Genomic DNA, 72,089 nt, shown 5'->3' with positions numbered 1-72,089 from the left:
TCCTGTCAGCCAAGAATGGACATACTGCTATTTGAATTAAATTAAAAATATTACAAATAAGAAAGATGAATGAGAAACTTTTGTCTCTTAACCTGGTACTTACGAGTGCAATGCAGGGAACTTGCAAAAACTCACATATGACTAGTCGAATAATGTTATCAGAAGATAGGCAAGCTTTTATAAATATTATTCCACCACTAATGTGCGGTGATCGATTCATTGGAATTTGCATAGTTGAATTCTGGAGGGCAGCGGTGGAAATTAAGTGAAAATACTTTAAGAAAGAGACCAAGAGGAATTTCATAACACAGAAATGCACATTCTTTCTTTCGAATCGAATATCTGCAGTGGAAGTAATAGAAACTTTCAAAAAGTATCTACAATAAATAATATACTGGCACAATGTAGTCACTGCTAACCAAGAGAACTACTCAAGTGGTTTGCAAGCTCATTCCTGGGGGCCATGTGGCTTTCATTCCAAACAATCTCAGCTATTAATTGGATTTATACCTTAAGTAAGCTGTCATTTCCTAGCTGATGTATTTTGGTGTTGTTCCAGAAATTAAAAAAACATGATATGATATGATACATTTTAATTGCAATGTAGCAAGCATTATATATGTCACATGGGGTTATTTTTCTCTTTTTCAATTATACTTTTCAAGTTTTTTGTGGTGTTCTGGTTATTTGAGTCATTATTTACTAATGAATATGCTAGTGGGTATAACATGAAAGTAGCATTTACTTTTTAGCATTTAGTGTAATTTGCCCTAGTGTGATTAATTATTATTAGGATACAATTAAGGGAAAAAAAAATCATAGAAAAAGGGACAAAAGGGAATTAAGCATTTAAACCTATATAAATCTCTTAATACTGCACTTTTAACCGACCACAACTTATCAGACCCCTGGAGGATTCTAAACCCAAACTCAAGAACATATTCGTTCTACTCACCAGTGCATTATAGCTACTCAAGAATTGATTATTTCTTTATAGATAATAATTTCTTGCCTACGATTAAATCTTGCAAATACGACACAATTGTTACCTCCGACCATGCACCTCTAGTCTTGGAGCTAAAATCATTAAGCCCCTCACACTCACCTCGCAGATGGCGTCTTAACCCTCTTCTTTTAGCAGACGAGAACTGTACAGAATTTATATCCAAACAAATCAGCTTCTTCCTAGAGACAAACACACCCTCAGAGGTTTCTGCAGGAACATTCTGGGAAACTCTAAAGGCCTTCTTAAGAGGACAGATTATTTCATATCTTTCCCACAGAAATAAATTAGAAACCAAGAAAGTGTCAGAGCTAAGAAGCAAAATTACTAGAATAGATGAAGAACAAGCCAGGCGTACAAGTAAGGGCTCTTCATAGGAAAAGGCAGGCCCTGCATACAGAACTCAACATTTTGACAACTAAAGAAACTGAACAACTTATTTATAAATCAAGACATCATTACTATGAACACGGAGAGAAAGCTAATAAGCTTTTAGCTTAACAAATCCACAAGCAAGAAGTTCACAATGTAATCCCAGTAATCACCAACACGAATGGAGATGAAATCATTGACCATAAAAATATAATGCACACATTTAGAGACTACTATAAACCTTATATTTTACTGAGTTTAAAGAAGACAACACACAATCTAATGCATTTCTGGATACATTACAGATACCACAAATAGATAATTTTAGTGTTGAGGAACTGGATAAACCTCTAACCCTATCAGAATTACTAGATGCTATAAAGTCACTTGAAGGTGGTAAATCAGCAGGCCCTGATAACTACCCTGTAGAATTTTATAAGAAATTCTCCACTCAGCTAGCTCCCCCTCTTATTGGTAACATTTACAGAAGCTAGAGACAATCAAATTCTACCTCAAACCTTTCATCAAGCATTAATCACTGTCTCCTAAACAAAATAAGGACTTGTTACAATGTGCATCATACAGACCAATTTCACTTCTGAATAATGATGTTAAGATACTCTCAAAAATTATAGCTAGAAGGATGGAGAAAGTGCTGCCTTCGGTAATATCACAGGATCAAACTGGATTTATTAAAGGCCGACACTTATCTAATCTTCGACGCCTGTTTAATGTAATATATTCACCAGCAAAGTCAAATACCCCAGAGATATTATTATCATTGGATGCAGAAAAAGCATTTGATATGATTGAATGGAACTACCTTTTCACTGCATTAGAGAAACTTGGGTTTGGCCCGAATATTTGTGCACGGATCAAACTACTGTATACCAATCCAGAAGCTTTAGTTTGTATTAACAACATTTGTTCAGACTACTTTAAACTAGAACGTGGCACCAGACAAGGATGCCCCTTGTCACCACTGCTGTTTGCAATCGCCATTGAACCACTGGCGGTCCACTGTCAAAATTCTTATCAGATAAAGAGGATTATCAGAGAAGGACTGGAACAGAAAATTTCTCTATTTGCAGATGATATGGTTTTATATATATCAGACCCAGAAAACACTGTGCCTGCAGTTTTTAACAGCACTTACAGAATTTCAAAAGATCTCTGGGTCTCAGAATTAATTTGAATAAAAGTATACTCTTTCCAGTGAATTCACAAGCATATAATATTAGATTGGACACCCTACCTTTTGCCATAGCAGACCAGTTTAAATACGTAGGGGTAAATATCACAAGTATACATAAAGCTCTTAATCAACAAACTTTTGCCGTCTGTATGGAAAAAATTAAGCAAGACTTGCATAGATGGTCAACCCTTCATCTCACTCTAGCTGGAAGAATTAATGTGTTAAGATGAATATCCTTCCTAAGCTTCTTTTTTTATTTCAAAACATTCCAATATATATCAACAAATAATTTTTTAAGCAATTAGATCCAACCATAACCTCATTTATTTGGAACTCAAAACACCCACGTATCCAAAGAGCGACCCTACAAAGACCTCAGGCAGAAGGTGGCATGGCTCTACCTAATTTTCAGTTTTATTACTAGGCAGCAAACATACAAGCCATAAAAACCTGGACACAAATAAATGAACATACACAGGCTTGGTCCACAATAGAAGTAAAATCCTGCAATACTTCTTTATATTCCCTGCTCTGCGCCCCAATAAATGCAAGTTATCGCAAATATACTAATAACCCAATTGTGCTTCACTCACTCAGAATATGGAACCAATTAGAAAGCAATTTAAGATGGAAAATCTTTTATCTGTGGCACCTCTGCAGGAGAACCACCTCTTTCAACCCTTGCAAACATATCTAGTTTTTTAATATCTGGAAAAGATTTGGGATTAAATTGCTCAGAGATCTTTATATAGACAATAACTTTGCATCCTTTGAACAATTACATTCCAAATTTAACCTTCCAGCTACACATTTCTTTCACTATCTTCAAATTAGAAACTTTGTTAAACAGAAACTGCCAGATTTTCCTCATCTTGTACCCTCCACAATGCTGGAAAAAATACTGCTCAATTTCGAGGACTTAGACACCATTTCTGCAATATATAAAATTTTATTAGTGTCCCTTCCTTTCAAAGATCCAAGAGGACAATGGGAAAAAGATCTCTTAATTAATATATCAGAAAAGGAGTGGAAGGTAGCAATGCAGAGAATTCACTCGAGCTTCGAGCTCCATAAGCACAAAGCATAGAATTATTCAACTCAAAATTATATATCGAGCTCATCTGTCTCGCTTAAAACTGTCCAAAATGTTTCCAGGGCAAGATCCAACCTGCGAACGCTGCAACCAAGCTCCTGCCTCACTGGGTCACATGTTTTGGGCCTGCACCAAATTAACATCATTTTGGACCAAAAATTTTTAAGTGCCTTTCAGACAGCCTTGGTGTCACAATCCCTCCTAACCCATTAATAATTGTGTTTGGTGTTCTTCCAGATGGATTTGAAGTGGAGAAGGACAAGCAAACGGTGATTGCATTCACTACACTTTTGGCACACAGACTTATTCTGTTAAATTGGAAGAATCCTAACTCTCCTCTTATAAGTCAGTGGGAAACCGATGTTTTATATTATTTGAAATTGGAAAAAATCAAATTCTCAGTTAGAGGATCTGTACAGAATTTTTTTCAAAACCTGGCAGGATTTAATCAATAATATTTTAGAATAAGAAGAAATAATTATTTCCGCATTTCTTTTCCTTCTCCATTTATCTTTTTTGCCCTATTAAACTCAACAGTTTAGGTATGTTTACAAGCCTTAAGTATTACTCCTTTGTCCATGCTCTCCTTCTCAGGGATGGGGTTTGATTTGTTTTCAGTCCTATTTTTTGTAAAAATGCATCTATTTGTATGGAATGATTACAATAAAATGAATAAAAAAAAAAAAATACTGCACTTTTCTATTTGCAGAATAAGAAGAAAGAAAAGAGAGAAGAGAGAAAAATGACCAGCTAATTAAATAGTGAGGTCAAGTAGGAGGTAAAATGACTTATGGCTTGTGTAACTATTTGGATTAAAAAAATGAAATCATTTCCATGACATTATATGGCGAACATTTTGTGGACACCTGACAGTCACACCTATATGAGCCAAAAGAATTTGTAGTACGTCTGTGAGAATTTGTGCCCTTTCAGCCAAAACAGTATTTTTGGTGTCAGGTATTGATTGTGGATGAGAAGACCAGGCTCACAGTCAGCTTTGCATTTCATCCCGAAGGTGTTCAATTGAGTTCTGTGCAGGCCACACAAGTTCCCCCATGTCTTTATGTACTTGACTTTGTGCTCAGGGACACAGTCGTGCTGGAACAGAAAAGGGTCTTCAAATAAATGTCGCTGCAAAGTTGGAAGGGCACGATTTTCTAAAATGGCTTTGTATGTTGTAGTATTAACAGTACCCTTCACTGGGACCAAGGGGGCCTAGCCCAGACCCTGACAGACAGCCCCAGACCATTATTCCTCCTTCACCAAACGTACGCATGGGTCAGATTTGCCATAAATATACGCAAGCTTTCACATTTAATGTTCTTTTATACATTTGCATAGGAAGTCCCTTACACACATTTCAAGGCTCTTTATTGTGTGTACACAAGCTTGGTGTTGATGTTGCTGGTTGAGGTAGTTTAGAATGCTGCTGTGAGTGATGCCACAGAGGAAAGGCGATTTCTATGTGCTATGTGCTTTGGCACTGTGAGCTTGTATGATCTACCACTTTGTGGCTAAGCACGTTGTTACTTGTAGATGCTTCCACTTCACAATAATAGCACTTGCAGTTGCTGATCTAGCAGAGAAGACTTTTCACATACTGACTTATGGCAAAGGTGGCATCAATGACAGTACCATATTTAAAGTCATTAAGCTCTTGAATAAGATCCATTCTACTGCCAATATTTGTCAATGGAGATTGCATGGCTGTCTGCTTGACTTTATGCACCTGTTAACAATGGGTGGGACTGAAACACCTGAACTCAATAATTCTGGCATATCTTTGACCATATTGTGTCATTAATGACACTTTTCACTAAAAGATCCCATATGATTTTGTGAGAGCTGGCAGAAATAAATAATAATTACAAAGCAGCATAAAGGTATGTGTATGGCTAAGTATGCATGAGAAATTTGAACCCAGTTTACGTTATATAATGAATTTTCACAAAACCTGCAGTATTTACAAGAAACTAGTATTCGGAAAAGGAACACACCTTTTTAATAATATTCAAAAGACAAAGAGTTATAGTAAGATGTCACAGAAGACTTGGGACTGTTTAGTTTGCTGAAAAAGAAGTTATGCATAAGGAATAATAAGCCAGACATTGGAATATGACAATTACAGTAAATACAAATAGCATAATGGTATTCTGAGGACAGCTGTGTCAAGTACAAGGGACCTACTTGTATTTTAAGAACATGAGGTGTTAAAAGTGTAGAAAGAAAGATACTGTAAATGAATGCTAATAAAAGAACATCAAATGAAGATACATTTTAAAAGTACATTACTCTGCTTCATTTGTTGATTCAGCACTGCATTTATATCCATCCATCCATCTGTTTTTTGAATTAGTTTTTTTATGTTACAGTGTTGTTGGATGCTGGAGCCTATCATTGCAACACTGGGTTCAGGGCAGGAAACAACCCTAAAAAGAATGCCAGATCATTGTAGGAGACACTAACACACAAGCATGTTAATTAATTTCTGATCACTTTGGAGATGTTAATTGATCCAATCATTAACTTAAAACTTACTCTAATTAGTAAGTGTTTGATAAAAGTGCTACATTATTTAATAATAATCATTTCTTCATTTCATAATGATTGTCTTTGACCGGACTTTTTTCATCAGCTATACTTTCAGTTTCCTCTGTTAGCTATAACACACTGCACTAGTAATTTATACACAGATCATGTTTACAGAATACACTTTGCACAAAACTGCAATGTAGGCATTAATGACAAAATAAAGCTCTATAACAGCATTTCTGCACTGGATTATATAATGCACTATTAAGACCTCATCTGGAGTATTGTGTGCTGTTCTGGTCACCACAGTACAAGAAAGACATAGCAGCACTTGAAACTGTGCAGAGGAGAGCAACCAAGTACATCCTAGGACTTAATGGCATGTCCTACTCTCACAGACTCGGGGAATTAAACCTGTTTAGTTTCAAGCAGAGGAGACTAAGTGGGGATCTAATCCACGTATTTAAAATCCTCAAAGGCATTGATAAAGTAGATTCAGAAACATTCTTTCAGCTTAAGGGTGAATCACATACTTGAGGACATCAGTAGAAATGAAGGAGAAGTGCATTGAAGACTAAAGCCAGGAAGCACTTCTTTACATAATGAGTTGTGAGACTTTGGATCAAACTACCAAGACATGGAGTTGAAGTATAAACCTTAACAACCAGTAAGATGTATCCAGATGAGATACTGGGACAGCTTAGCTATTACATATACAAATGGGCTTGATGGACTGAATGGTCTCCTCTTGTTTGTTACATTTCTTATGTTCTTTATGTTCTAGTTTTTATGAGTGGGTCCATGTTTCTGTAGTATTATAGTGATAGTTTCAAGATAAAAAAGCAAATGTTAATTGTAATGAGTTAATAGTAATTTAAATGTGAACATGATGTAATTGATAATATTTTCCTGTAAATGGATGCAATGCTTAGTATCCTGAACTTGTTAATGAAGCAAAGGTAAGAGACCGTATGCTCTGCATGGGTTCCCATTAGGTAAAGTCTAAACATATCCAAATCATATTATGTGATATCATCTTCTGTTAAACTCTGCTCTGTACTTGTAATATTTTTATTTTACTATTAAACTGAATTGAGTATTACTTTGTGTGTGTTTGTTCTGTGTATTGTATTGTTTTGACCCTCTTTTTTTTGACACCCACTACACACCCAACCAACCTGGAAAGGGGTCTCTTTTTGAACTGCCTTTCCCAAGGTTTCTTCCCTTTTTCTACCCTACTAGGGTTTTTTTGTGGAGTTTTTCCTTGTGTTCATAGAGAGTCAAGGCTGGGGGGCTGACAAAAGGCAGGGCCTGTTAAAGCCCATTGTGACACTTCTTGTGTGATTTTGGGCTATACAAAAATAAATTATATTGTATTGTAAATTGTAAGGTAAACAATAAAGCAGGTTGTCTCAGAGGAGCAACGTCAGGAAGTCCCAAACACAGTAAATGCTCAACTTAAAATGCTACAAAAACAACCTCATCCTAAACATCAGTAAAACAAGAGAGGCCATTGTGGACTTCAGGAATCACGGCAGAAGTCACACACCCTTTATCACTGACTTCTTTTCAGAGGCAACAGTGAATAACTTCAGGTTCTGTGGCCTCCGAATTACAGAAAGGCTGAGATGAACACGGACTCATTATTATGAAAGCACATTAGCACCTTCACTTGCTGAGAGCTGAGGAAATGGAGCACGAGCAGAGCAACACTTAGAAGCTTTTACCATAGTACAGCTAAATGCATTCTCACTATTGGATTACAGTATGGTATGGTGAAGCCACAGCCCAGGTCAAGGTTTGTGAGGTCCACTCAGAAGATTATAGGGACTGAACTACCTTTTTTATATTGACAGCAATCTACCTCAATTGCTGCCACAGCAAAACACAAGATATGTTAGGACATAAATCACCCTGGCCTAAGCTGTTTAACCCCCTGGATTCTGATAGGTGACATTACAGAATCAGAACACTGACGACCAGATTCAGGAATGTTTCTTTCCCCAAAGACATTCACATCATGGACATTTAACCTGGCACATGCACAAAGCAGAATGACTTTTTGATTGACTTTTGCCTAATGTCTTGTTGCACTGATGGTTGCACTGTCCTTCATTGCCCTGCAGTCTGCTTGGTATCGCATTCTGTCTGTGAAATGAGTGTCACTAAACAAGTAAGCATTCCAATGCACTATTTGCACCTGGCCAATAAAGAATCTTGGATCAAAATGTATTTGAAATAAGGCCAAGATGTCTGCTGCCATAAAACTATTCAGCATATTCCAACCAACAGCAACTGGTCTCCAGAATAAAGGGAGTGGATGAATAAATGGTACATTTTCTTTATTATTTTTTCTTTCCAGGTGGTACTATTATAATTTGTCTATTAATAATAATAATGATTATAAATATAATAATATATTTACCTTCTGAGTACCTTCCCATGCTCAAAGCTATAAAAAAATAAAATGGGTACAATAGACACAGCAGTACAAAGTTTAATAAACATCTAAACATAGAAGTTACATTTTAGTCATGGAATTTACTTTCTTTCTCATTTTCGACTTAGTTAATGTGACGACCAGAACTACACACAATAATCCAGTAATGCCTGTGCAGACTCCTTCTAAAAATAAAGATCTGTAGCACCTGCTGTGTTCTGGAGGGAAGAATGATTAAGTTACACTAAATTAATTTACTTTGAAATAGTCAATATTATTGTAACTGTGGAATAATGTAAAGCTTGGATGGAGATTTCAGGTTAATAAGGTAATTCCAGGACCTACACTAAGGTAACCTATAAACTAAATAAACTTAATCAGATATGTGTAATCAGCCTAGGCTGTGTAATTCCTGGTTTTTGCCCTTTGAATAAATTACTTTTCTTATCTGTAAACATTGTCTGTGCTTGGTACGACAGTGATAACAAAAGGGGAAATTATTGTATTAGCTTGTATCATCTCAGACTGGCTACTTCAAGTGTAGTTAACCTAATAAAAAGCTATTATGGTTTGCCAGTTAAGGTGGACTAGTAGCTCAATAAAAACCATGATTTTCTGCTTGCATTATAATACAGACATTTGAAAATCGGAGGCTTAGAGTTTCCCATGATGGGTGTTTTGCATGCCACAGCTGCTGTCTGTCATCTGAATAAAAAAAAGGTCACAATACTTACTGTATTTAATGTTAGAACACAAGAAATGTTACAAAAGAGAAGAGACCTTTCAGTTTAATAAGTTTGCTTGGTAAACTACATTCTAAGTTGCCCCAGTATTCCACCCACAGCTAGTTGTCTCAATATCTCATCCAGATACCTTTTAAAAGTCGTCTAGGTTTCTTCTTCAAGTTCAACAACAGAGACTGCACTCAGTTGTAAAGCTTTTAAACTGGACACACTGGTTGGCTTATTCTTTTACAGTAATGCTGGGTCTCTCATCACTAATGTCGTCTTTCCACTCCATACTGAAATCTTCTCCGGTGTGATGCTTAGAGCACCTTTTCTGTTATAAAGTTCCCTTTTTTATGGTGTATTCTTTTCTTTTTACTTTCTTTCATCTTTGTCCTCCTGAAAAGGTATAACTAGTGACTTCACTTCAAATTTGGCAAAAATCCAGAAACGTTCTGCAATATTGGTGATCTCTGTGAATTATATTGAAGTCACTGGTTTTGAGTGTATTATAATGGCGCAATGGTCTTTTAAGCATCCTCGAGGGCTGGGGAAGCCTCTCCCAGATATACTGTAATGATTATTGTGGCCAAAAATGTGACCTGAGCTGTGAAACACTAGTGTTAAGCTCTGCACCGCCATGCTTCACTGAGCTACAATTATACTCTTGGTCATTTATCTCTCTCTGTGTCTGACACTCACAGTGACTGTGATACAAGGGATCAGTGTTATATACTCGGGGTGCTGTCCCTATCACTACCTGATTTACACTACATAGCGAGAAGCATAACATGATTAATCCAGGAGTACTGAGACAATGTGCAATAAATCTACGCAGAACAATGAAGCATTTTTAAAATATTCTCATTATGGTCACCTTATGTAGAATTCGAATGAAAATACTATGAGTTTTTTTTTTTTTTTAATGCATGTAAGTGCAAATTCGTCTGCTGTAACGATCAGGTAATGACATCACGTATGTATGATATGCCATTAATTGTTCACACTTATGTAAATCAGATGGGGTGGTTCCATAAAGTGTCCGATGCAAATTGAGCAAGTAGTGCAGATCGGGTATTGACATCCCCATCCCAAATGGGTGCTACAGCTCTGTGATATGCTGGCCCTGCAAAGCAACATGGGATGCAGGGAATAACAAGTTTTCCCAAGATGACCATCAGGCAAATTTTCAGGGAAAAATTTGGCGAACAAGGTTACCAATGAAACCAGCAAATTTGCTGTGAAAAACACAGTGACAAACATTGCCAATCAACACTTGTTATAATGAAAAAGAGAAATTCTTGGACTTTCTGTGTTACGCCTTTGAGTGGTCCCTTTGCTTATGGTTGACCATCATGGGCTTATCCTGGAATTCCCTATTAGCACAATGTTGTCAGATTATTTTTTCTCAGACACAACCTCCATTATATGGATTTACTTTCATGGGTGTCACCATTTTGTGTGGTTGGTCACTATGATGCTACATGGTTGCTTAGCAAGTGATGCATATGCCATGTGGCTCAAAAATATCATGGCAGCCATGTTATATAAGATGGCCACTCAGTTAAAGTAGCGGCCATGTTTCAGTAAGTTAAGGACAAACATCCTGGGAGACTTATGCTTCACCAAAATCCAGTTAGGTTCAAATTCTAGTTTTGATTTAGCTGTGTATTTTTAATTTGAGTGTAACATAGATATGTGAACTTTGGCAACTGATCTCAACTCTTAATGTACCATCTTCTGCAACTTTCTGATGATTCTTCTGAAACATCACTAAAAGAAAGACTAACAATAGATCTCTTCCACTCCTCCAGGCCAGATTAAGACCCTGGCAGGCCCCTGGGTGATGAAGACAGCTCTCTAACTGAGACTTGATCTCACTTTTAACATTTAATTTCAGCACGCAGACAGCTGGTCATTTCATGCAGCACAGTTGTTTCCACTTTTGATTTCGGCGCTCGGACACTCGATGAATGGAGAGGGGGGTTTCCCACTTAGGGATTTCGGCACATGAACACTTGATTGTCTCAATGAGCGGTTAAGGGGGTGCAAAATAAAAAGGCCCCTTTGCCACCAAGTGCACGACCAGAATGCCATGATGGTAGATCTGCCCCTGCATTCTTCTAATCTGCTCAAGGTCTTTAAAGACAAGTTGTCATTGTTCATGACAACCATACCTGCATATTTTTAGATATGTTTTGAGATAAAAAATACATAGAGAAAACCCCATGCAAATATGAGTCAAACATTCAAATTCCGCACAGAGAGTTTGAACTGAGTCTCATGGAGCAGTGAGCCACCACAATGTCCATCGTTTGATTCTATTTCAAGAACTACTATATGATAATTTACATGGTTAAACATGTCCACACTGATAGTGACTAATCAGGCATTAATTTAACATCCCTGAGGCAGCAGTACAAACTATTTATTAGTACCTGTTGCATTCCAGTGCTGAACTGGCATAGCCATTGTAGTGCCATTAATAGCTGGTTTATCCAAATACCTTCTAGGTGTATGTTCTTCACAAATTTCAATAATGTGCTCTTCCATCCATCCATCCATTTTCTAACCCGCTGAATCCGAACACAGGGGTCTGCTGGAGCCAATCCCAGCCAACACAGGGCACAAGGCAGGAAACAATCCCGGGCAGGGTGCCAACCCACCGCAGGACACACACAAACACACCCACACACCAAGCACACACTAGGGCCAATTTAGAATCACCAATCCACCTAACCTGCATGTCTTTGGACTGTGGGAGGAAACCGGAGCGCCCGGAGGAAACCCACGCAGACACGGGGAGAACATGCAAACTCCACGCAGGGAGGACCCGGGAAGCGAACCCAGGTCTCCTAACTGCAAGGCAGCAGCGCTACCACTGCGCCACCGTGTCGCCGAAGCTCTAAATGTTAAAATTAATTAAAGCTATATTATCAAGATCTCTGTGGCACTAAGGATTTATGAGTCGAATTGAAAGACGTCAACAAAATCTTGAACAAAACTACAACATACAGGTAACCTTATGTACATTATCAAGTAAATCAGAGCCTTGTATGGACATCCATATATAAATGTTACAAAGCAAAGCTAAGGCAAATAAACAGGAATAAAAGGAAAGAAAAATCACTTCCTTTTAAAATAATGATAATTGCAGATAAAAAGTGACATAGTAATTGATCGTTATTTACCAGCCGGATCCTCTGGGTATCTGGTGCATGAAACAACCTGCCCCCACTTCCTCAATTTGTGTGTATCATGTGTCCTGCAAAACACATACGGTATAGGTGGAGTGAAAGATTGCTTAAGAGACAAAGAACCTAAGGTAGTTCTTCAGTAAAGTCAATACTGAACTCCTCTTCTGGTCTGGTGTAAATACATCCATCCATCCATCCATTATCCAACCCGCTATATTCTGACTACAGGGTCACGAGGGTCTGCTGGAGCCAATCACAGCCAACACAGGGTGCAAGGCAGGAAACAAACCCTGGGCAGGGTGCCAGCCCACCGCAGGGCTCACACACACACCCCAAGCACACACTAGGGACAATTTAGAATCGCCAATCGCCTGGTATGTTATTCATTTTTTGTGCATTTTTCTTCATCAATTTACAAGCCTGCAAACTTCTTTTGAGGGTTTTCTGGAGCCCTAGATTCTGAATCTTGTATTAGTTTTTGGAATGAAAGCTTACTGTTGTTACCTTTTTTGTCGCCATTTTATTTTATTCATGATAACTACCATGTTGGTCATCCCATCATTAGGTCAGCTTTGCAATGTTAGGGCCTTTCCTCAGCGGTTGTGAACTATTGGTAATGATATGACAGGTTAAAAAGTCTTTCTTTTGCAGGTTCAAGAATTCCAAAAACCTTTTAGACAACTGGTCTTTTGTTTAAAACAACCTTTATTGTAAACTACATTTTGGTTTCGATTTGTGCCAGAACTTTTGACTAACATTTATTTTCTCATTTTGGTTTGGTTTTGGTAAAGGTGATGCTGTCTCCACCGTTTTGACTCTTTTCAAGCTTTGAATGTTAATCCCCTTTTAGAAAAACCTTACTTATTAGTGTGCTAGCATAAAAATCTGTTGGAGAGCCATGAAATTTCAATTGCTAGATAAGTATAAATTAACCATTTCCATATTAATTTCTTTAGAGGCCCTAAATATACTGCATTAGAAAAACATATCACAGTCATCATATATGAAGAACAAAAATAGTCTGAAATAAAAAAATGAACAGTGGCCCCAGGGTTTGCTTCACTTTCCTGACATTGTGTGGTCAGTGTAAACTAGCCAGTAAAAAAATAAAATAAAATAATGAGAAAAGTTGCAAATAATATTCATGCAGAGTGTCGAACAAGGGTTTATGCGAAAAAAGCTAAGCAAAAGCAGTGTCAGGTGACAGTCTGGCTTTTCAAAAGAAGATCTGAAGAGCTGTTGATCTTATAGACATACCTTTATTGGGGAAAATGAGCACTGTGACAAAACTTAGCAACTCACCTGGTCATGTCAACTGCCATACTGAATCAATCTCAGAAGCTAATAAGAAAAAAGAAAAGGTAAAACAAAATGGATAAAACAATACAAAAACATACCTACCTGGCTGATACACCTCACAGGCAGTGAGCATAATGATAAAAAAGAGATCCTTTATAAATATCATATAATAATTAACAAAAACGGTGCAAAGGACTTTAAGTCAAAAATAGCAAAAACATCCCTAAAAGGGAAAGAGACAAACTATTTAAAACTATTACTGTAAAAAAAAAACAAATTAACTGTAAAATGTAGTTATTTACTGCAGTGGGCTGGCACCCTGCCCAGGGTTTGTTTCCTGCCTTGCGCCCTGTGTTGGCTGGGATTGCCTCCAGCAGACCCCCGTGACCCTGTAGTTAGGATATAGCGGGTTGGATAATGGATGGATGGATGGATGTAGTTATTTATTGTAGTGATTCAAAAAGGGGAATGTACAGGAACAGAAAAGGAGCAAAAATAGATTTGTTAAAATGCAAACCTAAAGTGAACAACACCAAAAATCAGAAACCTTAAATCAAAAGCAGATGGTTAAAACCATGAAATCCACAATTAGAAAGACAAAAACAATCAAAAAGACAGGAATAAAAGTGCTGAAACCACCTTGTGTCAGCAGCTTCTCCTTTTATACCACTGTGGCTGTCCTCAAGCTGCATCATTAGGTGACCCATTAGGCTCTACATAAAGGAGGCAGAGCACAAAACAAAGAAAACTAAAACATATAATACTAACATAACACAAAACTGCAAAACAATTAGTAAACTCCACCTTATCAATAAACGAAACATTAATCATATAACATACTGTAAAAAAGGAAAAAGACAATATCAACAATATATTTAGAATAATATAATAAGACAGCAAAACATTTTAAAACAAACAGAAAACATACTTGAGTCAGGGATGATACCCTGGCTAAAACTTAACAGAAACCAACCTTGTACTGATAAAAGAGACATTTTATTAAAACAAGAACAATTATACAGTTTAGGGCTATGTCCACACTGCTATGTTTTCCTATTAAAACAGCATTTTAAAGGAAAACCATCTCCATCCACTCCAACCTTTTTTTACATCATTTACAAAAGTTTATCTGTCCACATTACAATGACTGAAAACACATACTGTATGACATAGACGTTTATCAACAGTGGGCACACGCCCATCAGTGGAAAAATGTTTGATGGGATGGTAACAGCACCAAGCACAGGTTTAACCAAAAAACAGTTGTAACCATTAAATTATATGTCACACATACAGTATGTAACATTCAAAATGTTCAAAACACAATTTAGATGCATACAGGTAAGCATGCACAACAAGCGCCACGGAAAGCAACTCTTTAATGCCTGCTATGTTATAATATGGTTTTCTTCTGTGAAATGTTGTAATGAGCAGAATCCAGTCAGGAAAAGGCCACGAAATGAGCACCAACCAACACAGAGTGTGATAAGAGTCAGCGTATTTAAAAGTGTACGTTTTCCCCATCCACATTACAATGGTCAGGCTGTATTGCTAGAAGTATACAGCTCTGGAGACAATTTTCACAATTCGCTATTTTTGAGGGTTGAAAATGCCAGGGTAGTGTGAATGAGAGGCAAAAATGTAAACTAATGTCTGCGTTTTTAAACAAAAACATAGAAGTGTGGATAAAGCCTAAGTCTGGAACGTTATCTGGTAAGTTAATTTACTAAAGCCAGTCTAAATCAAGATACAAACTAACACAAAAAAATAATATTTAAGATTAAAGAGCTCAAGTCAGACCATCACTTGCTACTCATGCACTTCATTTTATACAAAGGCCTACCAGAGAACAGAAGTGTCAATGACATGGCAGTTGGTCATTGAGTAGTGACTAGGCATGGCTGAAAACCGGAACATCGCTGCTTTCCTGCAGGTCAGTGAATTTTACTTTGAGACCCCGTGAAAATAAAAAAAATAACTTGATGGTTGCTGTTTTATATAAGTCTTTTTTTTATAATTAAAGTGTGCGTGTGTGTGTGTGTATTAGGAATACACTGAACTACAGAATTCTTAAAGATTCAGGTCCAGCCATATCGCAAAGTATATATGTACTGCACAGTAATTTTAGATTGCGTCATAAAAACAAGGTCACTTTCGTTTTCATAAGAATATTTCCAATGTTTGCTCTGGCCCATTTCCTGCTCAATAGGTGCAAGCCAGAGACGATTGCCTCTTTATTCTGTCTGTTTGATTACACCCTTAGTCCTTGGTAGCTTGGTACAGGTTGGGTTAATGACTGAGGTAATGCAGATAAGACAGCAGCACCCTCCAATAAACTGTCAGACTTCATTGAGAAAAGCTTATCTGCTCCACGTGGAGCAAAGCCTCCCAAGCCAAGCAGTCCAGGGTCATTTTGTTTTTCAATGAGAGATTTTTTTTTTTTTTGTCGGCGGGTCAAGGTTGCCTTGTTTTACTGAGTGGGAGACAGTCTGTATAAATAGAAGAAAGATGCTTGAAGACAGGTACTGAGTACTTGTATTTCCAGAGCACAGCTTATATTTAATTTGTAAGACAAGGAACATGGCCTGCTTTGAAATGTTCTATGAACAATGTGAGTGCTTCAGAAAAGGAAGCCATCATTCAAATGCCATACTTTACAACATTTTAAGCCAGAAAGACACAATTAACAACAATTATAGCGTCGGGCAGCAAAACTGCCACTGCAAGGTCAGGAGATCAGTCCGTCTGAAGAACCCCGAGAAAACCTGTCAGGGGGCTTCTGACATTCTGGTAAAGACAATCAGCTTCATGAAGAACCTGCCATCTTTTCACCAGCTTCCTATAAAGGACCAGCTGGCTCTCTTGCAGAGCAGCTGGGCCCCACTTTTCATTCTGGGGCTTGCTCAAGAGGGTGTGAACTTCGACGTGACAGATGTCCCAGCTACCAGCATGCTGAAACGCATCCTTCTGGACGGACAGATCCCTGAAGCAAGTGAACCTTTTGACAGGCCACAGCCCACTTTGGTTGGAGTACAGCGGCTAAAATCTTGCCTGAATAAACTCTGGAGCTTGGATCTCAGCCCCAAAGAATATGCTTATTTGAAGGGGACTATTCTTTTTAATCCTGGTAAGTCCGTACCTATTGGCATAATATTTTTTATTTAAAATAGAACCCACTGGTGTAAAACAGGTTAGCCAAGAGGTGGTTTAAACATCTTTTTTGGCAAGTTAGGTATGTTTCCACTACACATAGCCAGGGCATTGCTGAAGGATTGATGTCTGTCGTTTCTCTCGTTTTCTCCAGACGTTCCAGGACTTAGGACATCCCAGTTCATCGAGAGCTTGCAACAGGAGGCGCAGAGAGCCCTCCACGAGGTACTCGCACCTCTCCATCCCGAAGACACGGGACGTTTTGCTCGCATCCTTTTGATCGCTTCCACGTTGAAGACTATCACTCCCATGTTCATCACTGAACTATTTTTTCGTCCCGTTATTGGTCAGACGGACCTCCTTGACTTACTGGCTGAGATGCTTTTCGCCAGATAAGTGGGATTTAACACAAGACTATTTGGAAAAGCTGCACTGTGGTGTCTACGCGCCTGCATTCCGTGGACGAGCGCGCAGTCGGTAAAGCAGGCGGCCGCCTCGCTGCTCCGTGGTGCTAAGGCGATGCAGGAAGACCCGGACTCCAATCCAGCTCTATTAGAATATGTAAAACGGGACACTTCTTTCAGGCTTGTATTATATATTTAGTAAAGAGGACTGGAAATCGAGAAGGGGGTATTTTATAAATATTTCACCAAGTCATCTGAATTCTATATTTAACCCAAGCTCTGTTTAAACTGAACACAATTAGGAGAATCGAACTATTTTGGCTGGCGAATATTCTTACTGAACTGCACATTTTAAATTACAATCCACTTTTAACAACATTTTAAACTTAAGGTGCATAATGTACATATTGTAAAATGATGCTTGCAATTTATCATATTAGTGATGCAAAAGATGAGTTTCAAATGGCACCAGGAGGATAAATTATATTATTTAGTGTAACGCCGCGTCCAGGACTGGCTCCTGCCTTGCATTTAATTTTGCCGGAACAGACTTCGCTTCCCCCTCCATCCATATTTTCTGGTGTTTCTCAAATTCCACCTTCTGTTTTCATTATTGCAGAGCACATATTTCCGAGGTAAAGATAAAAAAAAACCGACAGTTTAAATTTCTCAGAGAGGCTGAAATTGTGAGTGAGATAAAATAATATTTTCTACCCCGGCTCGGAGGAGCTGCAGGAGAGTCCGTCCACAGCAAACCAAAGAGGTATAAACAGTTGTACAGATTTACAGTTCAAGTACATTTACTGTGTCATTTGTCAGTTTTCTGAGTTAACCACACACCTTGGAGACGAGTAGCTGCTCCGGCGCTTAAAGACCGCCACTTTACATTCTGCTGTCCTGTAAACCGAAGAGGTGAGCCCGTGAGTTATTTTTTTCACACTGGAAAATACATTTGAAAGGCAATACCAATCAATATTGGTGAATAAGTCACATGTTAAAAGTACTTGTGCAAATTAGAGAAGACTGCAACTTGTACAGTCCAGATTTGAGCACCACTCACTGTACATATGATTTTTCCAGACCTCCCGTTAAAAGTTCTAAAACAGAAAAAATGTTGACATCATTATAATGAAATACTTGCAAAATGGATCGACAGGTCTATAAATTGTATACTGTATAGCTTATGATTGTGTGGTGTTTTATTTGTATACACGAGGAGCCTAAAGTGTAAAATAAGTCTATTTTCTTTTAAAAGTTCACGAGAAAATAAATATTTTTTTAATAAAATTTCTTGAAGTTTGCAATGTTTGTTTAGTTTGGAGTGGATTAAAACAGATGGGTGAAACACGAATGTGGCGCTCTTATTCTGTGTTCTGTGTCTGCATTATGGGTTCATTCAGAACATGTTTAACCATATGGAAATCTGGAGGGAGGGAAGAAAGTGGGCTTTTAGTCCCATCTCTTACTCCCAAGGACATTGGATCTAATTCCGATTCGTCAGTGTTCGTTTGGAGATTGCGTGTTTATGCCCCTTGTTGGATAAATTGGGAACTCTGCGCGACCATTTCAGAGGAAGGGTTGAGCTGAGTAAATAAAATGAATGTTTCAAACACATTAATCCATTCATCTATCCCATCTATTCCATCATTTCTTGTTTCAACACCAAGAATATAATATACACATTTTATCGGGATATAACCTAAAACTTTCAATAACAAATCAGACGGGGTCATATCGGGATATAAATGCGCACAAGTTCCGTTCTTTGACTATTCCCTGAACCTATTAATCAATCAGTCCATTTACGAAACTCACGTTTTTCCTGTACACAGTTGAAAAGAGAAGGGGCGCCAACCTGAAACAATTTCAGGGCTCACTCAGACACATACCAGGACCACTATTTGACAATTAACTTGAACGAGTTTGAGATTTTGTTACCAATGAAAGGGGGCACAGGGCGCTGCAAACCGCTGCATCACCCTACCATTTCGTCACCCGCACTGTCTTACTTTTTATGTTAACTTTTAATAAAAGTGTCGGTGCTTTTGTTTGGGTGGCGCAGTGGGTAGCGCTGCTGCCTCGCAGTTAGGAGACCTGGGTTCGCTTCCCGGGTCCTCCCTGCGTGGAGTTTGCATGTTCTCCCTGTGTCTGCGTGGGTTTCCTCCGGGTGCTCCGGTTTACTCCCACAGTGCAAAGACATGCAGGTTAGTTGGATTAGCGATTCTAAATTGGCCTTGGTGTGTCCTGCGGTGCGTTGGCGCCCTGCCCGGGATTGGTTCCTGCCTTGCGCCCTGTGTTGCCTGGGATTGGCTCCAGCAGACCCCTGTGTTCGAATTCAGCGGGCTGGAACATGGGTGGGTTATTCTGTTTTGGCTATTAGTCCTCTTCTGTATTTCCTTTAAATTGACAGCGTTAAATTCAGTAAATCGTTTGCCCTCGGGACAAAGCAATAACTGGTTAAACAAACCATAGAAATGACTTTAGATTCTCTCTCTATATATTTTTAACTTTTCCATTTCAGGCTAGAGCTTATGTATTTTCCACTCCTTTTAGATTTGTAAAAACACAAACCAAAGAAATTCAGGATGGGGAGAGGATTTCATTGATTGGGGACACACGCGCCGACAGCACCTGCCATGAACATCTGTGGGGCTGTGTGGGAATAACTCGAGCACACGAGACACTGGGGCAAACAAAACATTAAGATAAGGGGCTGAGCCGCCAATCATTTAATCCTCAAAACAGCCAAACTGTTACATCAGTTAATGCATCAGTAACTACACCGCCGTTTGCAGACCCGGTCATTAAAATACAGAAAAGTGGTTAGGACTGGTAAAATATACGAAAAAATCAATTGAGATGCATCAGAAACTTTAGAAGAAAACAACAACATAAAAGTGGTATTTTTTATTATAATAGTTTTACAAAATTTTCAGTACTATAGTACAACATTGTGATTTTGTGGCAATACAATTATTCATAAAATATTACTGTACAGTGAATCCATTAAATGATTTTGGTCACTATACCACTGCTTAATTGTAAATTTGCATACATTTTTCTGTTTTAAATAATTTATTTACACCTTAACCTGTATTTAAGCATTTTTTTACTTTGTGAATATGTAAATGTGCAGTTACATTAATGTATTTTGGCGAGAATTACAACTGGGATTACAAACCCTGAATGTAAAGTCTCTTCGGCAGCATCGCTAACTTCTGCGCCACCATGCCATCCTGTACCGTGTACGTGTTTGTGTGTGTGTGTGTGTGTATAGTTAATATACATATGTGTGTGTGTGTGTGTGTGTGTGTGTGTGGGCGTGCATTTAAACTGGCACTATAGCGACGAGATGTGAGAGTACCACCGCCATGAAAATGAAGTTACCGTTTAGGTAAGGTTGCGTTATTTCTTGTATGAACGAAATATAACCTTTTATGTACTTTAATGTAATGTATACCTAGGGAATAATTAGACTAAATTAGATATACGTTAATATGAAATTGAATGTTAGTGCTATGGGGACCATCAAAACTCCATTTTGCAAAAAGTCAGGTAAATAAGGATTGACAATTGCATTGTCAATAAAGTGTAATATTCTACCACCCATGCATCAATAATAATAACTGTTTATTCTACTTGTGCTTCCATTTCTATCCCCACTTCTTCACAAATAACAGTGTTTATTCTAACAGTAACAGGTGAAAGGCAGCAGCATAGCCTTGCCTGGTAGAGATGGTGGTGCTTCACAAAGTGCACCCACCCAAACACACCAACACTAACATCAGAAACGTGGAGAAAAAACAAAAACAAAAAGCATGAGGAGAACATGCAAACTCCATGCAGAAGTAACCACATTGATAGCTGAAATTTTTACAATATACTGTATATACTGTAGTTTTAATTAAAACAAACTTTAAATGTGGAAAGGGTTTCAGTATTCCTGGAGATTTACTGTGCAGTTACCTTATGATGTAGGTAAGCAGCACTGTCTCATGCCTCCTGAAATCAGGGTTCAACTCCTGGCCTGGCCACTGTCTCTGTGAAGTTTACACGTTTAAATGTTGCCTCTTAATGTGCCTTTTATGGGTGAATGTAAACTAAAGTGTGAAGACTCTTTACAATGGATTGGCATTTGACCCGGGTTTGATTTTGGCTTTGCACCCATTACTGCCAAGGTAGGCTTAAAATCTCTGTGGGGATGTAATAGACTAAAGAGCTTCAGAAAATGGATGGAAGGATAAATCAAAGGTATAACAAGGCTAGAAAAATGCCCTGAGTCACATCATTCTAAACCATCATATTTTCACTTCAGAAGAGTGATATAGACTATGTGAGACTATTGAATCTGCATTTTATATATAGTAGCAAATTACAAGATGAATGCAACAGCAAAGTGCCCTGCACATACTGTGCCTGACTAACACAGTTATGGTCTCAGTGTAGGCGAGTGACTTGCGCACGACCTACACAATGAGTCAGCTCTAAGATTTAAAACCGCAGTCCTGTGGCTTTTGGTCAAATACCTCAGTCACTGGGGTCAAACACCTGTTAGCACTCTAGTAACTCCATTTGGAGCTGTAAATGTTAAGTAATAATGTAACAGAATACATGTAAAATATTTCTGAGATTGGGGCAAGAATTCAAAGGAGACATTGTGCAGGTTTACTAGCAGGCCTTCACTTTATTGCTGTCTGATTCATCTGTCAAGGTCGAGCGTAAGCCTGAGCAATGGCAGCCCACAAAAGGCCTGTGTCACACGCGCACACTCATATCCAGCACCCACGCAGACACTCCTCTCACTCAACTGAACTGAATGAAGATCTTTATCTGCTTGATATAAAACCTTTGGCTCTGAGTCATTCTTTACTTACAGCGCACATAAGCAGGCCACATGGATTCAGGTCTGCTTCAGTCCTATATGGGTGTGCAAGCTTTATAACTCCGGTGTCATACACTGCAGTGCCTCTCCCAATGGACTCAGTCAGTCATTCAGTCATCAGTTCATTCACCCATCACCATATTAAGGGGTCACGAGAAGATGGAGTCAATTCTAACAGTATGTGCCACAGAGCTGGAATCAACAGTGGATGGGTGAGAAGACTGGAGGTCACCTACTTGCACATCAGGAGAACATACAAAGCTCCCTAAGAATCAAACGTTTTTTGTATAGTGCCTTTATAGAGCACACGATAAGAAGCCAACTTACAGTGCAAGACACAGAAGAATCAGATTTAAAACAACATGGAGAATGTAGCAGCCTGGATATTATGATGGCAAATGTGTTGAAAATAAACACAGTATAGTAACCTATTTCCAGTTTTTATTTTGACATCAAAAATTTAATATAGTGTTAAGTGTTAGGTGCTTCACATTAAATGTTGACTATCATGACTCACCCATCATTCAAATATTGTGCCCACCCTGTGCCCCCTTTGACTGTATTTACCTGTGGATATCATTTCCTTCAATTACGTCAATTAATCAGTCATTCCATCTTTCCACCTTCTGAACCTACTTTTCATTAAAGTTTTTTGGGAACCAAAAAATCTGTCTTTGTGACATTACGGGGAAAAGTGAGGACAAAAATCTGGAAGAGAGGCCAATCCATCATCATTATTATTATTATTATCATAATTTTTTTTAGATTAAAGCACTGGAAGAAGTCCTGCTGGAACACAGGGAAGAACATGCAAACTTGACATAAACAGTGTCAAAGTTGGGAAAGAAACCTTGGTGCCTGCAGCTGTCAGGCATCAGCACCTACTACAGGGCAATCCCATTTCTTATCTAACAAACTTTAATAATAATAATTCTTTGCATTTATACAGTGCTTTTCTCACTACTCAAAGCGCTCAGCAATTGCAGGTTAAGGGCCTTGCTCAAGGGCCCAGCAGAGCACAGTCAGTTTTGTAATTTACAGGATTCGAACCAGCAACCTTCCGGTTGTCAGTGCAGATCCCTAACCTCAGAGCCACCACTCTAAATTCTGGTACCCCAAAATATGGTTCATGATAAAATTATCCACCAGTTTCTTGCCTACATCCGATAATTCTGATTCTCCGTCTAAAGGATGAAGCATCAGGCGGAAGACAGCAGCCAGCAAGTCTATGGCAGGGCGCAGTAACTAACCCGGGGAGAATTTTGTCTTCTTAAGACCAACATGATGCATGTGTGTGGGTGGTAGGGCTGGGGGGCGTATTGGCTTGCAGATACAAGGAGAACGTAGGAATCGAGACACAGACAGTTTAGTTGAAAAGCATTACTTAAAAAGGAGGAGATATTTGAAATATTTTAATTTAAAACGTCCGAAAGACTTGGCGTGTCTGATTGAATAGTGAAGCGTCCCTGGGTCTGGACCTGTGGGGGTCCACGTTCCTCGGGTGGCCGCAGATCGTATGTGCACTTACATGCTGATGTTTGAATATAACCTAAGTGAGGCGGGGGCAGTTGGCATGTATCGGGGGCAAAGGGGCGAAGCCGATGGAAGCGGCCGCTGAAGAAGCCAACGGTCGTTTTTAGGACCACATATCACTAGTCTGGCATGTAGGGGCTGATTTCATACCACCGTCTCTCATCCACCCGAATTGTTACAATATGTAGCTATAAACTATTGTAGTTTGAGTTTGAGTGTGAGCGTGAGTGTGTCCGGTCTAGGAATAAGCTGCTTCACACACTGCTGTTCATATAAATATGCAAAAAATATTTGGATTTATGGACTCGTAAATCTGTGCAACCACTTACTTGATATTGCTACTACGAGAAGCGCAATTGACCTGCAGGAGGTTGTAGAGCAGAAGACAAAACTAACTGCGGTAATAAATGATACTGCACATCTTGACACATTATTATTAGGTACTTTTAGTCAACGAATTATTCAGCGGAAGTGTGTCAAAAACGCTACGTGGCCTCCTTTATACCAACGGTAATACACCTTAAATGCAATAACGCCTCCCTGTGGTTGCTCTCTTAACTAGACAAGACAAATATTTTTTCTTCGTTTCTGTAGTTTTTTGTGTTTGATGGGGTTATTGCTGTTGTTTCCTCTAATATTGATATAGTTCTTGAGCTTCTTTAAACGTTAAATTTTCCTTTAGGACAAATAGGCATCTATCTATCTATCTATCTATCTATCTATCTATCTATCTATCTATCTATCTATCTATCTATCTATCTATCTATCTATCTATCTATCTATCTATCTATTATACTCTGCCTTTCATATCTATCTATCTATCTATCTATCTATCTATCTATCTATCTATCTATCTATCTATCTATCTATCTATCTATCTATCTATCTATCTATCTATTATATTGTGCCTTTCATATCTATCTATCTATCTATCTATCTATCTATCTATCTATCTATCTATCTATCTATCTATCTATCTATCTATCTATCTATCTATCTATCTATCTATCTATCTATCTTGCCCAGAGTGGGCTGGGCGGTCTCATGGTCTGGAACCCCTGCAGATTTTTTTTTTTCTGTCCTCCCTGGCCATCGGACCTTACTCTTATTCTATGTTAATTAGTGTTGTCTTATTTTAATTCTTACTTTGTCTTTTTTTTTCTCTTTTCTTCATCATGTAAAGCACTCTGAGCTACATTATTTGTATGAAAATGTGCTATACACGTTGTTGTTGTTGTTATCTATCTATCTATCTATCTATTATATAGTGCCTTTCATATCTATCTATCTATCTATCTATCTATCTATCTATCTATCTATCTATCTATCTATCTATCTATCTATCTATGGTCTAAAAATGACCAGTCATTTTCTGTATATTACCGAATTAATGACGGGCCACCATTCCATCGCATGGCACACTCACACAAACTCCTCTGTCCAAAAGTAACTAATGTTCATACCAAATTCAGACAATGCCCATCTAATAATCCTTTTCCAAGCCCCCAAGAAGATTGGAACATATCCCTGCAGCATCGGGCACGTGAACTACGCAGGACGTATTAACTGACAGATTTAATGCAAACACCTACGCCCCCTATAGGGTTAAGAAAGGGAGAGTGCGGGTCTCACGATTCTTTTTATGTTTTGCTGCCATCTAGTGTGATGATGTCAGAGTTGCACTTTTTTTTCTTGCGCGCTAACCATGTTAACAATCTCAGGCTTGATTTGACTCTGATTAGACCCTGGTTAACCAGTTTGTTAATAAGATGCTTTTAATTTTGCCATCAGTCATTTCCTGGGCAGAAACCTTGAAGTCATGAAAGAACATCGAAGAATTTTAGAACATTCTGATCATAATTCTGAAAATAAATGAAGAAAACGTTTGTTCCATTCCTATCTGGATGTCTGTGCTGTCTATATCTCTTGGATCAGAAAGGCTATTCTAAATATGCTTTGGTGTGACTGTTTCTTATCCTCATTCACAGAGCTAATTAGATTTTGAGCAATTCCAGTTACTTCTTTTTGCTGGCTTTAGTATAAACTGCCCAGAAAGTAAAGCAAAAATACTGTTAGTAATTTTTAATATAAAACATAACAAAATAGATATATTGCTGCTATAGATATCACTGCTTTTATGAATTTTGCACATTCCCTTTGTGTCTGTTCTGATTTTCTGTCAGTTATGTATGTTATGTTAATCAGCACTGCTAAACCCACAGTCTGAGGCAGTGCACAGTACATAGATGTATTCGGCAATAGACTGGTAATCTATCCTGAGATGACACCTGCCTGGAACCCGAAGCTGTTGGGATATTCTCAGACCCCCTTAAAAAAGAAGAAGCAAGTTTAGAAAATGAATGAATGGATTGGTGGATGAGTGGATTGACAGAGGCAAAACTGGCACTGAACATTGGGTGGACCAACCAGGAGTGATAAAGAAACAAAAAAAAAGCTACACTGGTGACCAGGAAGCCACTCTACATGCCAGTTAAATCAGTGGCACCCAGGGGTGGAGAGCTCAGCAGCTACTAAATAATTGTAACTTCTATTACCTAAATGATTTCACAGATCCCCACAGATTCAGTGGTTCCAACATCTCATGCAGTCTGTAATGAAGGGGTAGCAGAACATAGACATGCCGTGTCATATGACACCATCACAGTCACAGTTTAGAAGTCAGGAACCTGTCTACTCTCATTGGGCCCAAGATGTTGTGACTGGAATTTCCTCTAAAGCAAAACATGTGAGGTCTTCAAAACTCAGCCAAGAAGCAGTCCAGAATCTTCACTGGTCTGCCCAGTAGAGGCTCACTTAGTCCAGCCAGGCCCCAAAAGTAGCACTACTTACTGCTGTCAGCTGGAGCAGGCCCAAAAATAGGGAGATTGCAAAACATCTAAAAGTATCATAAAAATAAAGCAAAAGCCCCACCAAGGGTAGGTGTAAACTCTCAGCTTGTATATACATGGCAAACAAAGAATCTTTATAAATTAAAGTTGTATTTAAAAAAAGTAAATAAAGAACAAAAATGTGAAAGATCCAAAAAGGCACAAACAAATTGCCTAAAAAGGCAATCCACAGTAACCAAGTCCACATACATTAAATGGAGGTCAAAAGCCTTAAACAGAGTCCAAAAAATGTCACCAAGAAAATCCAAAAACTAACAAAAATCATAAGGAAGAGAACTCACCAACTCCAAGCACATATAATGTACTGCATTTCCCATTAGCCTTCTGGGAGCGTCATGTGGTAGGTGTGGTAATGCTCCCAGCCTCTCTCTCTCTCTCTCTTCTGGAAGCAGTCTAATAAAAGCGATTGACAGGTGGCCCCGCCTACTGGGGAACCACCCACAAAACACAAGGAACAGGGGTAATCATACTCTCGTATATAAAAACTGAATAATAATGAAAATGACAAAAATGCATAATAATACAAGTAAACACATAAGAATATAAATAAATTATAATATTTAAAGGGTAAAAAATGAATACAAAAGACAAAAAAGAGGAGTTTAAACATAGGCAGGGGGGATCCCTGACCAAAACATAACAAAAAGAGCTTCTATAAGTGCAACAGGATAAGCTGCCAGTTACTGATGCAGCAGCCCAAAGTTTGCAGTTAGCCTCTGCATGTGAAGACCTGAAACAGAGAGTAGCAAGACACCATGATAAGACTTTAATAAAACTTAAGTTTCTTCTAAATTCAGACTGCACACTATTTTGCAAAACAGCATTGCCTGGCTGCACTTGTGATGTTTCCTTTGATGTTTTGTTTGATATCCTCAATGTACAGATCTGCTGTTTTGCTGGAAGAATTCTCTTTGATGCATTTGGTGACATCACTTAGATCTTTAAAAACCTTGATATCAGCTACAGTTATTTATTTAGTAGACACTTTAATGCTAGGGGAATTGCAAATATAAAGACCATGAAGACAAATATGAGCAAGGCACCACACACATAATTTTTTAAAGGCAGCACATCACGCCCTCATATATGTTAATTACCTATAGTATATGCTCATTATGGGGAAGTATGGTGGTTAAACACCCAGCATCCCAAACTCTGTTGTTGTTTGTGCGAAGTTTCCATGTTCTACCTGTGTCTGCTTGTGTGTTTTCTTAAAGTTAGCCTGTTTTTCATTGCTACATCTGGAAAGATGTGCTGGTTAGGGTAATCATTGTCAGAGACTACCAACCTGTTCAGGACTGTGCCTGGCCTTGTGTTCAGTCATCCCATAACTCTTAACTGGATTAAGTGGGTTTGAGAATGTTATATTATGTTAATTATAAATAGGGTGACATTGTGAATCACGTTCTCCTAAAATGGATTAACAGATTAGAAAAAATAGATGGATAGTGGTAAAGTGGCTAGTGCTGCTCCTGCATAGCTCCAGAGATCAGGGTATGAACCCTGGCTCAGTCTCTGTCTGAGCCAACATAACATTGGTTAACAGACAAAATGTTTCCTGGACCAAAATAGCAAAAGTTCCCCAGTTTTGACCCCCTGAACATGAACAAGATCACGAACATTTAATTTTAGCTCTGGTTTCTGAGGCACAGAGAACATCATATGAGAGGGGAGAGGTCTTCTGCAACCTATGAGAAAAGTTTCCAAGGTTGAGTGCAGCAAAAATAAGCAAGGGGATATCATTTGACTCCAGATATGAGAATCTGTCAAGGATGATCACTTTAATATAATTCTCCATGGTATGGAATAGCATGTGTTGGGATTCTTTTAAACAAGTCTCTGTAAATTTCCTAGGAAATGAGAGCACACAACTACAAGGCCATCATTGAGAAGCTGCTTTTACCCCCTCCCAAGTTGGAGTGCAGCATGTCTTTGAAAATTCACTTTCTTCCATTTGGACTTCTTTGCTGAAAACAGTGGTGGAATGAGGGGTGAACATTGGAAACGTTTACACCAAGAAATGTCAGCAATGGAATGGAGATACCAAGGGGAATGGAGAAGTGCAATGCTTGCAGATTACTGCTGGACAGTGACAAGAGATGCCCCTGAAGTTGGCTACAAACAGCAAGTGAAATAAACAAGAACATTGTAGGCCTGGCTGAAGACTTTGTTACCGTTATGAAGCTATTAACATTTACCCTAGTTTAGTGAAAATGCCATACATACTACACATTTTGTGTATAATCATTCCCTGAATTTTTATGTTGAGTTGTAGCTAAAAAAATAGTAAAACAAATCTTTACACTTTATGTACATGAAACGTCTAATTTGAATAAGAATTTTTTTTTCATTAGCACAAAGTACTTTTTGGGTGTATATCTGGGTTCATTTGAAACTGAAATGAAAAATTTGTTGACCTGTTGTTTTGTCGTGTTTGGGTCCTTGGGTGACACTATTCTACCCGTTATACTCTATTATGTAGCCCTTAATAGAATATCTCAAACCCCACACTCTTACCATGTTGTAGTTCTGCACTTTTCCCTTCCTTTTATATCTGTAAACCTGGAGGAGTAAAAGAGCAGGCAGGAGAAAGTTACAGGCTTAACTATGCATTACAGATAATATGCCCAAATTATAAGGAAGAAGAGTACAATGAGCATTAAAATAATAAATAAAAATACAGCATGATAATCAGCTACCAGGCAGCTCTGTGTTCTTTGGTCTTGCATGGCTCTTGAATGTACTGAGTGATGACTTGGCTGTGTCTGTGAAAGGAAAATGGTAGATAGAGAGATTGAGAGGTAGAGATGCTGAATTTATATCCGTCTCTGTCACAAGTCATGGACCAATGAGACGTCATGTTGCAGAAAAGCCCTCCTGTTTAAACGAGCAATCCTAATGAGCCACACTACATTCCTCCAGTACCTTCTTCATACGAGTTTTTGTTTTGACTGAATACCATACCATTGCTTCCAGCTAGAGTGCCCTTTCATCTCAGACTAATATGGTCAGTTTAAGGCCTACCCAGTGGGTGGGGATGGCTCATACAATACCCTGCACTAAGTTAAAACAAAGCACCCTAGCAAAACCGGTTACAAACAGACAGATGAATGCTCCTAATCCACCTACTACAAATTACACTCCCAAAACAGCACTTACCAGAAAGGTTCTTATCAGAAATAGCATTCCTAAAACTTTGGGGGGTTCACAATGACTTGCTTAAAGATAGTGGTTTCTTTCTTAAAAAAAATCTTAAATGGCAATTATCCATCCATCCTCCAACCCGCTATATCCTAACTACAGGGTCACGGGGGTCTGCTGGAGCCAATGCCAGCCAACACAGGGCGCAAGGCAGGAAACAAACCCCGGGCAGGGCACCAGCCCACCGCAGGGCGCACACATACACACACCAAGCACACACTAGGGACAATTTAGAATCGCCAATGCGCCTAACCTGCATGTCTTTGGACTGTGGGAGGAAACCGGAGGACCCGGAGGAAACCCACGCAGACACGGGGAGAACATGCAAACTCCACGCAGGGAGGAGCCGGGAAGCGAACCTGGGTCTCCTAACTGTGAGACAGCAGCACTACCACTGTGCCACCGTGCCACCCCATGGCAATTATCAATATGCTTAATATTAATGTGCATCACACCAATGTATTTGTTTTCAAGTTTTCACCTACATTCATAAGATTAGTGAGTGAGTTGGGCTAATGGCATCCATACCAGGATGGTTTCTAGGTGTGAATGCAGTTCTTCCATGATAGGTTCTAATTCTGGGTGCCTGCAGCTGAGTATTGGAATAAGTGGGGTCCTGTGATGTTATTATACTTATTTTAAAATAAAATGTTAACGACTATAAAAAAAAATAGTGACTTCAAATAACATTGCGTCAGGTGAAATAAAGTCTGAAAAGGGATCTTTTTCAAAATGTGATGTGGTTCAGAAACTGTGTTGCATTATTTATAACCTTCTGCTCTTAAGGTACTGCATTTTATCTTTTTTTTCCTATTCTCATTCCCTTTAAATAAAGCTCTTCCTCGTCCATGTAAGGTTTACTAGTTAGGAACAATCTACTGACTGACTTGAGTATTTGCCTGCCAGGTATTGCAATTTTCTATACATCTGCATGAAGGGACACAGGATGCAAAACTGATAAATGAAACTAGGCCAGCACGGAATTAGTTTTGTTACAGAAATTGCTGTTGCTGTCAGCGGTGACAGAGAGCCGGCATGCTTGTCACATTGCTGACACTGAACATCTTGTTTGGCTGGTGGATGATTGTGTGCTGTCGAAGCTGATAATTCATTAAGCAGAACCCAGGGAAATTAATTCATAGGCTATCTAATTAAGCTTTGACAGATAACGAACAGTTATTTGGTCATATGTGACACCTGACATCTATTCTCAGTAGATATTAAATAAAATGAAAACAGTACAGACGCACACACTCACACATGCAATTGCTGTAGAAGCTGCATCTGATTGATGAAAAGTGGCCATTGTACCAGGGCGGGTGTGGGTACACTAAAAATGGAGGCAGTTGAAGAAACCGCCAAGGAATACAAAGCGGGAAACAGTAGACAAAAGAAGTAAAACAAAAGATGTGATGTATAAAGCATAATAGAACATGTGTGAAGAGAATCTTATAAATAAGGAAATTCATTAAGCACAATCCACTGAACACGTGAGGAAGAGTATCTCAATAATAAGTGACAAGAAAATATGGGTGACATGGTGGCAGTTTATTGTGCTGTAATGGTGGACTCAGAAAAGTATTCATATCCCTTCACTTTTTTCATTTCGTTCTGTTGCAACCTTGTGCTAAAATCATTTAAATTAATTTTTCCCAACATCAAGCAACACTCACTAGTTCAGACTGACAAAGTGAAAACAGCATTCTAAAGATTTTTGTAAATGTATTAAAAATACTGAAATGTCACACTGGCACAAGTATTCAAACCCTTGGCTATGACACTTGAAACCTGGCTCAGATGAGTCCCATTCTATTGATCATCGTCGAGATGTTTCTACACCGTGGTTGGAGTCCACCTTGTTAGGCTCCAAGAAGCACTTGTGGATATGCTGGAACAGCTTCACAGCTGGGAAGTCTCCTCCCAAAAGCCCCCTCTAGTTGCCCCCAAGGCAGGAGTGCTCTCCAGAACTATAACTGCTATGGGCCCCTGCAGGTTTCCAAGTGGAAGCTATGTTGGAGGGATGCTGACACCCAGTAGACTGGGGAACACGTGACTTTGGGAGCCCCATCTATCCATTATGTCACTGACTGGGAAAAGGCATAGGAGCCTTTCTTGCTGGGATGAACATCCATCCATGTTGTTCATCCATAAGTGCTTCTCAGCAGGTTATGGGAGCACCATTCACCTTGGTTGGGATGTTACTCCATTTATGATGTCTGCTACAGTCTGGTGACTCATCCATCCAGGTGTGGTTCCTGACTTGTACCCTACTCTGCTGCGATAAGACTTTGGTTTCCACAATCCTCAAATGGATGAAGAGAATGCATCTAATGGATGGTATACAGGGGTGGCTTTAAGCAGGGGAGTTGGGGAAAAAAAACTCAATTCATATGCCACTTCTGCTGATGTTTGAGTAAATGACTTCACCTGACTATACAGACATGTCTCATGTTTTGAAAAGCTTACAAGTGCCAGCTAATAGGATTTCCAATTAACAATTGCTATATAAATGTTCAGATAGATTTTTTAACAGGGTGAAGTCCTTGGTAAACTATACATGGACTGGAAAGCCAAGATTAATAGAAGTGTTTTCTTTTCCTGTAGTGTTTCTGTTGTCAGTAGTCCCCAAAGTAGAGGCAAATCTCTTTTTCATCACCTTCTAATCCAGGCCATCTCCATATTAGACCCAGTCACCTGCATATCCTTCTCTACTACATCTATTTTTTGCTTTCTCTTTCTTTTTCCCTTCTGGCAACCTCATTTCAAATACTCTCCTTAGCACATTGTTTTTTTCTAGTCTCCGGGTTCAACTCGCTGAAATCTTTTCTCAGTCTTCTTCTACTTTTACCTATTAATTTACTCAATCCATTTGTTCACCCTGCATATCCATCACACAACTTTCATCTCTTGAAAGTCCATTCTTTCAGCTTCTCTTCTAGCTGTTCCGAACTGCTACTCTGACTACCATCTTGTATATGTGTCCTTTTATCTTGGTTGCTAAATGCTCCCGAAGTTTAGATTCTCCATATTATGAAATGAGATGGCTGGAGGAATGTTTTTATTTTCTGAGCCACACAAGTGTAATTTCTCATGGTTAGTATTTATTTCTGCTACTCACACTCACATGTTAGGAACAGCACACATATACAATCTTCAAAGGTCACTTAAACATCTAAAATCCCACCAGCAGACAAGGCGCTGTTTTATTGGTAATAAATTCACATATACACTACCAGTCAAAAGTTTCACAACGCCTCAGGCTTTCCAGTTTTTCCTCAAATTTAATCAGTTGAAATGTACCTAAAATGGTGAAAAGGTAAGCAGTAAACTGCCAGAGGTTTAAATTTAAAGTTTAGTTTTTTTCAGACTATTTCATATGGGCCTTTTTCAGGGAATAACTAATAGGTTACAACCTACAGATGTTCTGCAGTAATTAAAATAAATTTAGCCTTGCAAGTTGAAGCAAACAATTGGCACAGGTGTCCCAACTTCTGTTGATTACTTAAAAACACCATAATTAGTTGGAACAGACTGTTACTACATCCTCTGAAGTACTACTTGGACAGTATTACACTGAAGAAAGTTGTAAATTCTAGTGATAACGGTAAGGAAACAGCAATTAAAAAATGAAATAAGACAGAGCATTATTACCCTTAGAAGAGTAGGCCTTTCATTTAGAGAAATTGCAAAAAAAAAAATCAAAGTGTCAGTGAATACGGTGTCCTACATAAATCCAATGACAATTGGAAACCGGAAGAAACTCCAATAAGAAGAGAATCCAAAGTCTCAACTCAATCAGAAGACAAGTTTCTGAGGCTCAGCAGTCTGCGTGATAGGCACCTCACAGCAGAGCAGCTTCAAGCAGAGCTTATCAGTGGTCAAGCAAAGCAAAGTAGACTTTGTGCTGCAGGTTTGACAGGGTTGGCAGCAGTAAGAAAGCCATTCTTTAAAGCATGTGAGGCCTGCCTAGGCCATGAAATCCTGGCTGTGGACTACTGAAGACTGGAAGAAAGTCTTATGGACTGATTAATCAAAATTTGAAATCTTTAGTTCATCACACAGGGTGTTTGTATGCCAAAGAGTTGGTGAAAGGATAGTTCTTCAGTGTGTGACATCAACTGTCAAACATAAAGGAGGAAGTGTGATGGTCTGGGTTTCTTTTGCTGGAGGCAGAGTTGGTGGCTTGCATGGAGTATCTGGCATTTTGAATCAAAAGGGTTACCACAGCATTTTGCAGCACCATGCAATACCTTCTGGTCTGTGTCTAGTAGGTTAGGGTTTCATGCTGCAGACAATGACCCAAAACATCCCTCCAAGCTGTGACTAAACTACATTAAAAGGAGAGAACAAGAAGGTACACTTCAAAACATGAAAAGCACAGTCTCCAGACTTAAACTCCATTAAGTTAGTTTGGGATGAAGTGGACAGAAGGATGAGAAGAAAGCAACCTACAAATGCAACACATTTGTTGGAACGTCTGCAACAGTGTTGGGAAGATCTTTCTCACCAATATTTGATTTCCCTTATAGAAAAAATGCCATGTGTGTGTTTGGCTGTTGTATCAGCAAAATGTGGCTACTTCAATGAATCAAAAATTTGATTAAAAAATTTAATACAATTTTGTACACTTAATGATTCCTTGGGGTTTTTTTATTTGCCATTGTTTATTTGTTCTATGACTCAATTTCATGATACACTAAGGCATTGAACTGCATGCATTTCAATAAAAACTGAGGTGTTCTAAAACATTTGAGCAGTAGTGTATTGTAGTAGGTTGCTTTCATTATCTACATCCTCTAGCGTAATTAAAATGGACACACATTTTCTAGAACAGCTGGACTTTTACTTATGTTTGGACTGATTGTCAGACATTACAAATTCATTAATGCCCATACTTCAGAGCAGCATACACTGCAATCAGAGGATTATCTTCAAAGTTTCAGGATAAACAGAATAACTGCAGAACTTACTACTGTATTACAGCCCCAAAACATGGAATTATTCAACTGTCTGTGTTGCTTATCTGGGCATTATTTTAGCACATCAATGGCATTAGTACATTTTTCTCATCTTTTTTCTGGTGTCCTGTGATGGCACTTGGCATGATTACCATTTTGATTGAATTTTTCTCTCGGAATCTGAATGGGATGGAAGTCATAGTTTGTCCAAATGATCGCCATTGCCCTGCTCTGTAGTACACAATAGATTGTTGGAGGAGGGGAGTGGAAACAATCCTGTTGTTTCCTAATCACTACAACACCTAGACATTTATTTTCTCTGGACTCTACGTACACTGAAAAAAATGTTTTTTTTACCAGCCCACATTAAACATAACCTATTCATCCATTGATATTTATTTTTAATATTGAGCTGCCTAAAAAGGAAAATTCTAAAACAGTTTATACTGTATATACACATCTGCTCATTATTTCCACATATGTGTGGGGTTACTGGGGTATGATGGCATACTAGTTAGCATTGCAACCTGACATTTCCAAATGCCTTTGTGGAATTTACAAGTACCAAACCCCCCCATGTCTGCATGGGTTTTTCTTCCATAACCCAAAGATGTTTCAGTTAGTTTGCCTGGAGACTCTAAATTACCCCCAACACGATCAAGTGTGGTCATTTGCCCTGGCACACTTTTTTGAAAATTTGGAAATCCATCAAGCACTTGCTTTTGCCTTAAGACCAATGCTGGGAATTACTGTTTTTGCTTCATGGTTAACAAGGGTTATATTAGAAATAATTACGTGCTAAAAGTTTACAAGCAGTAGAAAATTACTTCAATATTGAATTAGGAATTATATGTCAGAAAAAGTGAGCTTCAAGTTCACTTCAGAAGCTGGTGAAGGATTTCACTTTTTTTAAAGTGATGAGCTGCGCATCACTAACGTGCAAGAGAGATGTACATTACTGAAACTGACTCTGAATACCACCTTCTGTGACATTAACAATTACAAAATTCTAAGAAAACAGCTGGAAATTATAATCACTACAGTTAATGTGGAATCATGTTGTCCCAGGCCTTTGGACTATTCAGGATTTGTGTATGTGGTGCAAAATAATGGGAAATAAAGCTACTTGCAAACTCATCACAATTTAAGATGGGAGATGAAGAAGCAATTTTCTATAATAAAACAAATATTTAACGTTAATGGTTAAGTTGAAATGAAACAGCAATCTAAGAGAAACCCCGGGCCAGATCAAAGTCTTTCAAATGGCTCTTGTCCCTATGTATACTATATTGTTTCTAAAGTTATTTTTTTAATCTCGGTGGATTTCTCAATATAAAAATGCACATTCCACTAAACACATTTTTAAGCATTTGGTCCCAATAATGCATGATTTAGTAAGTTGAAGTATATATATATTTTTTTCTAAATAAGCCAAGGATTGAGTCATTACATAATAGAATGTGAGGTGCTCTGTTAGCAGATAAAATTAAATAGCAAGAAAATGAATTACCACTCGGAACAAAATTCTTCCTACTTTCATTTTATTAATGGTCACATTTTGTCAGAGAGATAAAAAAGGTTGTTCATTCTCCTTTCCAAACCAGACACTCAACTTTTTTTTCCTTTCACACTGCTTCTGAAGAAACAGGACTTTCGTCCAAAGGGGAGCATGCAGGTGCAGGAGGGGCCAGAAGCGTACTGTACTCCGAGCCACAGGAATTTTACTGGTTGGTTCCCTGGATTAAGGAAGTTGAAGAATACTATTATTTCAAGTCTGCCTTCATGAATGTAAAAGAAAGTCTGCTTCAGCATTCTTGAGGACTTGTATAAAACCTACTAACAACGCACAAGAAACAAAAATGAACCAGTAAGTGGACATCATCATCCTCTTTAATTTCTCTACACTTCACTTTTCCATCAGTTTCGTCATTGCTTCCTATTAGATGGTCATGGGGTGTTACAGCAGGTGTAGAAAATAGATAACCACTTTTATTTGTCAAATAACAGCTGAGAATAAAGGTATTTTGATTTCTTAGATGAAGCAATAAGGCCATATGGTAACACCCATTCATGACTGTTTTGTCAAATCCTGCACTCTAGTAAACTGTTTACTGCTGCAACTCCGATATTGTAGAGAACATACAGGAATAATACCTGCACACGTGTATAGTAACTTGTTCTTTACATATTTTAAAATTCTTTGATCAAAAATATATTAACAGTTTGTTTTACTCACTAAACAATGATTGGCGCTGCAATCATAAAACAACTTATGACTTAAACCCTTTAGGGGACAATGAAAATGAGCCTAATATTTTCTGCACTTTAATGATCAGTTAGTATCTGATGTTTTAGGCAGGGGACAGTTTTCAGTAGTATACAAAACTTTAATTAGAAGTCATCCAAAATATAATTTGTTTCTAATTATATACAGCTGTATAATACAGACAAACACGGAATGGCGGGAATTAAAAAGCACTTAGAATTATACATTATTTTTGATATTTAACAAATACAAATAAAAAAATAGCCAACACTAGCTCTGCAACTAGCTTTTTTGTAAATTACTGTACTATAGCCTGTCAACAATTGCACAGGCTATCTAATGAAGAAAGAGCTAAATAAGTCACCTGCTATATTATTCTAAAAATACAAACTTGACAAGATGCGCAAAAATATCACAGTTCAATAACCTGCTCTCCTCAAATCCAGTTTTCTCCAGTTACTCTAATGTGATAAAATGAGAATACAATTGGGGGGGTTGGGGGGGGGGGGGACAAAAAAACATACATTCTCTCTAAAGTACAATTCTTTCCAATTCAGTGGTTTCACGTGTTATAATCATGCAGAATACAGAGTGTAGTAAAACATCATCCAAAGTCTGTGTGCTTGCAGGTTACAAATCAGTGAAAACATAAAGGAACACTAAGCTGGTCTTAGCATCTGAATGTTTTATGCAGGAGACGAAAGTCAACCATCATTAGCTGCTCAGGCAAACTCTGGACATTGTGGACTATTGAACGAAAAAAATATCGTTCAGATTGCAAACCTCCTCTGACCATGTCCAGGAAGGCTAGTTTTCCCAAATAAAAGAGTTCTAGTCCATCTCCAAAGGGCTTCACCACATGCTCGTTTCAGTGGCATAAGACTAGATGTGAGATAGGCATGTTAGCTTCTGCTGCCCTGTTAGGTAGGCCAAACATTCTTTTAACCTTATATTCAATAAGAAACTCCGCAGTTAAAAAAGCACAGGGAAGATACAGACAGAAGAGCAGCAAGTTTATTTGTCATGAACTCTATCTGCCAAAGGGCCTGCTTTCTAACACGGGGTAGGAAGGTTAGGATCTCTTTGTGGTTCATGGCACTGTGTTAGTCTCCCGAGAAGGTCACGTTCGAGCAAGTGGTGAAAGTAGTGGAGCGCCAGAAGAGTCTGTTTCAGTCTCAGGAAGTGGGCTATAATTTTCAGCAGACGATCCTGAAGGAGAAGCTATATAAAAAAGGCACACAAAAATCCCAGAGGATTAGAAATAATATTAATAGTATTTTAACAAAAATCAGAAAATTTAAATCTGGGGGGTTGAAATTTATTTATTTATTTATTTTTTTTAAGATATTACCGTGTGTGTTCCAGGATATTAGCATGTTTTGTTTTGTATTGTTTATACATTCAGTAGATGTACATTTACATATATATCCACACACACATATACATATAATAATAATTCATTACATTTATATAGCGCTTTTCTCAGTACTCAAAGCGCTATCATATATTATACATTATAAAATAATTATATATATATATATATATATATATATATATATATATATACACACACACACACTATATGGATTTTTTAATTATATAAAGCAAATAAATGAAAATGTTTACCTAACAGACTCTGGCAAACCAGATCTCGAGCACGTTTATCCGAGCTTGTTTCCTCTGATATCTGTATATCAAGTCCTGTTATGAAAACAAAAACATTTTTACATATTAAATCGCACAAATATAGTTTGACTGTTAGAAAATCAACTAAATTGCACAGATTGTCATTACCCTCCCCCCAACATAAAAGGTCCCAATGAGTCATGCTACAGGAAACAATAGGCATAAAATGCTTGTGGCTATAAACTTGTGGTTCCTGTTTGAAAACTTGAGAAGGCACATTCATGTTTTTGAGATCCACTGAAAACTAAAACCTGGATGGCAGCAGTACTTCTGCAGCAGAGCACAGGTGGCACTAAAATAGCATGGCTTGCATTTTATTATCCCGAATGAATCCTCCTGCCGAGACATGGCACACTTTCGTTCAGCAAGTCAGTACCCCATATTGTGTATATAAAATCATTTATATATTTCACTTTGCATGAAAAATAGCTGCTTTTTCATTATCTCATCATGGCTGCATTAAACACATAATACATCTGCTACATTAGAATTGAGAAGCAATTAATAACAACTGATAATACGCCATGTGCAAATTGCACAGCTTACATATTAGTGGTACCAAGCTGTTCATCCAAGGAGAATGAAGGTTGTTTTAGTCACGACCAGGCAGAACTATGCTCTTTGAGGAAATTTTACCTAACATAATGGAGACAATAATCCTGTCAAAATACCACTTTAGAAAATAAAATAAAATTTTTATTGGATCTGCTTAATCCAGTTTAGGGGAAAAGGAGCTGGAGTTTATCCTGGCAACACTTGGTTCAAAATGAAAATCGGCATGGTGTGGAGCATCAACATTCAGGCACAAAGAGAACATGCAGCCTCCACTATGATAACTGAGAATGGGATTCAAGCCCAAAGTATCATAGAATATTTCTTCTTTAGTTGCTATGACATTAGACACAGAGTAATCAATTGCTTTTGTAATTTATTACAACTTCAAACAAAGCATAGTAAAGACATTGCCTATAAGCCTACAGCTCCATACAGCTAAATTAATAACATTCTAAACTACATATTACAAAGGAGTTTACTGCCAAGGTCCCCACAACAGTAGTCAAGGACTCGAGCTCACCAGAACAGGAAACAAAGTAACAAAACAAATTATGATACTGAGACAAGCTTATTCTCTCTTCACTGCACCTATGGCTGTAGGTGAGGCAACTACTTGCAAAACAAGATTTAAACTCTTAATTCAAACGAGAAGGCTAAAAAAAACCACAATAAGTTCTCCAATGAGGAAGAATAAAAAAAGCCTTAACATTACTTGCTAAAGAAACAAAGATTACCTAACAATATTCATGACTAGCTTAGAGCCTGTCACAGGGAATGAAATAGAACATAACAGATTTGTAACTTAATATAAAATGGATTTTAGATTTATTTTATACAAAAATTTAATGTGAGAAACTTCATCCATCATTTAGTACCTGCTCTTGCTGAAGTCAGATTATTTGATCAACTAATGCTTGAGGTTTTCCTTACCATGACAGTGTAACAACAAGGAAACCGTGCAAAAATGGTTTGTCTATGGTTGTCACAAATTACTACATTTTAAATATTTATTATTAGGATTCCTTTAAAGTGACTGAAGGGGGTTATATAGGACTGATTTTTTTTTTTTTTATATATAACAGAAAGGATGAACAAAATTCCCTATAACTGAAAAGCCAAAATCAAACACAGAAAAAATACCTGAGTATACTAGCTAAGCCTAGTCCATAATAAACCATTGAAAATTGATTTAGCATGTAAATCGAAGTGCAGAAAGATCACCTAACTGAAATGAATTCCTGTGTACCTGCAGTCCGTAATATCTACAATGTTATTTGTGACACACTCACTCAAGGGTGTCAATCTCAACACAACTATGCCATTGCTTATACTAACAAAATATTTTTTTTTTTTCACTCCAACAGATGGTGTATACAAACACACACTACATATAGAATTGTAAAAATAAAAGTGGAGATAAAGGCTGATTGAGGAATCCCATTGGAGCACACTAATTTCCACACACGGGAAGTAGCTGATGGTATAACCACAGGCTTTTAAACCTGTATCCTGGGAGGCTAGCATGCCCACTTTACAGCTTTATAACAAAATTTGTTATTTCCATTATTTATTCCTTCTGTCATTTTCTGTATTAATAAGGATATATAACCAGAATGTTTAATGGACTCTGAGATTTGTACTCCCTCTGTAGGTTACTCTTTATTTCCCAATTTTCTTTTTCTGTTTAACTTTCCTTCATTAACTTAGTGTCAGTCCCCTGCTCTGTTGCCTCAGTTATACAGCATTTGGCATAGGATACTCATTAGCAAGTACTAATGTCTGTAGCATCTGTTGGAATGTAAAATGCAATGAATGTAATTGCTATATACTAGAGCTGTCAGACCAAATGTCATTATTCGAAAATAATTAATATTTTATTTTAAAAAAAAAAGCCTTATTTGAAGACATAGGCTGAAATTGATTATAAACGTAGAGTGTATTGGCATCAAGTTACCCCAGACGTGCCATACAAAAGCTGTAGTATTTTTCCAGATATGTTTTGCACTTCACTTCTATAACCTGCCATTTCATAATTTTGAATGGTTAGTTTGTTATCTTTAGTAGTAAAACTTTCAGCTAGAATCCTTCACAATTATTTTTTTCCCCTGACCCCTAAAGTATACTTGGGGCAGTTGTTCTAAACATGTTTCTGGTGCCCTGAAATTGTTTTGCATCTAATTCTGCCCCACTCACTCTCAAGTCCAAGATCTCCCACTGTTAAATGATATAGCCTACTCTTTAAAACAAATGGAAATTAATTGACAAGTCTGAATTTTATTTTATTACAACACTTTAAAATGCTGGTTAGACAATTCCTGAAACAATGAGGTGTCATTAAAATATTATTTTAAAATATTGCTGTAAAGTGGGGGAAAGACAGACTGTGCAGATCCAGACTTGATACCACGATGATCCTGTAAGCAACACAGGAGACACTTATTTGGAATGCCGAGATAAAACAGATATTAAAAGAAGAGGATGAAGAAGTTCACTGACTGGTTAATTTTTTTTCTGTCTTATGCATGATTTGTGGTTTTTCCATTCATTTATAAGACAATCAAAACAGGAGCTGTTAGTCTGCATTTGAACAAGTAGAAAGTGGAAGCAGAATAAAGAAGCTCTTCCAATCATCTCAGTTTCTCTGTGATGTCTGTGGAGGAAAGGTCCTGTATTTTCCTTTCAAAACTCTGAGGACAGGCAGACAACTGGCCATTCAATTTACTGAATCACTCCCATCATGTGCAGCTATTACTAATAGTTCACAATGTGAGTGTTTAAAACAAGATAAATTTAGTTCTGCAGTTTGCATATTAAGTAGATATGGAATTTAAAAATAAATGCATTTTGATTACCCTAAATGTAGATCTTAGAATCAAAAGAAACAGCATACTAATGGGATCAACCAATGCATCCGATTGTGTATAACGCATTGCCAAGACTTAAGAATTATGAAGACAAACATTTTACTTCTACAAATACTAAAAAAGCTTGACTGACTTCCAACTAAAAATCCCAAGGTACTAATAACTTTGTCATTTAGTCAGTCATTATCCAACCCGCTATATCCTAACACAGGGTCACGGGGGTCCGCTGCAACCAATCCCAGCCAACACAGGGTGCAAGGCAGGAACAAATCCCAGGCAGTGCGCACCAGCCCTCCGCAGGACACACATACACACACCAAGCACACACAAGGGACAATTTAGGAACGCCAATGCACCTAACCTGCAGGTCTTTGGACTGTAAGAGGAAACCGGAGCACCCGGAGGAAACCCACGCAGACACGGGAAGAACATGAAAACTCCACGCAGGGAGGACCCAGTAAGCAAACCCAGGTCTCCTTACTGCGAGGCAGCAACGCTACCACTGTGCCGCCCCTCCTTGTTATTTTAATATAATAAAATGCTAGAATTCTACCTACAGACTATTCAGTTCTTTCAACATCAGTATAAACAAACTGTCATTCATTTTACGCTTTTGCAAACAAAAATGAAAAAGATCAAATAAACCAAAAAGATTACCTTTACTATCCTGACTGATACCAGAAGTGTCTATCATTGTTTCATTGCCACTGTCAGGAGGATAACTTCCATTATGCCTCTTGCCACTTTCCCTTTTGTCATCATTGTTCCTAATAGAGCTTACATAGCGCGAATCATAGTCAGATCTATTTTCAGGGGATTTAATTTTCTTGGGCTTCCTGGTGCTAATGCGTATAACGCCATGTACCAAACGACATTCGGCATCCTGTTCATCAAGATTGTAATTGTGCATAATATGATTGATAAGCTCAGCAATCTCACTTGTTTTCTTAAAAAAAGCTGAATCTGATGTGCATTTTGCCAGCTGGTCTATTTGATGCAAAGTAAAGAGCTCCAACAATTTCTTGTTAATCAAAGAGTTTATATCTGTGCCTGAATTGTTGAGTTCTTCTATACCCTGATCTAGGTCTTCAAAAGAATAGTCAGAAATCTTGCTGAGAGGACCTGATGGCTTCTCCATACTCTCACTTCTAGAGAGTGATTTTAATGAATTTGTGCAGGATGTGCTTGGTTTGTGGCTACCAACACTCTCAAGGTTCAAAGGCTTTCCATAAAGTTTTAAATCTGGGTAATTAAAACTGGGGTTTTTTGAAGGCTTATTGTCAGTTCTCAGTGTAGTTCGTTGATTATTCCCTGCTATTCCATTGGCTTTAGAGTCTTGAATTTTGTCATCTGTTGAAGTTTCAGAGCTGGACGTACATGGTATACAGATGTCATGCTCAGTTTTGTAGTGACCACAGGTGACTACAATGCATAGGAGTTCTTTGCACCGTTCCCATGAAAATGTATTGCAAGGCCCACATGAACCAGAAGATGGAGGACTTTCAGCAGATCCAGGAAGAAAATCAAGAGTTTCTGACTGCCTCCCGTTGGCATTACTTTGATAGTACTTTCTGACTTTGGCAGCTTTTGATCTTTTGGGTGGATTTAGATCAGGAGTCAGATCACCCAAAACCTCCAGGCACATGTCACTTTCTTTGGAAACACTCGATGGCCTCTGTTGATTGTCCCTCATTGGCTTGTTATTCTGGCTATAGATATTGGCTTGCCGGGAGTTCCCCACACTGTTCCCAGGCATATCTTATAGATTTACAGATCTAGAAAAAACAAAAAGGAACATAAACAATGCAAATCTACTTAAGGAAAAAAAAAACACAAAACAGGCTATAGACAGAAACTCCAAACTGAATAATTGAGATTTTACATTGTTAATCATTAATATCCACAAAAGAAAAAAAAATTTTGGATATCAAATTTACAGGTGAGAATGAGTGGTGGTGCAGGCAAAAAATGATACAGATAGCTGGAACTTGGTTGTTGTAAAAAATCTATTATTTTACCAAATCTATTATTTTACCAAACGAAACAATTCCCTCCTCCATAATTTATCATATTTGAGTTTTACCACATACAGTAAATCTCAGTGATGGCTAGACCAACAACAGTATAGGGCATCCTAAGTATTGTTTAAAAAACAACTCACCATTCTGTAAAGCAAAGGAGAAGATGCTTTGATCTCTCTGCATATATTCAGGGCCACTAATACAGAAAAGTGCATTATAATACAAAAAAACCTGATGCAATATTTTACTGAGAATGCAAATGCCCAAACTACAAAGGCTCCATTGGATAACTTTGCAGAGAATGGTCTTGCAGGAAGCTGTTCAAGACTGTTAAAGGTGGCCATAGTACTTGTTTTTGTACTTGCCAAAATACTTTTTTGGCTTAATTTTAATTCAACCTCTTAAAAAGCAATTAAGGGTTCTCAATCTTATCAATTGCTTCTTTTACTTGCCGTATTCACTGCTAAAAAACTAGTTGAAGTTTTTAACTTGTTGATAAATTATTTTAAAAAGGAGTAAAGGGAAACACGATTTAGGCTGCCAAATCAGTCCCATTTGCATTTACACATGTTCATCATAAAATTTGTTTAACTGAAATATATTTAAAAAAAATAAAAAGATCATTAATTACAAAACATTAAAAAAGTTAAATGTCTAATATGATAGAATGAGAGGACTAAGGAGCTATGATATTAAATATCAATTTTAACAACTTGAATTAGTTCCTACTTAACAAATGTTGGATTGAACCCTTGCAGCCACTGAGACTCAAAGAAAAAAACTGGAGACCTCAGTGCATACCATGAAAAATTTCAAGAGTGAACCTAGTTGAAGTCTGTATCATGGCACAATATTTTAAAACATGCTTAATCCAATTTAGGGTGGTGGGGGACTGGAATATACCCTAGAAACACTGGCTGCAATGCAGGGGCCATCTCTGGATGGGGTGCCAGTCTGTTCCTGGACACACTCAGACAGGTCTAATTCAGAAGGAATTCAGAGGAAAAACATCCAGAGAAAATCCAATACAAATACCGAGTAAATATGTAAACTCAACACAGACAACAAGACAGGATTTGAACCATGGGTTTGGAATCGATGAGGCAGCTGCTCATTAATCTAAGATTTAAACTAAAACACAGAAAATTGGTTACCAAATTGTTAACATGAATGTTTGTATTTGGAAGATACATCTTCAACCTAAAAGAACTGGAATTTGCTATGATTTGCTAAATAAAAAAGTCGAGAATCATTTAGAAGACTGTCTTTTAAAACAAGCAGGACTTCAGTCCCATTATTTATTAGTAAGAAAACTGCTATTTCTCTTGAATTTGTTACTTATGTACCTCACTGTGATATGACAAACCTATCATGTCCTTGGCTTTAATTTTACAAGTTTTACCCAAAAAGAGTGCAATACATTCATAATATACAATAATATTCAAATGTTTATAATCACCTAGGAACTTTAATGTTTTTGATAGAAAAAGATTTAAAGTTTTTTTTTTCCCTAATCAAGGTACCATTAAATTCATTTTAAAATATAGCCCAAAATATTACTAGTGTTGCAAATGAGTATTGTTGCTTGAAATGACTGATTTGTAATTTACTACTCACATAGGACTCCAAAGCCCCATTTTCAGCAGAAACTCCGTTAGCTCAAGATTTAATTAATCATGCTTAAATACAAATCGATTATTAGAGAAACTTTTGCAATTGTTAATAAATTTAAATGTAATTTTCTGTTCAAAGGAGCAAGTAAACTGTTGGTCGATAGGTGGCAAGGTACTGGAAATCTTAGTTTAATTCTGGGTTGAGAAATGGCCAAAACAAAACAGCTTACTCCAGAAACATGTCAGGTCTCTTGTTTTGGAAAATGAGACTGAGACAGACTGCAAAGAAACTTCAATAAGATCTCAAGTCTGTGATATAATCTATATGAAGAGTTGTCATCTTTTGATACGCCACTGTGTAAAGTTAAAGTTACAGTATGTGTATTATTTGCACAGTTGAAGAAATAAAGACACAAAGGGATGTAGATCAAACAGAAACACAGAAGAAAAGAAGGCACCAGAATAAACAGTGCATTGTTTTTTTTTTTTACCTTGGTTAGGTGAATCAGTCTTAGTTGTCACAGGTTGTGGCCACACTGCCTGACAGTTTTTTAACCAATGTTTTAATGTAATAAATTCCCACTTTGCAGTTATTGTTCATTGAATGTCTATTAAAACTAAGGACTGTAGGTTACAATTAAAAAAAAAACGACACTGGGTCGAGTGATTTGAACAGTCAATTTTCTATTCACACTGTGGTGTATGATGCCCTATCCAGGACTGGGATCTACCTCGTGTTCAGCACTAAAGAAATTGGCTTATACTGTAACACCAAAATTAGGCATAAATCATCCTGAGGGTAATACAAAAACTGCAATAGGAAAAAGCATCTATGCCTTACTTCTTAAGATTAATTTAGCAGGAAAATCTACTTTGTCAAAGTAGAGTTGACAAAAAGTTCTACAAAAGTTAAAAAGGCAAAAATTGGAGAAAATGACTTCATAGTTGAATTAAAACTTTATTCAGTCCAGTCTGATGCCTTAGAAGCACAGCACAAGAAACGATACAAGTAATAATTTAGGAATGTACTAATAGATATGGCAATATAGACACATTTGAAATGAATTAAATTTAATATGCAGAATTCAAGTAAACAGCAACTTTATTAACTTAAGTATTGGTGTACACAACTACAAAAAAAAAAAAAAAAACCTACACAGTTCACAATTTACATATGACCCCCATGATGCCCATGTTTATACAACAATTAGGAAGAAACTGAAATTGCACTGAATATTTACACAGACTGTAGATAAGGTGAGCAACAATACACAATGCCCTCTTTTATAAATAGAAAACTCACTCACTAAAAAATGATTCTGAAAAGCTTTGGAGGATAATCGCTTCAGACTTCCAAATGATGAGATGATGTTTCAAAATGAAACAACCATTTGTGATTTTTTTCCCCCCAAACACACTAATTCTAACAGAGGGTGGCACTGGAATGGAGACCATCTCTAAATAAATGTACTATGCTTTCTTAAGTAAAATTCTAGAGAAGACAGTCATTATGCAGCTTAATGATCACCTCAATAAACATGCTATGCTATGCTATTCTTGATAAGTTTCGGAACAAATCACAGTACAGAAACTGCGCTCATTAAAGTAGTAAATGACTTGCGGGTAAATGCAGACAGTGGCCATTTAGCTGTTCTCATCCTCTTAGATCTGAGTGCCGCATTTGACACTGTTGATCACAATATTCTTAGAAATCGCCTTAGTCAATGGGTGGGCCTCTCTGGCAGTGTCTTAAATTGATTTGAATCCTACCTGGCAGGTAGAAAATTTTGTTAGTTGTGGTAATTATACTTCAAAGACACATGATATTCTATTTGGTGTTCCACAAGGCTCTATCCTGGGTCCGCTGCTCTTTTCGATTTACATGCTTCCGTTAGGTCAGATTATCTCAAGGCATAACATGAGCTACCACAGCAATGCGGATGACACACAGCTGAATTTATCAATAGTGCCTGACGACCCCAACACTCTTGATTCACAGGTACAATGTCTCACTTGTGTTACTGAATGGATGAGTAGTAATTTTCTCAAACTAAATAGAGAGAAAACAAATTTTAGCGATTGGCAATAATGGATACTATGAGGTTATTATAGTTACTGTCTAGGTTATGCCTAGAGGGGGTTGGGCAGTCTCGTGGCCTGGAACCCCTGCAGATTTTTTTTTTTTTTTTCTCCAGCTGTCTGGAGTTTTTTTTTTTTTTGTTTTTCCTGTCCTCCCTGGCCATCGGACCTTAATTTTATTCTATGTTAATTAGTGTTCCCTAATTTTAATCATTTATTTTGTCTTTTTTCTCTTTCTTCATCATGTAAAGCACTTTGAGCTACAATGTTTGTATGAAAATATGCTATAGAAATAAATGTTGTTGTAAGCAGTTACATATGGGAATAATTTTTTTTTAACAATATTTTCATCTTGATGTTCATTCTGTTTTTCCAGGTGTTCTAATTGTTTAATTAATCCATTATTTTCTGATTAGTGTGTATAACACTAAAGTAGTTGCAGTCTTTCATAATGCAGTGTTGTTTCCCTTGGTGTTTGCTCTGCTCATTTTTGTCATTATTAAGATACAATGTAGGGAGAAAACTGCACAGAGAAAGGGGAAAATATAATGAAAGCAACAAATGTGAGTTAAGCATTTAAATCTATAGTAACAGAATTTTTTCTAAAAGTCTTATAAATATAAAAATCATGCCTCAGTGCTTTCTTAATGTAAAATAAGGAGAGAGAGAAAAAAAAAAACCAGCTGATTAATTGAGATCAGTGTTAGCAGTTGTGAAAGATTATGAATCTGGTTGAAGCAAAAACCTGACGCCACAGTGGGCCCCCAGGAAAGACTTTGAGAACCCCTGCTTTAATTCAGTAATACTGGGCATGAAAGAAAAACTTTTAAAAAGTATAACTCTGTATTTTTTATTGGATGTAGTGCTATTTTCACAGGACTCAAAGCCATACTTACTTCTACAGGGCAAACTTAGAGTTGCCAACTAGCATAACACACCCCTTTGAAATGGGGAGGAGAGGGGAGAACTGTCAGAACATGCGGGCAGATGGAAGCTGAACTAGAATTCAAATTCCTCCTCTTGTAACTATGAGGCACAAGGCCGTCCAACCATGCTGCCTATTAAATAAAAGAGTATGTAGTGCTGAGGATGTTCACTTTTAAAAATATACAACATATGTACTATATATTTTAGAAGAGAGCTATATGTTATCCAAAAAGTAATTCAAATACTTTGGATTAGGAATTTTAGTGATTGATGCTTATACTATATTAAACAGAACATTAGACTTTGCCTTTCCCCATAAAACTCATGCCTTAATAGTCTTAGTTTTATAAAACTCCTCAAAATGGAAAACAACATTGATAGGGCCAAGAAGTGAATCATGAGAAGGTTTACAGGCACGCATAATATATCAGCAAACTCGCTTTTTGTTAGCTCAGTCCTGCATTAAAGGAGACTGGCTGAATGAATTTGTGTTTAGAGTCACTGATCTTTCATTGATTCTGTTGAGTTCTGATTTAATCACTTGTGTGTTAAGTGAACATAATTGTTAAAAAATAGCACTAAATAAAACATATTCCTACACACCATTGTCTTCTCATTACAAATTAACATCATTTTACGAAAGATGCGATGAGACTCACACTATACTACTAGCACATAGACTTTATCCTTCTTAACTGGAAGAATCCCAATCCACCTTTTAGAAGTGGGTAAATGATGTTCTTTACTTTTGGAATCTGGAAAAAAAAAAAAAAATCAAATTCTTGCTTAGAGGATTGGTTCAAAACTTTAAAATATGGCATGATATAATTAGTAAAATTTTAGAATAAGCATTTATAATGGGGAAAAATACACTCCCTTCTCTTTTTTTATTATTATTATTATTTTTTTAAAATTTTGCCCATGATGTGGGTTCTCCTCAGTTTCTCTTAGGTGGGGGCTGAAATATACGTTTGACTTGAATGTATGGAATGTTATTTTCTTCCAATAAAATTATTTAAAAAAAATAAATAAATAAAAATAAAAAAAAAGACCAATGATTATAAGAAGTCAAGCCTTTACTAAATTTTATAAGGTGATAAAGGGTTTAAAAAAAAAAAAAATCTCCTTTAACATTGAGTTAATGTCACTTCAGACAGGCTTGAATGAAAATTGGCAGGCACTGCATCCCTCCAGGGAAATGTTTGCCAAGGTCTGATATGTCATATGAAAAAGTTTGGGAACCCCTCTCAGCCTGCATAATAATTTACTCTCCTTTAAACAAAAAAGATAACTGTGGTATGTCTTTCATTTCCTAGGAACATGTAAGTACTGGAGTGTCTTCCGAACAAAGATTTTTACTGAAGCAGTATTTAGTTGTATGAAATTAAATCAAATGTGAAAAACAGGCTATACAAAAATTTGGGTCCCCTTGTAATTCTGCTGATTTGAATGCGTCACTGCTCAATACTGATTACTTGCAATACCAAATTGGTTGGATTAGCTCGTTAAGCCTTGAACTTCATAAACTGGTGTGTCCAACCATGAGAAAAGGTATTTAAGGTGGTCAGTTGCAAGTTGTGCTTCCCTTTGACTCTCCTCGGAAGAGTGACAGCATGGGATCCTCAAAGCAGCTCTCAAAAGATCTGAAAACAAAGATTGTTCAGTATCATGGTTTAGGGGAAGGCTACAAAAAGTTATTTTAGAGGTTTTAAATGTCAGTTTCAACTGTAAGGAATGGAATCAGGAAATGGAAGGCCACAGGCACAGTTGCTGTTAAATCCAGGTCTGGAAGGCCAAGAAAAATACAGGAGTGGCATATGCATAGGATTGTGAGAATGGTTACAGACAACCCACAGATCACCTCCAAAGACCTGCAAGAACATCTTGCTGCAGATGGTGAATCTGTACATTGTTCTACAATTCAGTGCAATTTGCACAAAGAACATCTGTATGGCAGGGGGATGAGAAAGAAGCCCTTTCTGCACTCATGCCACAAACAGAGTCGCTTGTCGTATGCAAATGCTGATTTAGACAAGCCAGATTAATTTTGGAACAAAGTGCTTTGGACTGATGAGACAAAAATTGAGTTATTTGGTCATAACAAAAAGTGCTTTGCATGGCGGAGGAAGAACACCGCATTCCAAGAAAAACACCTGCTACCTACTGTCAAATTTGGTGGAGGTTCCTTTCATGCTGTGGGGCTGTGTGGCTAGTTCAGGGACTGGGGCCCTTGTTAAAGTCGAGGGTCGGATGAATTCAACCCAATATCAACAAATTCTTCAGGATAATGTTCAAGCATCAGTCACAAAGTTGAAGTTGCGCATGGGTTGGATATTCCAACAAGACAATGACCCAAAACACAGTTCGAAATCTACAAAGGCATTCATGCAGAGGGAGATGTACAGTGTTCTGGAATGGCCGTCACAGTCCCCCGACTTGAATATCATCGAAAATCTATGGCATGATTTGAAGCAGGCTGTTCATGCTTGGCAGCCATCAAATTTAACTGAACTGGAGAGATTTTGTATGGAAGAATGGTCAAAAATACCTCCATCCAGAATCCAGACACTCAAAGGCTATAGGAGGCGTCTAGAGGCTGTTATATTTGTAAAAGGAGGCTCAACTAAGTATTGATGTAATATCTCTGTTGGGGTGCACAGATTTATGCACCTGTCTAATTTTGTTATGATGCATACTGCATATTTTCTGTTAATCCAATAAACTTAATGTCACTGCTGAAATATTATTGTTTCCATAAGGCATGTCATATATTAAAAGAAAGTTGCTACTTTGAAAGCTCAGCCAATGATAAACAGAAATCCAAATAATTAAGAGGGGTTCCCAAATGTTTTCATGTGACTGTAAATATACGCTTATCAATATTAGAGCTATTGAACTGGGAGATCACAGACTGACATCCCTGTGGAACAGTTAAGTCTGCTTTTATACAAAATAATGAAAACCCTTGAATAGGAAACGGGGCACAGATTTTGAAGTTGCATTGTTAACATATACAGTGGCTTTGGGGCAAGTGTGACCCTGATTCCAGTATCTTAGCATTTTCTTGTTGCTTTTTATGCATATTTAAATTTCCATTCTTAAGGCCTTATGGGAGACATGCTGCTCATAATGGGAGGATTGGACCTAAAACAAGAAACAACTATGATAGTGATTTAATCCAGTACTTTATCAAACCCGTCCATCTTCCATACTCTCTTATCACGAGCAGGGTCATGGAGAAGCTACAGCCTATCCAGGAAAGCACCAAGCATAAGACAGGGAGCCAGCCCATCACAGGGTGAACACACACCTACAAAACACACACTAGGACCACTTTAGCAATGCAAGTCACTTAACCTGCACATCTTTGGACTGTGTGAGGAAATTGGAGCACAGAGAGAAAACCCAAAGAGAGAACATGCAAACTCCACACAGGGACTACCATCTCATTATTGTGAGGCAGCTAGCTGCACTACCATTGCTGCATCGTGTGCCTTTTAATACAGCATATTTTGTTTATAAAAGTTTTTTTGTTTTATGCAACTAAAAATCATCTTCTTCCTACAGGTGCAAATTACTACAATATTTAAACTTCATTCTTGTTCTCTGGGTAGAAAAAAAAATGTAAATGTGTTCACATACACTTGATACATTTATTTTTAACAAACCACCTAACATGCAAATGGTTGGGATGTGAGCTGACACCGATGTACATGGACAATGTGAAGAATATGAAAACTCTGCACATATAGTGGGCCTGACTTAGATTAGTACCAAGTCTATGGTGCTGTGAAGATACAACTCTGTGACTATGATTAATACTATTAAAAAACAATTTAAAATATATAAAAACAAAATAGAAATGTTACAGGCTCTTAACATCTCATTCCTGCAAAAATAAAAAAACAAAACAAGTTTTTAAAATTCTAAATTGTTATTAACCACTAATAATAAATGATAAACTTGTAAAAAATAAAATAACAGCTTTAAGAATACCCTGCAGAAAATAATGGCTATCAATATGGTATGGCTGAATTGAACAACACTTGCAACAGGCAGTACGGCATTCCCCCATCCATCTTCTGACCTTTTCCTCAATATTTAGAGTCTATGGGTGCTGCAGGCGAACTGAGCAGCTTTGTGTGCAAAGCTAACATGGTACACCTGGTAGGTATTTTTTCTGAAGCATACATTTGGGATGTGAGAAGTAATCCAGAATGCACAGAAACACCCCCACAAACATTGCCAAGAACATGCAAAGAGACAGTTACCTGGCCAAGATTTAAATCCAGTCTAAAAGACCTGTGAGTGCAGCACCAGTGCAAACTAACCACTGCACAACTCTGCAGGACAGCACTAAATTTTTGGAATGTTAAGAGGTGAAGGTGGAATCCGTCAGACGAGGCATTTCACTTACCAGCTGAAAAAGGTAGGTGGGTCAAATCTGTACTTAGGCCCCCGATTTGACCCCAGGCATGAATACCATGTGGACAGGTATGTATTCCCTTTGATCGAGGCACAGTTTAATACGAACAGCTCCGGATGAGAGGGTGGAGTGGGTGTAATGAACCATTTAATGGTCCAGTAACGCGTCACTGGGGGGTTTACAGGCTTTCCATTTGGCTTAAAACTAATGCACTCCACTACAGCAACCGGAATAAGCAGGTTCCGCCTTCCAAATATTATAGGACAGTACTATACAAAACAGACGTGGAATTCTGCGCGCATTATTTGTTAGTCTTTCAGTTCTTTTGCACTCTGTCATTCTCCCATGACTCCGATTAATGTAAATCCATGAATTTCTTTTGGACGAAAACTTGCACCAAAGCAGCGATATTGTTACCCGAAACATAATATCACTGGCTCTTTCATGTAAAGTAGAGCAAGAATGCAGAAACAAACAACTATGGAAAAATACCTTAACAAAGCAAGGAGCGGCGATAAAAACCGTCTAAACAAAAGAAACATTATGTTGGCGTTATTTACGTGGTTGTCAATAATACAAAGGTATGGATACCCAGCGCTAATATACGCCTGCGTTAAGGACAGGCCCGCGCAACGATATAACTCACATAAAGAGCCGGGGGGCGACACTCGATTCATAGGCACAGGCTGTAGCACGTACGTATGGAGCTGCCCTTGGCTGTAAACTTTGTTTTGGGACGACACCAAACTCGTCAGGATTACCAGTCGTACCCCGTCCTTACGTGCGGTTAGGTCAAGTCAAACTATCGACTCCTCGACTGCATTTTTCGCCCTTGCCGAACGCTTGGTAAGGCACTGCACCTTTACGGCAAACACAGAACTTTCTGTCGACCACCTGTTGATTACCAACCCGCCTTACCTTACAAGATAAGCTGCCTGCCGTCTCTTTTCTGCTTTGCCTTTCGTTTTATGAACTCCGGAAGTCAACCGTATCCTTCCTTTCCCTCCCTCCTCTGTTTTGGTCACCTGTTTTGCTTTTTACTTTCTAAACCTCTGGATTTTTCAAGGCCGGTGTGACAGAATGGCAGCCTCGCAATTTTTTTTTTTGTCTCGTCTGAATGTATACTCACGTTAACTTAAAGCTGCGTCCAAGTTTCGGCAAATCTTTGTAGACGGAAGCTGCTAGCCGTGGAGATGCATTCGAGCCCCTCCGAATGTCTTACCTGAGCCCAGGTGAAAGGCCCCGCCCATCCAGGTGACGTCACCCTGACAGTCGCCACCCGGGCCTTGCAAGGCCAAGGAAAAGGCGCCCGAAACACCTCGGACGGATGGATCGACAGGAGTTCAAGGATTCAGCTGTACGCTACCTTCGCTCGCATAAACATTTTTCTGGCCTTCACAGTTTTGTGTCTGAGCGCACGACCTCAATGTCTCTGTCACAGGAAGTGAGTGAATGTGAGCACCTTTTTTTTTTTTACTCCAGCCATCCAGGCGTTTTCCAGCCTGCACGTTCGAACATGATATTCCAACTATTTATCCACCCATCCTTTTCTTCCTTAGGAGAAAGATCAGTAGGCCTACCTGCCTTTGAGCAGACCAAACAAGACAAAGCAGGACTATCTGCATGATGTTAGATGCAAGAATGTAACATCTAAACAGAAATATAATTTGAATTAAAAAGAAAAAAAGCAAACCAGTATCATATTCCAGTGCTTACATATTTCAGTTTATTGTCATGCTTGCTTGACCTCAGTGCTGTCTTTGATATGGTCTGCCATGCCCTTCTAGTTGAGTGTATAGAAAAATGGCTTTGGTCATTTGGTACAGCGCTTGACTAGTTTACAATGCATTTATCAGACTGTTCTTAGTTTGTCCTCATGTGTAATAGTATGTAATGTAATAGTAATGTGTAACTGTGCCTCAATATGACTTGGTGTCCCCCAGGTTCAGTATCTATATGTGATCCAATATAACACATTTGTGATGGCTTATGGATAGGTCAAACACACACAGGGCTGCCTTTAGTCTAGTTGAAGCAAAAGGCCAAATGAACATTGATGCTTTGCATTGTTGAACAATGAGCCACAGTGAGATTTCTTTGGGCAGAGGGGATGAAACCTGCTGACATTTACCAACAGTTGTTAGCTCAGTATGGAAGTGAAAACAGCATGACTAAACAAAAGGCTTATGAATGGGTAGAAGGGTTTAAAGTGGGAAGAACAAGTGTAACTGACAAAGCTTGATCTGGTGTACCATCAACATCGTGCATACAAACCCACATTGACATGATAAATTCTTTCATCAGAGAAGACCGACGGATTACGTTGTCCGCTGTAGCTGCACATTTGAACATCAGCTATGGATCTTCACATGCTATAATGCATACCATAAAGATGGGTACCCAAACAGCTTACTGATGTGCACAAGCAACTGCACATAGAGGTTGCAATCCAAAACAGTCTTGCTGCTCCATAGTAATGCACGTCCCCATGCAGTGGCCACAACAGTGGAGGCAATGCAACAACTGAGGTTTGAACATCATGCACAGTAGAGCAAGAATGCAAGAATGCCCTGAACTAGCACCATGCAGCTATAACAGTTTCGGTCCACTTGAAGAAGCTCTATGCGGTTGCAGATTCACCTCTGATGATAAGGTTAAGGAAACGGTGCAGAGCTGGATTTGAGAGCAGCAGAAAAGCTTCTTCTCTCAAGGGACTTAATAAGGAGTGTCACAGTGCCACTGTTAATATCATATATTAAGCAACTGAACCATATTAAACATAGCCTATCCTTGATATTGTAAATTACATTATTGAGTACCATTAACAATTCAGAGTGCATGCAGTGCTGTGTATCAGCAATTATGTGTATTGCTTTGTTAATGCCAAAGTAAAAGAAACAAATTAGATGAGGCAGCCAGGTTTTCACATTGCACATAAATAAACTTGCTGTGAACACTAACATACATTATTATAGCATTTCTCGAGTCTACATTAATGGCAAAGAAACCAGAATATTTAAAAAGGGTGTATTTATTAAACAAACAAGCCATAAAAGAGATAGACAAGAATAATAAAAAAGCAGAAAAAAAATACAACAGTTCACGTGGGCCTTCCCTTGCAGTTGATATTCACCAGTACCACAACAAAGCATCCCAACACCTCAACCCTGGCCTGTCTTCTTTGTTCCGGATGAGCATTTGACCCAGACACATCTCCTAAATCCATACTCAATAAGCCTCTTCCTGCAAGGTGGATTTAAAGTCCAAACCATGGTCAGTTCCATCCAAGCATCAGATCTTTCTTCCTTGATCAGGAGCAGTCATTCCTTTGCAAAGTGGCACATGTCTTAAGCTCCTTCTACAATGGTTCTGTACTAATTACTCATTACTGAGCTGTGTGTTTTTTGTAGAACCACTGCTAGGCAAAGAACCATTTAGTTATTGGAATGGTTCTTTGCAATGAAATTGGTTAGATGAGCTTTGAAAAGGTTCTTACAAGGATGAGGAAAGAAATTGTTCATATATACAGCATACTAATAAATCAAGAAAATCTGAACTCAGCCTGTTATTTTATGTAGCAAAAGGCTTTGAAAAATCACAAAACCATTGGTATTTCACAAATATTTAAACCAGCTGTTCATGGTTATTTATGGAACTTGTTTCAGATCTAAATAAAAAGTTCTTTCCAGATCCTTCATGTAAGTGGATGTTTTGGGAATAAATTGGTGCCCCCTATGGCATTGCTCAAAGAACCACTTTGGCACCTTTACTTTTAAGAGTGCAGCAGCTTCCGGTGTCTCTGCAGCCCTGAGTCTTTATTTATGTAATGGGGTTAACACTTTCATGGTAGCACTACAACTGCCTGGTCACAGAAAAGGCAACTTGGTTTCATTATGTCTTCTTCTTGGACTTTAAACCCTCTAGTGGCACCTCTCCCTCTCTTAGCAGACATCTCTACTAAAACATCTGAAGCCTGTCTCCATTGCTTACTCTTAACTCTTATGCAGGTGAGGGCTCATAAGTATTGTTCCCTCAGGACATCTATCATCTGCTGAGAGGAGGACTTGATCTCCCAGATGCAAATCACCTGCACCAACGTGACAGTATACATAAAGAGAGCTAGTGTGTGTTTTCCTCTCCTTTCTGTCTCTGTCACTTTGAGGATGCTGTCACTACCATGGGCCACCTTTTCTGAGGACCAAGTCCCTAACCACATTACTTCACATTCAGTGACAGTTTAGGATTTACAGTCAATCCACATCTTTGGTCCTTGGGAAAGACTCTACATACATAAGAATAAAATGTGTAGACTGTACAGGAGCGGCAACCTATCCAAGGATCCATATATATTATAGTGAGCAAACATTTTGCACTTTAAACCCTATTGTTGCCAGTTCAGTTGCCACCTTCCCTTTACTGTGTCAACTTTAACAGGTCACTTAATATTCCTGTACTCCATTTACAAAAAAAAAAAAAAAAAAAAAAAAAACCTGTAAATTTGTATTGTAAACTTGAAAAAAGTTCAGTAGCCTAATGTGTGATGATAAGCATTTCTGCGGGTTGGCAGAACCACCTACAGTGTGTAAGTTTTAGACATGAGGTACTTTACATTGAGAGACACAAAGTGTTCAATCCCCATAATTTCTTAACTGGTTTCTCCCATGTATACCGGGCACAGTACCCATCTTGTTGTTTAACTTTCATTTTTTTCTCTGTGGACTTTCTCCCACATCCTCTAATTCTCCTTGTTAGGTTTATTGGTTCTACTAAATTGGCTTTCCCAGTTATGAGTAACTGGTGGGTGGTGCAGTACATGACTTGACCCTGTGATGGACTGGTGTGGTTCCAGTGCTGCCAGAATAGGACTAAAGGATTAGAAGAGTTTTAAAAGAGACACAGGGGCCTTCTTCTGTTAGCTATTTTTCAGTAAGGTTTTTAAATCTGTCTTTATATTTCCTAGTCTGACATCTGAGGAAGGGAGCTAAGCCTCCTCTGGCAGCAGCAGATACAAGAAAATAATCAACTGGATGGAATGACAGTTGTCACACACACACACATACACTCAAACAGCCATCTAGAGTTGTTAAACTGCATAACTTTTTATCTTAGGAAATTCACATACAAACTACATACAGGGTGCTGGGGTTATACATCAACATCATCTTACAACATGTTATTTCCACAAGAATTTAAAAGTTTTCATTTTCTTAAAGTAGAGCATATAGAAATAAAGTAATGTCATTTTCACATATACAATAATATCTGGCAATATGACAGGGTAACATAAAGTTGTCAATATTAAATTGTCTTGAGGATTCTGAACTGCAGCACTGGTGAAATGTGTTTACTTGAACAGCAGAGGTCACAGTTGAGACTAATAATGGTGAGTTACCATATGTATAAAAGAAAATGGGCTTCGAATGGGTGGTGAGGATATCCAGATTAAGCTAAAAAGCATCAGGGCTATATGCCTGATATTGGGACTGTGTTATAGGGCCTACAGTGCAGACATTAGTTTCAATATGTATCTTTTAAAAATACTAAAAAGCAAGTTTAAAGGTGGGTGGCACAGTGGGTAGCGCTGCTGCCTCGCAGTTGGGAGACCTGGGGACCTGGGTTCACTTCCCGGGTCCTCCCTTCGTGGAGTTTGCATGTTCTCCCCGTGTCTGCGTGGGTTTCCTCCGGGGGCTCTGGTTTCCTCCCACAGTCCAAAGACATGCAGGTTAGGTGGATTGGCGATTCTAAATTGGCCCTAGTGTGTGCTTGGTGTGTGGGTGCGTGTGTCCTGCGGTGGGTTGGCACCCTGCCCGGGATTGGTTCCTGCCTTGTGCCCTGTGTTGGCTAGGATTGGCTCCAGCAGACCCCCGTGACCCTGTGTTCGGATTCAGCGGGTTGGAAAATGGATGGATGGAAGTTTAAAGGTGCATATTATACCGCAGCTTGGGAGACTTGTAACACCCAAATATGAACTGGAATAATATTACAAAAAGCAAATCAGTGCTACTTTCTAACACATTGTGCTAAAATACCAACAAGAAGAAAAGACTATCTGGATGTAGTATTTTGTAATAATCAGGATAGAATTCAGGGTTTAGACAGATAGATAGAGGTGATTGACCCATTAGAATTTAGTGAACATAAAGTAATATACTTCACTACATTTTGGCAGTGAACATATTTAATAACTATAACTAGTAAATGTAACTTTAACAGGGCAAATGTTGAGCAGATGTGGTAAAATCTAAGAAAGATAAACTGTAATAATCAGTTACGTTTATGGACAGTTGAGGATCAATGGAACAGGTTTAAAGACATTTTATTTACAATGCAGGGCAAGTCCATCCTGAAATTTAGAAGCAGTGAGAATTTAAGGAGAACTTCAACATGGATATATAAAGAGCTATAAAAGAAGCTAAAAAGAAAAAAAAAATCAAAACAACTGTGTAATGTTTACAAGACAAGAAATCCACTGCTAACTGTAGGGCCAATGACAGAATGAGACCAACAGTTAAAAATTATATTAGGAATGCTTAAAGAAACTTGAGGGGATATAGTGCAGAAAATACAAAAGATGACCCAAGGAGATTCTTTGAGTATTTTAGTAGGAAAAAACAGTGAAGGAGGAGGTAACATATAAAGGTGATAGACAATATCCTGATAGCGAAATAGCAAAACCTCTAAATTCACATTTTCCTGAAGTTTCTACTTGTGAAGAAATCAACAGCCTCCCAGCAGTTACAAAGACTATCAAGGAGCTATCTAGTGATTTGGAAATTGTAGAGAGAGAAGTGCTCCTTAGTTTAAAAAGGCTAAAATCAAACAAATTACTGTGCCCAGGTAGTAGTTATTATAGAGTGTCTGAAGACGTTAGGGAGGAAATATTTAAACCCTTGACACCTAGTATTTTTCATAATTGCTGCACAAGTCTGTCACAGAGCACTCACACACTCAGCCACACCAGTTCAGATTTGCTAGTTAACACTTACACCTTTGAAATGTGAAAGGAAAACCAGCCAACCAACAAAGACATGGGGAACATGTGAAAACTTCATTAAGGCAATGCTTGTTCAAACCCACAACTGTGGAGTCGCATCGCTAACTATTGTTTCACTATATGGCTTAACTGTCAGCGTGGTTTAGGAGCTAAGTGCTAGACTTTAAACCACAAAGCTGAGGGTTCAATCCAAGTGTAAATGTTTTTTGAAGTACTACAGATTATATGTCTGAAGACAAATGTTATTTTTATGAAATTAACTAACATTTTTAAAAAGTCAGCATTCCATTATCATGATACAAGAGAACCAATATAATTTCTATAAAGTAAAAAGTGGAAGACATTTTTGTTCTGCTTAATAGATATTCCAGATATGCCCTCTCTTAATGCTGCTAATGTTTTTTTCATTCTACAAACAACTGTTGACAGGACTTCTAAAGAGAAAATGAAAGGATGACCATAACGATTTATTGGTACCTGTTGTTGGAATCTGTCTGTTTTTTTTCAAAATGTTTTGTTTTATTGTATTGATTAATTTGAATATTTGTTCCTGTATTGAAATTATTTATCCTGTAAAATATCTGGTGCCTGTAATTTAGTTGCACTATATAGAATACATATTACAGGTTACTTAAAGTGTATATTTTATTAACATGTTTTTATTATTTTATTATAGTAGGTTTTAAAAATGAAGAAATTCATTATTAACTATGTTTAAGAAATATTTTCTTCTTTTGCCTTTCATTTGTCCAGGCAATAATACAGTATATCATGTTTGTTATGTACCATTTCTGTGTTGTTTACTATTATTATTATTGGTTTAGCAAATTTGTAATATGTTAAATTGTGTTACTTGTGTATTATGTATTCAATATGTGTACTGTTTGCATTTTACAACCTGCTGATTTATGAGTCTGCCTGCTTATAATGACACTATATAAAGATAAAATAAGTTAAAATCAGCTGATTACTCTTCTTTGTATAATAATAATAATAATAATAATAATAATAATAATAATAATAATAATAATAATAATAATTGCCAGCAGCCATACCACGTGCTCTTCAGAACAGGTCATTAACCTGAAGTTAAGTATGTTTGGGCACAGCCAGTACTTTCATGGGAGACCAACCAGGAAAAAGCTTGGGTTGCTGCTGTTGGTGAGGCCAGCAGGATGCGTTTACCCTGTGATCTGAATGTGAATTCAAATGACCCAGTGCTGTGACAGGGACATTATGCTGTAAAAATGTCCTTTTGATGAGACGTAAAACCAAGGTCCTGACTCTCTGTGGTCATAAAAGATAAAAAATAAGGTGTACCCCAATGTCCAGGCTAAAATTGCCCACCACAGCCTAATTCTGGCCACTTATTAATTCCCTGTCTCTAATTGTCTCTCTCTCTCTCATCACTTCACCATCTACCAGTGGGTGGTAAGCATACTGGTGCAGTGTAGCTACTGAACATCATCCAGCTGGATGCTGCAGATTTGTGATGCTTAAAGTGGCTTCCCACCCACTGTACCACTTTGAGTAGTGAGTAAAGTGCTATATAAATGTAATTAATAATAATAATAATTATTATTATTTCTGAAATTTGCTGGTGGCTGGTAAGGTGTCTATGTCCCTAAAAGGGACCAAAGGTTTAACACAGCACTCTACAATCTCCAAATCTTTATATCAGCTTCTTTGAACATGATGTTGCTTTCATCTGTGCCTATTATATGAATCAGCTGGAACTGTTTCTCCTTCTTGCAATGAACCACCATATCAGGACAGATAGCTGGAATGGTATATTTGGTTTACACTTCCATGTCCCATATGATGGTAGTGTCTCCAATGCTGATGACAGCCTCTGATGTGTGCTGGTACCAGTTTTCAGCTTCTTGTCCACCTAGCATGCTGCAGATTGACCAGTGCAGATAGCTGGTAACCTTCTTGTGCAAATTTATGCATTTTGTAATAGCCAGTGAAGCTATGGATGATTGTTTCATCAGTTGTGTTGCACATTCTGCACTTTCTGCTGACCTGCTGCATCACGGTATTCCATTGGTGGCACCTGGTGTTTAGTGTCTGGTCCTAAGCTGGGATCATTTGACTTTCAGTCTCTCCCTTGGGTCCAGGACTGTTCAAGCATGCCACACTTGCATGATTGTCCATGAATATTTTTTCCTGTTGTTGTTATCATTGTTATTAAGTCAGTCAGTCAATAGGTACGCTGATTTTCCTCCCACTCTGGTTCCCACAGAGTCATACATATTGAATTAATTGGCAGCTCCCAACCAGGCTAATATGAGTAGTAAAATTGCCCTAAGATTTGCTGCTGGCCCATTTAGAGTTGGTTCCTACCTTCTGCCCAGTGTTGACCTAGTTAGGCTTGTGATTCCCTATGACTCTTAATTGGACAAATGATTTTAAATGTTTATTGTGATTGGATGAATGTAAATTTTAATGTATTTGGATTTTTGCTCTTGATCAAATATGAATATGAATCCCAGTGGATTGAAATATTTGACCTCAGTAACAATTATCATATCTGGAAAGGTAGGAATGCTTAGAAAATGTCTAGGAGATTAAAAAAATGGCATAACATAGAATAGAATAACAAAAAATAATTATATATTGGTGGATGATGGAGTTTGAAAAAAGTGAAAGATACTTCCCTTGGATGTAGAAATTATTTCAGCTATCAGGAAACATGTATACTGCTGTACAAATGCTTTTTGGAAATTGTGTGCCCATGCAAAAATTGTTTAATTGGGTTAACATTTCTAGTAAACATCACAATTGTATCCACTTTTAGTAAGAGCTTAGTGGGTTTGTATTCCTGGATAATTCTTAATGCCATTAGGATCATCAGACATTATTGAATTACAACTGTAATAATAGCATAAGGCATCTGGAAACAACTCAGTGACTGAAAGAAAAACAAGAAACAAACATTGTGCCAGATCAGACCTCTATGACAGTAGCTGTTTCATCTGATTAATTAACTAATTAGATTTACCTGAAAAAAGGTGGATTTGGACTCTTCCCTCATTTCAGTGTTGGATGTTCAGGTGTACACAGTTAAGAGGAGTTAATGAAGAGAGTGTAAGAATGTGAATTCAGTAAAATTAGTGGAGGGTGGCAATTTATTAAAGCATTCTAGTGATGCCTCTTTAGCATTGCTCAGGTTTTTTGTTTTGAGACTAGACTAGCAGGACTTAACAAGTGTTGACTGAGCATCCTCATGCAGAGAGTTGCATAAAGAAATTAACTATTTGATAGAAACAAACTGTGTTTTTTAACAACCACTGTTATTAGTACAATGACTAACACTGCTGCTTCCTGGATCCAGTGTCCTGGAGTGCAATCCTATACCTGGTTGTTGTCTTTGAGGAATTTAAACATTTTTCGTATATCTGCATTAGCTTTCCTCCACGCACTCTGGTTTTCCCCAAAAATGTGCAGTTTTCCCATTGGAAATTCCCATCCCCTGGAGATTTTCTTTGTCTCATTTCCATTTAAACCTAACTTTATGAACTTCAATCTTTTTTGACACACTGGAAAATTGCCTGGTATTATAATAAGACTGGACTAGGAAATTGATTAAACAGACATCACAGCTGAAAGTACAGTACTAGCATGGACCATAGCCTAAAGTCAAAAGCATCCAGACAATTGAGTCAAAAACATAAACCAAAAATGATAAAGGATGTAACCAATCAAAAACATGCTATAGATTCTAAAGTCAATCATGCACACTTTCGCCATGAAAATTTTTGAACAAACAAAATCTTGAACAAACAATGATGCCGTCATGATGGCGACATCACATGCTACATCTTCCAGTTGTCAAATTTTACCAAAAGGGATAGCAACCATATATATAGGGTGGTATGTTTCAGCTATTGTTTGATTCATGGCTTATGTATCTTGTCCTTTTTTCTTTTTATTTGTATTGATTTTGAATGATTGTTTTTTCATATGTTCTTTGACATTTTAATTTTTTTTGTTATTGTTGCTTTGATTAAAAATGACTTATTACTTATGTATTCTCTGTTCATTTTTTGCTCCTTGTGTTTTATGGGTTGGAACCCCAGAGGGTAGGTCACCATGATGTCACTTCTGAGGGGCCATGCTCAACTTTTATATTAGGTTCCTCAGAGTGCCATTGAGTGTTGTGGAATAAGGATCATCTTTGTAAGTACTATCTGGAAATTTCTGGTTTTGTGGATATTTTTGCTTTATCTTTGGATTTTGTCTCTGGATTACAGACTGGTCTTGTTAGCATTGGGTTGCTTTTTTAGGCAAACCCTTTTAGCTTTATTTTTCCCTTTTTCATCACCTTGCCATTTTTGTGCTTCTTTTGTAATTTAATAAAATCATTAAAATTTAAAGGAATATTGTTTTGCTTTGTCCTTCAAGCTAGAAGGTTATCCTCTCACTGAAGAGCATTATAAGTATTTAGAGTATTTTGAACTTTTAAACTCTGAGTCCTACTTTAGTCAAAAAGGTTGCATTTGAAGCTTGGGGCCAGGTTGCTTGGGGTAAGGCCTTTTACTGAGGAAAAGCTAGTCCTGGATTGACATGTATTAATTTTAGGCCAGTACACCCTTTTTACCAGTTTTGTGTTGGATACCACAATTAACAAGTACAAGATGTGAAAGATCTTTATATTATTCGAAATGAATGACAGCTGTTATATTTCAGTCAAGGTTCTATTTAAATTCCTTTTTATTTTTTGTTTATCTTTTATCTTTGCAATGTTACTTTTTATGTTTATTTTGTTAATGTTAACCTATTTAAATAGAAAATTAAAATGGTGCATAGAGAAAAATTAAGGTAAATTTTGCATAGATTTATTCATATATAGAGAAACAGCAATCATTTTTCATATATAATTATTAATAAGCATCAACTAGACAAGAATATAGTATGGACGCACTGATAAGCAATGTTCTAACTATTACTTTAATATAATTACGCTGCAAAAACCAGAACCAGTGTAGTGTACAAGTGATAGGTGGGGATGTTTTCTACAAAAAGCAAGAATGCATTCGGATTGATAATGAAACAAAATTATAAATTGTAAATTAGTTGTTTATCTTCCTAGAAATTATTATCAGTGTAATGTTTATGTTTATTTTTGTTATTGTCTCATAAATTTCAACTTCTGTGTCTGATGCAGTCACAGAAGGACAGTTTGAAAATTATTTTTGAAGCATTTGTGGATAAAATCAGAGAATTTTGCTTTTTTTGATTCATGAGTGATATTTTTCCGAACCCTGCTGCTTATACACGAATTATACTGAGCCTTTTGGTCAATAATGCCGCCCCCAAAAATATGCCACCCAGGGCAGACCGGCCCCTCCGCCCACAGCTAGCTACACCACTGTGGTGATGTCTGCCCTAGCAGTGACAGATGCATTTTAGGTGGATGTGGGATGACAGTACATCAGGGATCAGCTCTGTACTCTTTCTTATTTGCAATGGAGACAGACAGGTTGACAGAGGAGATTAGACAGGAGTCCCCATGGACTATAATGTTTTCTGATGACACTGTGATCTGTAACGAGAGTAGGTTGTAGGTTGAGGAGAAACTGGAGAGGTGGAGATACGCTCTAGAGAGGAGAGGAATGAAGGTCAGTATGACCAAGAGAGAATACTTGTGTGTGTCTGAGAGAGGGGTCAGAGGAATGGTGAGAATGCAGAGAGTAGAAGTGGCGAAGGTGGATGAGTTTAAATACCTGGGATAAACTGTACAGGGTAATGGGGAGTGTGGAAGAAAGGTGAAGAAAAGAGTGCAGGCAGGGTGGAGAAGAGTGTCAGGAGTGATTTGTGACAGATGGTTACCAGCAAGAGTGAAAGGGAAGGTCTACAGGACAGTAGTGAGACCAGTTATGTTATATGGATTGGAGACAGTGGCACTGGCCAAAAAAAAGGAGACAGAGCTGGAGGTGATGGAGTTAAAGATGTTAAGATTGACGAAGATGGACAGGATTAGGGATGAGTACATTGAAGGGTCAGTTCAGGTTGGACAGCTTGGAGACAAAAGTAACAGAGGTGAGATTGTGTTGGTTTGGACATGTGCAGTGGAGAGATGCTGGGTATATTGGGAAAAAGATGCTAAGAATAGAGCTGCCAGGCAAGAGGAAACAAAGAAGGTATAAGAGAAGAGAAGAGTATATGCAGGTGGTGAGTGACAGAGCAAAATTACAGTTAGAATGGATAACATGATCAAACTGGCAGTGATGCCAAGTGTCACAGCTGGACAGGATGAAATGTATTTTAAGAGGAAATGCATAATGCACAAGTACTGTTCAGCAAATTTTGCTAAGGACAAATGTTCAAAAAATGTTTGCAAAGACAGACATTTAAATGCATTAGACCACAATACAATAAGAAAAAAACTGCTGATGCTTTTGAATTAAGGTAATCTGCTCCGCTATTAACAAATATTGAGTTAGTCAGAATCAAGTATGGTAATTAATCATGGTGTCACTTGAAAAATGTTGCAAGAAATTCTTATGACAGAAAACAGAAAAAAAACACAACCAAACCACTTGAACAGATGGTCGTCAGTATGGGGGGAGAGAGACAGGATGATTTGGGGGATGACATTGTGTGTGTGTGTGTTGGGGGGGGAGTGTTGGTGGTAATTTATAGACACACCCAAATTGCAGATTTCTCCTTGAGTCGCAGCAATGAGCACAACACAAAGTAAGATACTGTATAAAGGTGAGAGGAGGTCATTCAAGCTGTGCAGACTGGTCAAGTGTTGTCCAGCTTGTGCAGCACTGGTGTAGAAAACCTGAATATGGAAGACACAAGCACTGCTCTAAGAATAAGAGGTATGAGAGTTATGCTTTGCAATACATAAAGCTAATTTATTTATTGAAATATTCAATAACGAGGTACTGAAATACCACTTACTGCATGTAAAAAAAAAACCAGCTTGATTTCTGACCAAGGAGCCTTCGGTGTAGTGCTTGCATTTTCTCCCCGTGCTTGTATAAGTTTCCATGTAGTTTCTATATTTGCTCACATGCCTTTTAATTGATTGGTGATTGTAAAATGGCTTGAGGTTGGTGTATGAATCACTGTGCGTCATGAAGGACTGGTATTCCTCTGAGGAATTCCTCATCAGGTTACAACTCTTCCTATGGGGTTAGTTTCTACCTTTCTATGAGCTACTTATGGAGAAGTCATGATCAAATTAAGAATTTGGTTCGCACAGAAGATATTGTGAAATTAAAGCATGTTTTAATTAAGGTCATGGTCAAAGTCTATGACTATATGAATGCTGAGTTTGGCTAGTTTTAACATGCATATCCCTCACTAAAACCCCAAAACAGCATACAGCTATCTGGCTGCAATTCATTGCTATTTTCTAACATTTTTTATTCTTTATATTTTATTTTTGAAAACCAGAGCATCACAGTGGCATTCTACTAATCAAATATATATTAATAACATACCAGATACAAACATTTACTTCAAATGACAATAAAAACAAAGGGACAACAGAAATACAAAAGAAAAAAATAAAGCAGAACAAATTCAACTCCACCTCAAAATTCTCCCAAAATTCTCTGACATTTTTATCTTTTCAGTCAGTGAATATGAAAGTAAAAGCACTACCTCTTCTAAATAGAAACATATCTTTAAGCATCATTCATCTTTTGGAGACACAATGATACTGCTGCCTCCTGCATCCAGAATGATGGGAACAAAGCCCATGTCTGGTTGCTGTCTCTATAGAATTTACATGCTCTCCCTGTGTCTATGTATGGTTTTCACTTGGTACTGTTTATCCTCTCAACCTTCCAAGCATTATGTCTTAAGTTAATTACCAGTTCTAAATTGGCCTAGAGAGGGTGACATTTGGTCTTGTTATGATCTGACATTACTTTATAGTTGCCTCCTGACTTGCACTCAGTGATGTTGATTTAATTTGCAGTATCAATTGAAAATCTGAATAAATTAACATGTTATGTCTAATTAGATTTCAAAGTTAGTATCTTAAAGAAGAATGTGGTAGGTTAGATGGCTTCATACTGGCCCATTATGATTGATGGTGAATGTTGATGTGAGCATTGCCCGTAAAGGGCTGAGGCAAAGTCCAGGGCTGACTCTTGCTTTGTGCCCGTAGTGCCCGTATTGTAATCTGTGACCCTAATCAGGATTAAGCAAATTCAATTACAGAGTAAACTTTTTTATTCTTATGCCACTGTAAAGTATATGTGGTCTGATAAGTTACAGAGTATGACTGTACAATAAAATCAAACAAAAAAAAATTTAGAGTTTGAAAGGGTCAGTGTAGCCATTACCTATCTGTAGACTTCACCTAACAATAAAGTAAATATTAAATTCTTAATTTCTGCATTGCATATTTTGCAGATCATGTGATTGATTAAAAGTTGACTATTTAAATAACTATTTAAATAACAGGAAATGGGCCTCTTCTTCTTCTTCTTCTTCTTCTTCTTCTTCTTCATTCTCTTGCTAGGGGTAGCCTGCCCTTTTCAGTCTCTTCTTCTTCTCCACATCTGCCTCTTTGCAAGGGGTAACCTTACTTTCTGAGTCTCTTCTTCCTCACCTCTTCTACTTTGCTAGGGGTAGCCTGTCTCTTATACTTCTTATTCTTGTTCTTGTACTACTTCTTTTTCTTCTTCTCGACATCTGCCTCTTTGCTAGGGGTAACAGGTGAGTTGAGTGTTCTTGCAAAATGGTACAAATATGCCACTTGGGGTGGATAAACATGTTTGCATATGTTGTGCCCTGTCAATTCTATACACAGAAGATCATAAATGATGCCAGCAAACCAGTTAAACTGCTTTAAACTCATTTGATACATCAGAATTTGGGTTGCTGGTGACTGTTTAACTTGAAAGGCAGTCAGAGGTCGAAGACGTCTGGTTAGTCTTTACACATAAAATGGGGCTTAGAGGTGAAGTGTAAAAAGGGAACACCAGAGGTTATTGTCCGAAGGCAGCTGAAATTTCTGTTTTTGCCAGTGAGTCAAGTATTTACCATGGCTGTGAATCCAATAAATCATCATAAATGACCGGTGAATGCGAATGCATTTTGAATCTGGATATTGAAGCCTTAACCAGATTAATTAAATGCTAACAATGTTCTGAGGTCAATAGGAAGTTACTATTTTTCAGCCACACTCCTTCAGTGTTTCAACTGGTGTGTACCCACTTCAACTCCACTCCTGTTACATTCTACTTTAAAGATATTCAATTTGTGGACAACTATGCTGATGCCAATTGTAAGAGAAAAAACATGTTTCTTCTTAATTTCTTCTGGCTCAGCCACTTTTGTGTCTACTCTGTAGTGAAGCTGTGCGCATAAGGGCATGGAGTTCGCTATAAGTAGAGGGCAAGCAGGCCAGCCACAATGTGTGCCAAAAAATAGTTTTCACTATGACATAGATAATACAACACATAAATCTCCCTTTAATGTTTACTTAGTCTGCTTAAAAAAGAAACAGTCAGACAGTGTAAACCTTATACAAAGTTAAACAATGCAAAGGTCATTAACCTATTGATTAGTCACTTAAAATTGCTATGTGTGAACAATATCACTCAGCAATAATATTTTCAAAACTGCTAAAGCAAGAGAAAACTTGCTTTAAAATCCTGAACATTTGCTTTATGGAGATGAGGACCTTGAAGCTGAACAGGATATGTGTACAATGCATGTTTAGCTATCAGACATATTATACTGTATCTCACTTCTTGCACCTACGGAGGCAGGAGCAAACATGAAGTGGTTCCCCAGCACCAGCTCTTCAATGGGCAAGAGGAGACTGGAGGTACGCTGCACAATGTGAAGCACAGCTGACCATTTGGATCAAAATTAAATTGCAGATCATGGTAACTCAACAAAAAGTACAGATGTGACTGAAAAATAGCCCAAAAACTTGTTTTATTGGTTCATTCTCTTGTTCAAAAGCATTGTCGATAAATAGACAGATGGTCATATGTAAGTAAGCAGAAAGAGCAGTGACAAATCCAAAGAGGTAAGAAAGGAATAAGCAGAGGTACAAACAACAGGAAATCCAAGATTGTACTAAAACACTAGACAAAACCTGAGAAATCCAAAAAATGATACCTAAGTTAATCAAAAGCAGAAACTGCTAAACAAGGGGAGCTCTAGATTGGCAATTGGCTGAACTTGCCATACCTCTTAACCGTTTATACAACAGCAGCTGTGCCAGACAACATGTTATTGTCTTGTCACAGAAAGAGGCGAGCACAACTATGCTGGAAGGTCTGCACACAGTCGCTAAATTTGACTTATCTAGATGCTTCATCTTGCCAGTGAACACTTGCCACAAATGCCCTCCCCAAACCTGATCTCATTTGTTCTCTTGTTTAAGGTGGATTTAACACATTCCAATGGTCACTCCTGGCCAAGTCTCAGAATCTCTTTCAGGCAATCCAAATCTCAGTGTTTCCACAGGGCACTAGATGTCAGAGCTGCTTGATCCTCCTTAGAGAAACAGGCCCTGAAGGGCATGAGAGAGATACAATCCTCTAGAATTCAAAACAGGGGAGTGCATGGTCCAGGGTTGGGAATGCAGGGACTGAATCGCCCCTTAATGATGCCAAGCAGTGTGGCCTTTTAATTTTGTGAAAGTGTACAAAGAGCCACTGGATGGAGCTGAGTTCCTCTTGCACAATTAAGGCTGTATTAGCTGGAAGTGATTGTAAAGAGTGGCTGAAAGTTAACTGTTTTAATGTCACTTTGGAGTTCTATTAATTTCTGAACTAGTTCACTGAAATATCTATATATATAAAATTCTTTTTGCGTTTGAAACGGAAATGACGTATGACCAGGCGATATGGAAATTACGTATTACGTATGACCACTCGATATGGAAATTACGTTAAAGTGGTAAACACAAACACGCTGATCTATCCCATACAAGTGCGCCCCGCGTCGCCCTCTCCCAGCCCTTCTCTCTGGACTCCAACGCTGAGCCGTCCGCCGCCAGGCGCGTTCTCACAGAGAAAACTGCCACATTGTAACTTTTTTTAAATTTGCAGTACTTGATAGTAGAAGAGATGAACAAAACAGCTTTGCATCTTTCTACTTTTTAACTGCGCCGAGCTGTAAACAATGTGAAGACGAGACCGCCTTCAGTGGCGAGGGGTCGAAAGAACAAAGTGGACGCTGGGAGGCACGGAATGTCGGGCTTTTCCTCCGGGTCAACAGCTTCCTTAAGATGAATTTGGGTCGCTAAAACCCTGCAACATTCAAGGTTGCTTTTGTGATGAATTCTTTTAATAAGATGGAGGGTTTACATCTAAAAAGATGTACCGACCTCTTCATGTTAAGTATTGGACATGGGAATTGTTTGGACCTTCTGCCCGTTAAGCACAGAAAGGCAGCATCCACATTTCTCAGAATAATTTTTCTCTTAAATCACAGGCAAGGTTGCCAAGCAGGTACTTTGCCTGAAACCACTACAGTAGTACTCAATGTATCTTTACTTCTTAAATGTTAATGTTTGACTGTTTAATAATTTATACGCTTCTTATATCTTCTTCACATTCTTTTATCAAAATGTTTTACTACTTAATAATTAATATTTATATCATTTCTATGTTATTGGGAATGCTCTTTATTTGTTCAAAAATAACACTGGTAATTAACAAACTTATTTTATAAATACCACATTTTAGTTTTTTTTCCCTTACACTCAGTGAGCAAAGCCACTGGGTAATCAGCTAGTGTAGCTATAAAATTGATATAGAGTATATATATAT

The 72,089-nt window shown here is 37.9% G+C and overlaps 2 protein-coding genes across 6 annotated transcripts; one reads left to right on the top strand and one right to left on the bottom strand.

Annotated features, from left to right (window-relative positions):
- Positions 1 to 16,345: 16,345 nt before the first annotated feature.
- On the top strand, positions 16,346 to 18,697 carry LOC114665111 (nuclear receptor subfamily 0 group B member 2-like). The gene is made up of 2 exons (XM_028819508.2): positions 16,346 to 16,983; positions 17,161 to 18,697. Exons 1-2 carry the CDS (start codon positions 16,437 to 16,439, stop codon positions 17,400 to 17,402), a joined length of 789 nt encoding a protein of 262 aa, XP_028675341.1. The 5' UTR covers positions 16,346 to 16,436; the 3' UTR covers positions 17,403 to 18,697.
- Positions 18,698 to 36,419: 17,722 nt separating this feature from the next.
- Positions 36,420 to 54,787, bottom strand: LOC114664733 (keratinocyte differentiation factor 1-like). Of its 5 annotated transcripts, none has more exons than XM_051919094.1 (4): positions 54,697 to 54,787; positions 42,922 to 44,039; positions 38,786 to 38,860; positions 36,420 to 38,380 (listed from the first exon to the last, which is right to left on the bottom strand). In XM_051919094.1, exons 2-4 carry the CDS (start codon positions 44,018 to 44,020, stop codon positions 38,280 to 38,282), a joined length of 1,275 nt encoding a protein of 424 aa, XP_051775054.1. In that variant the 5' UTR covers positions 44,021 to 44,039; positions 54,697 to 54,787; the 3' UTR covers positions 36,420 to 38,279. The 5 variants fall into 5 exon arrangements, with proteins under 5 accessions (XP_051775054.1, XP_028674809.1, XP_028674807.1 ...); XM_028818976.2 differs by lacking the exon at positions 54,697 to 54,787 and adding an exon at positions 54,553 to 54,630; XM_028818974.2 differs by lacking the exon at positions 54,697 to 54,787 and adding an exon at positions 54,460 to 54,568.
- Between the last annotated feature and the right edge of the window lie 17,302 nt (positions 54,788 to 72,089).

The sequence above is a fragment of the Erpetoichthys calabaricus genome, chromosome 14 (assembly GCF_900747795.2).
Source record: "Erpetoichthys calabaricus chromosome 14, fErpCal1.3, whole genome shotgun sequence".
NCBI lineage: Eukaryota > Metazoa > Chordata > Cladistia > Polypteriformes > Polypteridae > Erpetoichthys > Erpetoichthys calabaricus.
The sequence above is the reverse complement of the archived record's forward strand: the minus strand, read 5'-3'. Positions and strand labels throughout refer to the sequence as shown.

Bases quoted from the DNA above. Each gene is read 5' to 3' on its own strand.
- LOC114665111 (XM_028819508.2), top strand. From the start codon at position 16,437: ATGGCCTGCTTTGAAATGTTCTATGAACAATGTGAGTGCTTCAGAAAA. The intron at 16,984-17,160 runs GTAAGTCCGTAC...CGTTTTCTCCAG, and splicing joins GACTATTCTTTTTAATCCTG to ACGTTCCAGGACTTAGGACA.
- LOC114664733 (XM_051919094.1), bottom strand. From the start codon at position 44,020: ATGCCTGGGAACAGTGTGGGGAACTCCCGGCAAGCCAATATCTATAGC. The intron at 38,861-42,921 runs GTAATCTTTTTG...TTTTCATAACAG, and splicing joins TATCAGTCAGGATAGTAAAG to GACTTGATATACAGATATCA. The intron at 38,381-38,785 runs GTAAACATTTTC...TTTTTTATATAG, and splicing joins GGTTTGCCAGAGTCTGTTAG to CTTCTCCTTCAGGATCGTCT.